General features: G+C 45.2%; 1 protein-coding gene across 1 annotated transcript; it reads left to right on the forward strand.

The window, feature by feature from the left end:
- The first annotated feature begins 13,293 nt into the window (after positions 1-13,293).
- LOC138292226 (aquaporin-5-like) lies at positions 13,294-50,806 on the forward strand. The gene is made up of 4 exons (XM_069230669.1): positions 13,294-13,699; positions 15,359-15,523; positions 41,591-41,671; positions 49,313-50,806. The coding sequence occupies exons 1-4, from the start codon at positions 13,337-13,339 to the stop codon at positions 49,493-49,495; spliced, it is 792 nt and encodes a 263-aa protein (XP_069086770.1). The 5' UTR covers positions 13,294-13,336; the 3' UTR covers positions 49,496-50,806.
- The last annotated feature ends 21,283 nt before the right edge of the window (positions 50,807-72,089 follow it).

Here is a 72,089-nt window from a genome sequence, read left to right on the forward strand (position 1 = left end):
TGTGAGTAACAGCGGATCAACTAGAGCTATTCAGGGATGCAGCTTGTGGGGAAGGTTTTGGGGCAATCCTAGACTTAGCATGTGCTGCAGCTCACTGGTCCTCGTCCTGGGTGCAGAACGGCCATACAACCAACATGACCCTACTAGAGCTGTTCCCCATCATATTGGCACTTTCCCTGTGGGGAGACTGGCTGAAAAACAAACAGATTACGCCCTGGTCAGATATTCACGAGGTGGTGGAGGAAGTGAATCTGGGTACGGCCTGTTGCCCAGCAAAAGTATGCCTACTATGTCATCTGGTGGGGTGACAACCTAAAGGCAATATAGCGGTGAGGGCAAGGCTCATACCGGGGTGTGAAAACACTGCAGCTGACAATCTGTCCCGTTTTCAGTGACAGCACTTCAGGGAACTGGCACCACATGCAGATCCCGTCGGGACCCTGATACCAAAGTCATTATGGGAGCTGGCTATCCTGACTTGACCATGCTGGTTGTTGGACTTTTTTGCTTATGCAGGGTCATCCCCAATCTTTTTGCCTCCTGTCTCCTATTTCTTTTTTTTTTTACCTGTTGCTGTTGGCTTTTGAACTCTGAGCACTTTACCACTGCTTACCAGTGCTAAAGTGCATATGCTCTCTGTGTAAATTCTATTGTTGATTAGTTTATCCATGATTGGCATATTTGGTTTACTAGTAAGTCCCTAGTAAAGTGCACTAGAGGTGCCAGGGCCTGTAAATCAAATGCTACTAGTGGGCCTGCAGCACTGGTTGTGCCACCCACATAAGTAGCTCTGTAATCATGTCTCAGACCTGCCATTGCAGTGTCTGTGTGCGCAGTTTTAACTGTAAATTCGACTTGGCAATTGTACCCACTTGCCAGGCCTAAACCTTCCCTTTTCTTACATGTAAGGCACCCCTAAGTTAGGCCCTAGGTAGCCCCAAGGGCAGGGTGCAGTGTATGGATAAGGTAGGATATATAGTAATGTGGTTTATATGTCCTGACAGTGAAATACTGCCAACTTCGTTTTTCACTGTTGCAAGGCCTGTCTCTCTCATAGGATAATATGGGGGCTACCTTTAAATATGATTAAAGCGCAGATTCCCCTAGAGAGTAGATGGGCATGTGGAGTTTGGGGTCCCTGAACTCACAATTTAAAAATACATCTTTTAGTAAAGTTGATTTTGAGATTGTGCGTTTGAAAATGCCACTTTTAGAAAGTGAGCATTTTCTTGCTTAAACCATTTTGTGACTCTGCCTTGTTTGTGGATTCCCTGTCTGGGTCAGTTTGACAGTTGGGTTGTTTTTCACCTCGCACAAGACAGTGACACAAAGGGGGCTGGGGTGTGACCTGCATTTCCTGATTAGCCATCTCTGCTAGGAGGGAGGGGTGGAGTGGTCACTCTCATCTGAAAGGACTGTACCTGCCTCTGACAATGCCGGCTACAACCCCCTGGTGTGTGTCTGAGGCCTTGCCTGGGCAAGGCAGGATTTCACAAGTAGGTGTGAGTCCCCTTTGAAGAAAGGTGACTTCAAAGACTAAAATGGGTATAAGAAGGGCACCCAAATCTACAGACTTTAGAAACACTTCTGGAACCAAGAGGAACCTCTGCCTGGAGAAGAGCTGATAGCTGAGGAAGAAGTGCTGCCCTGCCTGTGACTGTGCTTTGTGGAGCTTTCCTGCAGTGCTGCTTCTGCCAGAGTAAGAGGGCAAAGATTGGACTTTGTGTGCCTTCCATCTTGTGAAGAAATCTCCAAGGGCTTGAGTTAGAGCTTGCCTCCTGTTGTTTGAAGTCTCAGGGACAGCAAAGACTTCTCTCTGCCAGCACCTGGAGTCTCTGGAGAGACTCCTGCCCCGACAAGTGGTGCCCTATCCAGTCCCTGGGCCCTTGAAAGGAAAGCTGGTAGAATCCAAGGAAATCGACTTCGGATGACTTCGGACCGACGCCGCTGCTGAATCCGGGAACGCCGCCTGCACCTGACGCCGTGACCTTCGCTGGAACGCGACGCTCTTCGCAGGCCCGATGCCGCAGCAGCCCCGCTGAAGTCTGCGATTCCGTGGAAGTCGCCGCACCACGTTGTGACCGACGCCGCTCGAAGTGCACGGATTCAACATTTCGCACAGACGCCGCGATTCCCGACTTCGCGCATCGGCTTGTTTTCACTCTTCACCAAAGGTACTGTACTTGGGGGTCTACACGACTCCGTGTCCGGCGCCGCTGGTGTCGGCTTGTTGGGAACGACTCCGTCACGACGCCGTGTTAACATCTCATCGAAGCATTTTTGTTTCTAAGCGCTATTTTTGAGTTTAATCTTTAAAAATTCTTAACTTTACTTGTGTATGTCGGATTTTTGTCGTTTTGGTCTTGTTTTGTTTAGATAAATATTTCCTATTTTTCTAAACCGGTGTTGTGTCATTTTGTAGTGTTTTCATGAATTTACTGTGTGTGTTGGTACAAATACTTTACACCTAGCGCTCTGAAGTTAAGCCTACTGCTCTGCCAAGCTACCAAGGGGGTAAGCAGGGGTTAGCTGAGGGTGATTCTCTTTTACCCTGACTAGAGGGAGGGTCCTTGCTTGAACAGGGGGTAACCTGACTGTCAACCAAAGACCCCATTTCTAACACTGGTGACCAGGGCACTAGCCAGCAAAACTACGACTCACTATTGTAAGTGTTGGGGAATCTTTATTAAGGTCACTAGCGTGGTGGTGTGGGGGGGATAGTCATTGCATTGAACATATGGAATTTTATTGTTTGGGCTTTTAAAGTTGGCAGAACACACACATGGGTACAGACACACCTTACCGTGGTGGCCAACTACACAAAATTGACAACAGGGACGGGCCCCAACAAATCATTCTACCGCAGGGTGGCCATGAAGGGCTGGGTTAGACTAAGGCCCACAGATAGGGACCAGTGGAGGCCCCTGGATTCCAAGGCATTGAGAAGAGTGATGCAGAGCTAGTAACAATTTGTGCCTCCAGCCACAAGCTTGTCCTTTTCAAAGCAGCCTTCACATTGGCGTTTGTTGGCACCTACCGAATAAGTGAGTTGGTGGCACCCTTCAAATCTGAACCAGGAAGCAGGTGCCTACTGGGGAACGACCCGCAGCTAGGTAGGACACACATGATAATGCATTTATTGCAGTCAAAAACAGACCAAATGGGGAGAGGAACATATTTGAGACTGGAGTGCATAGAGGATGCAACATGCTGCTCAGCCTGTACAGGCGGGCTTATGCGCTGTCAGGGTTGTCTAAGGGGGTCACCCCTATTTTGCCATAAAAATGGCTAATTTCTCAGCCAATTTCAGTTCATAGCGGTCTTAAAGTTGGCCTTGGCCAAAGCGAGGCTTCCTCCAGACAAATTCGGACAGCACACCTTTAGGATCTGCACAGACGCAAACGCTGCATTGATTGGGCTGGGGGCAGATCACATCAAAAGGATAGGGAGATGGTCTTTGGCCGCCTACAAATGCTACATCAGGCACCCAGGCCCTTAACGTTGTGTTGTCGCTTTAAACAGGCATGGCTGGTGACAAGTGAATGGTATGGCTTATTGGACACTCATACATCACGTGGGCTCAGCAGTGGGCGGCTGTACGCAAGGACTTTGGTGGTATGTGGTTCAAGAACACAGAGGTGTCTTGGCTAGGTAGGCCTGGCATGAGATGCACCCAGCTGATCCCTGATATAAAACGTGCCTTGCAATGCTGAGGAAGGCCGGAGGCAGTAATAGTGCACCTGGGAAGCAATGATCTGATAGACCATGGGCAAAAGGACCTCTTAGCAGCTTAGTCTCTGGATTCACAGCTGTTTCACGGCTACTGTGCATTGTGTGGTCAAAGATAATAGCAAAACCACATTGGAGGAGGGGGGCATGATCAGGAAGAACTGAAGTGATCTAGGTGCAAATGGAACATAATCATGTCAAACATCTGCAAGGCAAATTCTTGGGGTCTGATGAGGCATGGTTTCATCAATCACAAGACACCAGGCTACTACAAGCCAGATGGGTGCATTTATCGGCTGTGGGCATGAACATGCTTTGTTAAACTTGGTAGAAGCCCTCAATCTACATGGTTTTAACTAACCCAAACAAAGGGGGAGCTACTTGCGGTTGGGAAACCACAGGCAGTGTGGAGGAGATAAATTCAATTTGGTCTGAATCATTAAAAAAAAGGCCTGCCCCAACACAGCCCTTGGGATGCCTCACGCCAGTGCTTCATGGCAGGGACATGAGCGATCAGGCGGGGGGGCCACTAGGTGTTAACTGCTCGTGGCCACATCACTTGTAGCCTGGGAGGTCAGAGGTACCACCCAACGGTAATGGGGGGAAGTAGCCGCCAATGCTGCTGAGCACACCTTGAAGGCCAATATGCAATGAGACAATGCTTGAACACTACCAAGATGAAATCAGACCAACAGACAGACAAAGTAGCACAAGAGGTTCATGATGCTAAAAGGGATGCTTGGGGCATTTGCTGACCAGTAAATGTGGTAATAATGTACCATGGAATGCCTCTTGAATGTTTTGTAATAAACTGCGACCAATTGTATCCCAGCAATGGCTCATTGGTGTTTGTGTGTATACAATTATAAGAATCTGCTAGGGATGCAGGGTAGTCACTGGTTGAGCCTAGCACAGGTGGTAGTGGTTAATGCTTGAAGCAGTTGAAATGACCCCTGTCCTTATATAGAGACAGTACAAAAACAGAAATTCTGGGAGGATGGCTGGGGATTCATGCTCAGAGAGAGAGAGTTAACATAGAAGAAAGACTGCTGTAGAGTTGAACAGTTCAAACATTATGGGCGATATTTGCGAGAGGTGGATAAAACAATGGATTCCTTTCTCAAGGATGAGGGAATGAGAATGCCATGAAAATTAGCAGAGTTCTGGATTAATCCCATGCAGCAGCAAATGGAATTAGAATTCGATGAAAAGAGAAGTCGTGGGGAGAGAGGTATCAATGCAGGGCAGGGTGGTATGGGTGACACTGTGACTTTAGAAAAGAGCTGTGCGGTGGGGCTCATGCTTGTTTTAATTTGGTGAATTTCCAGCTCGAAGTGGGGACATATTCCAATAGGATGTCAATCTATAAAGGTTCAGTGCTGGTGATTTATCATGATCATTATTCGTATTCTTCCAATGACACTTCTCTCTTTTAAAAGTGTTGTCGGGCTCAGAACAGAAAACAAGGTAATACAAATAAAAGATACATTTGAGGGGAGCAGGGGCTAACTTTTCATTTTAGTACTGTGGCAACCTGTTGTAGCACTGCTCACTCCCACGAACCTTCGACACCAAAACACCATGGTCTGTGACAGCACCTTCTTCAGAGAGTCAAAAACGTAGCAGCAACGCATTACACATTAACATGAACAAATAAACTGGGGGCAGCTTTAATCCAGCAGTGGTACTTTCATTGTTCTCAGTGCGGGCAAATTCTGTTAGCATTGAGGACAGGCACCCTGGCGTGTGGTTCTGCCAACGTTTGCATCACAACACCCATCAGATTTATGTTCATAAATCATCCTTCATAATGAGCTGACGGCAGATTTCTGTTTGCTCATAAGCAGTGTAAACATATGTCGGGTAGGTTCCCATTCAGCTGTTCATGGATGAAGAATTTTCTTTCTTATCATATTGCACAGTCACCGGAAAAAACAAAAGTCCTGGCCCCTGAAGCCTGGCATTTAGAATCCAGATTATCCCATCCATAACACAAGTGACATGAGAGTAATAATGTCAAGGAAGGGGGGTCACCAATGTACTCGGCACGGGATCTCTGTGAAAAATCTCCCCTTCTGGCTTCGGGACAAACATACATTGACACTCATTTCTAGTGCAAAAGGTCATTTATTTAGGACAGGATTTAACATAAACTACAACAACTTTGAACTGTATGAAATCCCTCTCGCCCAACTTTCAACTTAAAAGCTTCCTTATGCCCTTCCTTCTCTTCTAATAGCTCTCTTCAAATCCCCTCCCCTAGACACTCCCCTATTCCTTCCATGCCCTCCTTGTTTGTAAACAATCCTCCCCCCCATTCTGATCCTTCACCTCATTTTTCCTCTTGGAAGGGGGGAACAAGCCCGCATCTGGCTCTCCCCCCTCCCCCATTTCCTGCCACCCAGAAAAACCCATGTGGCGTTTTTCTGCCCCACCCGGCAAACCCTCGTTTGCCTCCCTGATTCCTTCTCATTTCTTAATCCACAGATCCTCCCCCCATAAGTTCTCTAGCATCAGCCTCAAACCCATCAAATAGTATGCATTTCCCAATTGCGATAAATGTACTCCATCATCTCTAAACAATGCCCCTTCTTGCTCCTTAATATCCTCGTGCCTCAGCACCTTAATCCCTTGGGCCCAGCAAAATACCCTCATTGCCCTATTCAACTTTTTCCGAGCCCGTTCAATGGCTCCGTGATTGATTGCCCCTCTCCATACCCGCCTGGGTATAAACTCTGTCCATACCAGACATGTCCCGCACAGTTTCCGCTTCAATAGCTCCAAATCTTTCTGCATAAATTGTATCAATGTGAGCCCTGATTGCTTCACCAAATCATTTTCTCCCAAGTGTATTAGCAACAAATCTGGGCATCCCCACTGCGGCAAATTCCCTGTGATAAATGGGAGTAAACTCCCCCACCACATTCCGCTCTTTCCCCACCAACGCACTTCGTGGTGTCTGCTGGGCAGTCCCATTGATCTGCCGTAGATCTGTTTTTCAGCGAATTTTGCCGCCCAATGTATGAATGAATGGCCGACCAGCCAAGTCACTGTCTTATCGTTCCTCGGTCCGGCCACGCACCCTGTAAAGAAAAAACACTATAACAACTGTGATACACTTCTAACCCCCCCCCCCAAACTGGGTTTCGTTAGGGCCTAACATAGCGCTCGCAGCATCTGGATTTCCATCTACCTATTGCTTTAACCTTAGCCCAAACCCAACCTAAATGAGCTACTGCTGTTGCTGCCCCTATCCTAAAGGAATGCGTTCCAAAATCCCCTGCTTGCCGACCAGTCCGGCCCAAAGCCATCCTCAAAACCTGCAGCAACTGATAGCTAGTGATTTTCTTGCCTGAAGCATGCACAAACACCCCTCTTTCCCCCTCCTGCCCCCACTTCTGTTTGAAAACCATCCACTCTTTCACTGGGCATGCTAGATCGTCACCTCCTTTCTTCAACCATACCCACTTCCTTTTTCCTAGCTGGTCCGTCTTGGACTTCCTGAGCCATATGCCCAATCTCCCTTGATGCATGCAGATCTCCCTCTCCTTCACACCGTACTCCTTGCCTATGCCCAACAATTAAGATACCCTAAATGCCCCGAAAAACGTCCCGATCATGCACAACCTGAAGAGTCCTACTTCGTGTTCATCTGTGCAACATACTGGCAACACATGCCAAAGTTCTTTCAGTATCCCAAAGGTAATGGGCTCTCTATCCTTACTTCCCTCCCCGGTCCTAACCCTACCCCATCCTTCCAACATTTTTCCCAATAAATCGTTCTGTGCCGGATCCGTACCAAAGAAAAGCTTCCCATAAATGAAACACCTGCTGGCCGGGGATAGCCCTTCCACACGTAGACTTAGATACTGCTAAAGACATCTCCACCAGCCCCGAGATCATCATGCCCCCCACTCCCAAATATCTGCCGGGACCGTAGTCTTGGTCTGCTCCGCTCCTGGCGCCAGGTCGCGAAAACGCTGCCACTGTGAACGAGATAGTGAGTCTGCAATCTCGTTGTATACCCCTGGTATGTGTGCAGCTTTAAAGATAACATTGAGAGATAAACATTGCAGCATAAATTGACGCAACAAACGCAAAACTCTTAGATCTCTGGCTCTCTGTCTGTTCACCAATTCCACTACTGTCATATTGTCCACCTGAAAACCACCGTCCTGTTGGCCAGTTCCCGTCCCCAGACTGCCAGTGCCACCGACAAAGGAAAGAACTCTAGGAACGCAATACTCCTCCCTTGTTGCAACCATTGCCGGGGCCATCTCTCCGCGCACCACCTCCCATCCCAGTAAATGCCAAAAACAGACGCGCCTGCTGCATCTGAAAATATTTGAACCTGCCATACCGTGTCCGCATCTCCAAAACACGTTGGTACCAATTAAACTTCTTCAGAAAAACCTCCCATACCTTGATGTCCTCCCTCAGGGCCACAGAAACTCTTATCCTATGGTGAGGTAACACCGCCCCTGACATGGACAGTCCGAGTCTTCTACAAAAAGTACGTCCTCCCCTCACTACTCTACACGCAAAATTGAAATAGCCTAGTAGTTTTTGTGCCGTCCGTAACTCCATTTTGTGCAGAGTTCGCACGGCTGCTAGGCATTCTAGAATTTCCTTCACTTTTGATGCTGGCAATCTTGCCACCATTAGCTCTGCATCTAGCTCTATGCCCAAGAAGGTCATGATTGACAGCGGGCCCTCTGTCTTTTCCGGTGCCAATGACACTCCTGTCTGCTGCATTAGTCTCTGAAAGGCCGAGGACCTTGATAACCTACCCTAAAACCTTCTCGAAAACCCCATTCCAAGTGTCTGGCCCTATTCTTGTCCGGGTACCTGTGCAGCCATGGCAACAAAACTTCTAATCTAACTGGCGTAAGCCCCTTTTGGCGCAGGAGCACCTTGTGAGCCTCTTCCTCTTGTCGCCCTCCATTGTTCTGCTGGGCTGTTGAGGGAGAAACATTGTATGACTGGATGGCGACCCCCGCACTTGGAGCAGTCATGTTTGAACTTGCACTGAGCCCTTGAACAGAAACCCTTGTTGAAATTCCAACAAGCCCCTGTGTTACCCGCCTGCGTTTTTGTAGTATTTTCCGCCCCTCCCAAGGCGGGGCGCGCCTGAAAGGGCTTATATGTTACCGGCAACCTGCTCGCCGTATGGGTGGGTGCCGTTGCCTGTGCTGATGCCATCCATTGCGTCCATAGCTCCGGATCTACGTCCCCCCATGGTTTCTCAGGGTTGATACTCACCCGTGCCCTAAACTCCTCATCATAACTTAGCCATGCAAAACCCCCAAAAAGCATCTGAGCCTTTCTAATGATATCCATGTATTTGAAAAGCGCTATGGCCCGGTCTGGGTATTTTTCGCAGTATATACTGGCGAAAATCAAAAATGCGGACGTCCAATTGTCCATGGTAATGGGAACCCTAGGCCTGCGTGCTAACTCCCACTCCTCTTCCTTGGAGCCTTCTTTGACCTGTATGTCCCTATGTAATAGTTTGAAAACATCCACATATTCGTGTTTCCATATTCTTGCCTTGATTTTTTCTGCAACATGTGACCCTAAAGGCATGGCCAAACCCATGTACGGAAGACGCTTCTTGTGAGCTCCCCCTTCTTTGTCCTCTGCGTTCTTGCCCTCCCCTGCTGGTGGGCTAACCGTCGCTGTGACACTGGTGGATGCCGTCTCCTTGTCCTTGTTCGTGTCACCCTTCTGCGCTGCGACCTCCCCCGGATTATCTAACACTGAACCATCTCCCACTCCTATGGATTTGCTCGCGCGTGTCACCTTGCTAGCCACTCCCCCATCACCCCAGACTGACCACCATCTCCCCGTACCTCCAATTGGTTCCTCCACATAACGCGGTGTTCGCCTCGACATTCCGCCGCGTGGCCTTGTTGACCTTAAACCTGACGGCCCTTCGGCCGTGACGTCGTCCTGAAAAACAAAAGCAGAGGCAGGGGTTGCGCCGCACTTGCGCCCCCGCTCCCCCCTTCTTCACCCCGTTCCCTTCCTCATCGCGTATTTCGCCATCTTCCCAATCTCCCTCCTCTTCATCATAGTCCAACTCCAAATCATCGTCGCCTACCCAAACTCCTTTGTTTTCCATATACCCTTGACATTTGGTTGCCGGTGGTTCTGTTGTATTGTGCCCCACATGGCGTCCGCCATCTTGATGATGTCCCCGTTCCCGCGGTGTAGAGAAGGCCGCCGCAGACCCCTCTATTGCTTCGTTCCAACGCGCTTGGGCCGCATTGCGCCCCATTGGAGCCCCTTTTTTCTTGCCAACCTCTGACGTTGACATTGTCCTGCCTCTTCCCACGTGGCCGCTTGAAACACTGGGGCTTCCCAAGCCAACCTGCCCTTCAGCCGCACCAGCCTCTTGAAAACTACCCTCTCCTGTCTGCGGTATCCAGACCCAGCTTCCTGCTCTGGCCCCTGCTGCCTGTACCCCCTTCATTTCTAAAACTTCTCTGCCCTTCCTGTTATCCTCCCGCCTCCTCCCCAGCTCTTCCCTGTCCTTGCATAATTGCGCCCACCTGGCCTCTGTTTCCGCCACGGCCCTGCGCTGCTCTCTGATTCTGGCTTCCAGGTCCCATGATTCTGACTGTTCCCGTGTTGCCTGCTCTGCGGTTCTGAGGCTCCCCCCCGCGAATGCCTCCTCACTTGTCTGTTTAGGTAACTTCGACTGGCGCGGTGTGGTTTTAGCCTTGACTGCCCCACCTCTGGGTCTCCCCATGTATTTGCCTCTTTTCTTGGCAGGTGGCCCGTGGCCCATGGGTAAGTTATTTCCGTTCCTGGGGCATGACAAATCCAATGGGGTCTGTATCCCACTGGGCCCCGGCACTGGCTGCTCGGTCCCGTCTTCTTGTTGCCCACGGGCTGGCCCTGCCATGTTATCCCCATTACCGCCTGAAAACCCCCCACTTGAGGGGCCTGCGCCGCCCATTCCTGCATCGCCAGCGCCCGGGTCCTGTGTGCCTTGCGTCCCCCCTCCAAACATTAACGGGCTAAACACGACAGGGGTCTCTGGCCGCACCTCTGGGGCCTGTTCTTGTCTCACTGGGACCTCGTCTTTATCTCCCTCGGAATCTTGCGAGTCGCATGCTGCGATCGCTGCCGCCACACCGCTTGAAGCGGCCCGTGTTGGACGTGTCATGCCCACCCAGGCCTGGTCTAATACACCGGGTCTAAGCAAATCCACCCGTCCCGCTTCGCCCAGTACTCTGAGCGCTGCCCTGACGGCCTCCGCCTCATGACTGGCAGCCATGTCCCCACTACCCTGCCCTCGACCCTTCCCTATTTGGGGAATCCTAAAGATTTTTTTTTTTTTGGGGGGGGTCCCTAATGCTGTTGCCCCATACCCTGTGTTGTGGCCCGTGCGCTCGCTGCCCGTGTATCTCTACTGTGGGCCGCCGCGTTTCAGGCTCCCAGAAAAAGTTACAGGGCCCGCCCAGGTGCTGTGCTCTATGGTGGCCCTAGTGGCCTGGCCCTGTTGATGAACTGTTGCGCCGCGTTTCTGAAACGTGCGTGTGTTGCCCCCGGCGTCTAAATGCCGGCAATTCTAATTAATCTGGCCTGGTGGGGGGGGTGTCTTAAAACCCCCGGCGCTGCACGAGTCCGTCTCGCGGCCTTGTATGCCTCCGCTCGGGCGCCGCGTTGTGCCCGCGATCCACTTGAAAACAGGCCTTCGTGCCTGTAACTATAAATTTACCTGCCTTCTTGCCGAGGCTGGTAACGCCCCCGCGTCCGCAGAGGGCGCACCCCGGGGCGCGGCTGAAGCCCGCGCCGACAGCTAACTCCCGGGACGCCGCCTCCGCGCCTTCCCTTGTGCGGCCAGGGGAGCCCCTGGCGTGCACGCGCTCCCGTCCCGAACAGGGGCCCACCCTAAGGGGAAAAATAAAAAGAAAAACACCCTTGGGCCCTCCCAGGTTCCCCCCAACTCGCCTGACTAACCTGGCCTAGGCCCTGCCTAGATTCTACGCCACGGAGTCCTCCCTGGCCAAACCTTCCTCCCTCTAATGGTCGGCCTGGAAAGAGGCCGACCCCACCCCTCTACCCCCTTTTAACCCATCCCTAACGCCCACCCCCACTTACCTGTCCGCCAATCCTGGCCGTCCACATGGATGTTGTTAAAGATCTTCAGTGCATGGATGGAGAAGTCCTGGCTCTGACTTTTTTCTTTACTGGCCTTTTTCATGTCCACTCGGGGATATCATGGCTGCATGTGTGCTGAGAGCCTCTAGAGTTGGTGAGTTTGTCAGTGATTTATACGGGTGCCAGTTTTGAGGGCTTGTCTTGAATATGGTGTGGAAAGGTAAGAGGGCTAGTGGAGTTTCATCCGGGTAGGGGCGATAAGGCTGCTTTTCTACAGGGGCTTGCTGAGGCATGCGGCAGACTGAAGGAAGCCTTAAAAAGGGGCAAGAGTGGTGCTGGGAATACAAGAAGCAGGGCAGTAGCACCATCTTGATGAGAAAGTAAAAGGCCATGCGCTGCCACTCTAAGGTCTCTTTCTGAGGGGAACTTTTTTCACAATCTTAAGTAGTTGTAGCTGGTACCAGACTACCTGGATCTGCTTGGGGACGTGCTTCTTGAGGATGAGGATGGAGTCAAGAATGAATGTGTGGGATTTGACTTTAGATGGTAATAGGGAGTTGAATCCGCTTCAGAAATATCATTGGTTAAATTAGATGAGCGGTGGTTGAGTGAAGGGTATATAGTGACTGGGACTCAGTGAGGAGTCTGTTTATGGAGTGATGAGGGGCTTTGTCCCATATACTTTGTGGATGGTGCACACGACTGAGAATGTCAACAATAATATATTCTGGAAAATGGTCATAAAGGGTTTGGTGTGTGTTTCAAATATAGATAACTTTGAACCAATGCACAATAAAAAAAAAAAACTCAGAGTATACAGTTTTTTAAATCCAAGTTCTGTTATGAAGACAACGAAAGCCTCTGCTCTATTTTCAAATTCTTCATTTTTGGTAGAACTTGTTGGTATTAATCATTGTTAATCCAATGCAGCAACATGTGTCCAGAAATAGCCAGAATATGTACGCCATTCCGAATATAAAACTGCTATCCTGACATCATCATCGATATTCATCAATGATTCAAGTTTTGTCCCTGAAATAGGGGGCCAAACGGAATGAACGGGTGTCATCAAAGAAGGTACGCAAAGAGGCTGCCAGACAACAGAGATAGAATCACTGGGAAAACTGTCACGACACCGACATCACTTAAAAACAAGAGATAGGACACCAAGATAGAGCTTATGAAACCGATAACGGCAGAGTATCGGCTATCTGATTTTTTTTTTTAAAGGAATGCCTTATGCGTCATTCACTAAAATATGTGACTCTGTTCCAAAATGCTTATCAAAGAGGTGTATGTCCTGAGCTGAACGCCTTCCTGGCTGGTTTTGTAAAAGGGAGGAGAAGAGTATTGAGTTGTCTCAGTTCCACCCCTGGCTGAACTCTCCCCTTGCCCGCCTGGTATATAAATCCTTACATTCTCTCCTTGCAGATCTAAAGGAAGAAGATTGCGATTACGGAAAGTTCTCACTGGCTCATTTTTGCCCACCTGATCTATGAGGCGGGAGCTTTTCACGTGGGCATTTGCCCGGGCAGTGTTAGCCGAGTTTCTCGCCACCCTGATATTTCTTTTCTTTGGACTGGGTTCTGCTCTAAAATGGCCTTCGGCTCTTCCGACTGTGTTGCAAATTTCCATGGCTTTTGGTTTAGCGATTGCCACTATGGTCCAGGCAGTGGGTCATGTTAGCGGTGCCCACATCAACCCAGCTGTAACGGTGGCATTTTTGGTTGGGTCTCACATCTCCTTCCTGCGGGCACTCTTCTACATCCTTGCACAGATTCTCGGAGGGTTGGTTGGAGCTGGCATCCTCTACGCAGTGGTCCCTGCAACCATCAGGGGAAATCTAGCGATTAATGCAGTAAGTGATAGTCTTATTAGTGACTAATGAAAGTTTCCTTCGCTCTGCGATGCGCAGTGGTTCCCTTGATGTGAGCAGACTGTACAAAGCAATTAACCCGAAGGTCCTGCCTCACCCCGAGGGTTCCGATGAGCTCTGAGATTCCTTGGATTTAAGCCAAGCTTCGTCGTGCCTGTCGATCTGCACTAAATTTCAATTCATAAAAGAGAACTCATTAACTGCCTTGGGTGTGGATGGATTTCCTAAAATGAGATTTAAAACCATCTGCTTGTTTTTTGTAGTTTGCACCCCAGCTCCGCCAGGCAACCAAAACCAAACTTTACTTTCAATGTGGAAAGGTTTTGCTTGCATCTCCTTTTTATTTGCAACTGTTCACCCAAGTTTAGCTTACACATAGACAAGCAAAGAGCCGGGTACATCTTCGGGTTGGCATTCAAAAGCTCTGGTGGATGACATATACTGATGTTCAGAAGATGTGAAAATATGAAGACTAGAGGTGGCCTGATTTAGATTTTAGCGGATGGGTCACGCCCTCACAGCGGAGACAGATATCCCGTGTGCCAAAATCTAAGTCCCATTGTTTCCTATGGGATTTAGGTTTCAGCAGACAGGATAGCTGTCCCCATTGTGAAGGAGTAAGCCCTTCACCGAAATCTAAATCAGGCTTTTTGTTCTCAAAGTTTTCTGAGTTGATAAAATCTATTCACACTTCCAATTTGTAGGCATTGTTCACAACTGAAAAAGAAAGAACAATTATAGATTCTTGCTTCCAAAGTGCAAGAACGCTTTTTTTAGGATTCACCAATAGGTTTGCTCTACACAAGGCTGACAGGGCTGGACTGGCAAGCAGAGCAGACACACAGAAAGCTTGGCAAGAGTCCCTATCTGTACAGTAAAGAGCTATGCAATGTGTGTGTTTACACTATAGGAAGGCTCAAGGGAGAAAAATCTAGTCACTAACCACTGTAGAGTAACATGACCAGAACTCTAGTTCAGCCTTCTTCACTTAGTGAAAGTACGTGATTGTACAGATGTCACTACATGTCCTGCTTCCTCAGTGCCCACATATGCCAAAATTAAGAGTGTTAACAAATGGGTTAAACACTTGGTTTAGTAGTCAAAAAGTTGACTTGGAAGCTATAAGATCAAGCGAGTTGACAAGTGGACAAGAACTTGGAAAGGCAAATGAACAAGAATGAGTTAAGAGGGGGGATCAAGAGAAGTGAGAGAACAAACAGGACTGGGTGTCATGAGAAGTGTTATATGACTAAGGGAAAGGTGGATAAGTATATGAAGGGTATCAGTGGATGAGATTGATGGGACGGTGATGAGTGATATGGATGCAGGAGGTGAAGAGGAGAAGGATGAAGCTGGAAGGAACTGATGTAGAAGGGGACAATGTAGATGGATGTGTGGGAAAAGAATGAGGAAGGAAAGTGATGGATGAAGTTGAATGAAATGAAGATGGCGAATGAGAATGGGAAAAACTTTGGAAAAAAGTTAAGGATGTGCGAGTCATAGGGCATGATATAAGGACACAAAAGGAAAGTTGTACAAAGGGGTTTAGAGGGATGTTTGCTATGCCTAGATCATCCACCTTGGTCAGTTCTCCTGAGTAACTCAAATTTAACACTGATGTGTGTTTTTTTTTGTTTGCAGCTCAGCAACAACACATCTCCAGGACAAGGTGTGGCGATCGAGATTATACTAACCTTCCAGCTGGTTCTTTGCATTTTTGCTTCAACAGATAGTCGCAGATCAGACAATATTGGATCTCCTTCTTTGTCCATTGGCCTCTCTGTCACTCTGGGACACCTGGTTGGGGTATGTACGTTTTCTGTAACTTTTAAATCTAACACACAGATGGAGTCACTACATATTCACTTGATGACTTGCCAATTAGGAAATTTATAAAGGAGTGTAGACATCACCCAGCCACTTGACACTACGTATAATCTGCATCATGTGGAGAATCGATAAAGGCAGTGCTTAATTTGAGCCAGTGGTTGCTGGTTGGGGGCACCAGCAGTTATTTTTAGGGGCCAACACTTATTTATCAGCATCAGGCATTTACTGCGCGTTAAAGACACATTTGGGAAAGACTGAAGAATAGAAAGACGGGAAAGCGTCACAAAAGGAGAAAGCTGCAAGAATGAGCTAAATGGGCAGGGAGTGGCTGTAAATGGATTAAAGAGGCCCGAGATGGCTTCAGGATTCGGCTGCCTCAGTAGTCCGTGCTCCCACATTTAATTCCAGCAGACGCGTGTTTCATAGAGAAGCTTTGGGCACCTGCAAGTTTTTATTTACAAATTAAGCGCTGGCTAAAGGGACTAGGAAGGAGAAGGAGCATTCTCAGCAATCATTACTAATACAGTATCAGGAGCTGCAGGCAATGGTTAAAACCACAGGAATTGTGCGCCTTCAATCCAATCCCATTCCAGCAGGAAATGCCCAAAATATTGTAGAATGGAAATAATCTTGCATTGGATGAAACCTTGCTGTCTTTCTTCACCAAGAGGAGCAGCAACGTTGCAAATTGCCATTCTAGATTTGGAGGCACTCAGTTACAGTTCCTGCAGGCTTTAATCTCCCAGGCGCGTCGTGAACCCCCCGCTTTGGCAGCTACAGCGGGGTGGTGTTCTTTGTGGGCTTGCTCTGTCTCCAATCCTTCAGACACAAGCTCATCATTAACGCTGGAACATAGCGTCAACAACCAAGCAAGAGCAAGGAAAAACGACACCTGAGTAAATAGAACATTGGAAGAAATTGTGAGTAGAAGGAAGTATGGATGAATGAGAAGGTGAACGACTGTGTATGTTAATGAATGATTGGGTGAAAGGATGAGTGAATGATACGTGGATGGACAGATGAAAGGATGGCAAAGTAAAGGGATCGGTGGATGGATCAGTGAATGAATAGGTAGGTGGATGACAGTTTAAAGGAAGACAAAGTAAAGGGATGGATGGGTGAGTGAATGGATAGGTGGATGGACAGGTAAAAGAATGGCAGAGTAAAGGGATGAATGGCTAGGTGGAGGGACAGGTAAAAGGATGGCAGACTAAAGGGATGGGTGGATGAGTGTGAGTGGGTGACAAAATGTTTGAATAGTTGGTATTGTGGATGGATGATGAGTGGTTGGATAGAAGAGTTGATGGATGGATGGATTGATGGCAGAGTGGATGGATGGATATCAATGTGAAAGAATGATTGTATAGCAGAGTGGATGGATTGATGAAAAAATTACAGATGGAGGATGGATGGATGGACAAGTGGATGGCAGAGTGGATGGATAAGTGGCAGACTAAAGGGATGGATGGATGAGTGGGTGAAAAGATGAGTGAATAGATGGCAGTGTGGATGGATGATGAATGGATGGATAGAAGGGTTTAGCGAGTGGACGGATGGATGGCAGAGTGAATGGATGGATGGCAACATGAATGAATGGATAATTTTATAGCGGAGTGGATGAATTGATATAAAAATGATGAATGGAGTACGGATGGATGGACAAGGGGATGGCATAGTGGATGGATAGATGGAAGACTAAAGGGATGAATGGCAAAACGGATGGATAATGGCAGAGTAGATTGATGCATGCAGAGTAGAAGAATAAATGGTTGGATAGCAGAGTGGATAGATTGCTGGGTGAATGACAGCGTGGATAGATGTGTGGATGGACTACTGAATGGATGGATGACTGAGTGGATGACAGTGGACAGATGGATGGCAAAGTGAATAGATAGATGGATGATCGATAGAGGTATGACATACTGGATTGATGGGTGGCAGAGTGGATGAATGGATGGCTGGTAGAGTTGATGGATTGATGGATGAATGGCAGTGGATGGATGGATGGCAGACTGCAGGGATGGGTAGGATGCTAGTGTTTAGATGGATGGATCACACAGTGGAAGGATGTATGAATAAGGGAGTGGATGAATGGATGGCAGAGTGGATTGATCAATGGGTGGCAGAGTGGATGGATGGCAGAGTGTGTGGGTGGATGGCAGAATTGATGGTAAATTGGGTGGATGAATGGATGGAACGAGGAAAGACTGAATGAGAGACAGATGGAAGAATGAGTGGATGACAGAATTTTCAGGTGAAATAGTGGATATCAGTAGGTGAATGGAAGGCTGTGAGAATGAATAGATAGATACATGGATGGGAGAGACAAGGGGCTGTTCAAGGGAAGGTTTGTCTCACTTGCTTTGCTTGCTAGGAGGTATCAGCGCTTTAGTTCGAAGTGGGGGGTATTATAATTTTCTGCCTGCTCCCGTGTCTCCCAACAGGTGGGAATATGTGAAATGAAAATGGCTTTTCAGAGACTTCATTCCTCAGCTAAGGTGTAACTGCCCTTTCGCTTAACCTCTGAAAGCATTTAGAGGATAATGTAGATGCCAAGTTTCTGTTTACAAATAGTTTTTAGTCCATTTCACTTGTGTCTAAGCCCTCTTTATTTTGGCAGCAAAGATGAAGAGTTGATTGCTAGCTCTTAAATCTCCCGTCCCTCTCTGCTTGCACCTCGGCTCACTTTGCTGACAAGTTGACTCGGGTTTGTTTACTTCCGCTCAGTCTTGTTTACTTTCGCTCAGTCGACTTTTCCTTTCATCGCTTTACCCTACCTTGGCTGTACTCCCCGCTTTTCAGAAGCTTTATTGTCACCCGTCGTATTTTTTGGACATATATTTGCACACCCTAAAATCTATGTTTACTTCCTCTTGTCAGGATTGCTGCCCATCTTTTTCACCTACTATTTTCCCATAACCCTTTAAAAAAAAAAAATCGGCTCCAAATCATTTAATTGCTACTCCTTTCACATTCCACTACCTCTTACCTTGGTCTGGAAGACAGTGGTAACGAATGTGCTGTAAGTTAAGGACGCGTACTCTTGAATTGGCATAAAGACCCTAAAAAGGCGCAAGCTTTAATCATCCATGCCAGGCGCATTGGTGTCCATGTATCTGGTGTCAGCGATTTCACATATTTTCTTGCCAGCCTTTGACAGAGGTGAGGATTTTCCACCCTGTTCATTTTACTGGCCCTCTCAAAAGCGCTAAGGCCCATAATTCTGCAAAAGTGGCGAAACGCAGGGGTGCGCCATATTTACCTCCATTTTGTGTTCCTCTGTGCATTCTCTCCTGTGTCCTGATAAGCCCAGTGTTCAAGGATTGCAAAGAGACCTAGGTAAGGAGCCCAAAGATATTTTCTAGTCAAATAGTATTAATTGTTCAAACAGTGTTTGTTTTACTGTGGACTCTCTGTGTTTTTCAGGCAGCTTGGCCTCTTTTAAAGTGGTGTTTGTTTCAAAATCGTTTTTTTGCTGTGACTGTGTGAATTCCCTTGCTAGTTTAGTGGCTCCCCCCCCCTGCCCCCCTTTATTTCACCCCGATTCTTAGTAAAAAAGACTACATAGACCTTTCAGAGTGTGGTTTTAGGAAACTGTTTTTTAATCTGTTTGTGTGATTTAAACTGTGCTTACAAGCTGTCTGCCCCCCTGTCTTTTTTGCCTTAAAAAGCCCGATTTTTAGAGTGTGCGCCCAGAACTATTGCAGTGTTTGTCTCTTAAACAATCTCCCCCTTACCTGAAAAGTAGACTCTGCTAGCTTGAAAGTGTGGATTCAGCCTGTCTGTATCCAAGGAGATACTGAATAGAGCACCAGTAGCCCCCCCCAGGCCCCAGGGACTGGACTTAGCTGATTGGCTCCCTGAGTCTCTGCTGCACCTGAGGTCCGCCCCCCCCCCCCCCCCCACCTGCTCTGGCTCCTTAAGTTTGTGGAGGGAAGGCCAAAGACAGGCACCTCCATTTTGTGTTCCTCTGTGCATTCTCTCCTGTGTCCTGATACAGCCCAGTGTTCAAGGATTGCAAAGAGACCTAGGTAAGGAGCCCAAAGATATTTTCTAGTCAAATAGTATTAATTGTTCAAACAGTGTTTGTTTTACTGTGGACTCTCTGTGTTTTTCAGGCAGCTTGGCCTCTTTTAAAGTGTTGTTTGTTTCAAAATCGTTTTTTTGCTGTGACTGTGTGAATTCCCTTGCTAGTTTAGTGGCTCCCCCCCCCCTGCCCCCCTTTTTTTCACCCCTATTCTTAGTAAAAAAGACTACATAGACCTTTCAGAGTGTGGTTTTAGGAGACTGTTTTTTAATCTGTTTGTGTGATTTAAATTGTGCTTACAAGCTGTCTGCCCCCCTGTCTTTTTTGCCTTAAAAAGCCCGATTTTTAGAGTGTGCGCCCAGAACTATTGCAGTGTTTGTCTCTTAAACAATCTCCCCCTTACCTGAAAAGTAGACTCTGCTAGCTTGAAAGTGTGGATTCAGCCTGTCTGTATCCAAGGAGATACTGAATAGAGCACCAGTAGCCCCCCCCAGGCCCCAGGGACTGGACTTAGCTGATTGGCTCCCTGAGTCTCTGCTGCACCTGAGGCCCGCCCCCCCCCCCCCCACCTGCTCTGGCTCCTTAAGTTTGTGGAGGGAAGGCCAAAGACAGGCACCTCCATTTTGTGTTCCTCTGTGCATTCTCTCCTGTGTCCTGATACAGCCCAGTGTTCAAGGATTGCAAAGAGACCTAGGTAAGGAGCCCAAAGATATTTTCTAGTCAAATAGTATTAATTGTTCAAACAGTGTTTGTTTTACTGTGGACTCTCTGTGTTTTTCAGGCAGCTTGGCCTCTTTTAAAGTGGTGTTTGTTTCAAAATCGTTTTTTTGCTGTGACTGAATTCCCTTGCTAGTTTAGTGGCTCCCCCCCCCCCCACCCCCCTTTTTTTCACCCCTATTCTTAGTAAAAAAGACTACATAGACCTTTCAGAGTGTGGTTTTAGGAGACTGTTTTTTAATCTGTTTGTGTGATTTAAACTGTGCTTACAAGCTGTCTGCCCCCCTGTCTTTTTTGCCTTAAAAAGCCCGATTTTTAGAGTGTGCGCCCAGAACTATTGCAGTGTTTGTCTCATAAACAATCTCCCCCTTACCTGAAAAGTAGACTCTGCTAGCTTGAAAGTGTGGATTCAGCCTGTCTGTATCCAAGGAGATACTGAATAGAGCACCAGTAGCCCCCCCCAGGCCCCAGGGACTGGACTTAGCTGATTGGCTCCCTGAGTCTCTGCTGCACCTGAGGCCCGCCCCCCCCCCACCTGCTCTGGCTCCTTAAGTTTGTGGAGGGAAGGCCAAAGACAGGCACCTCCATTTTGTGTTCCTCTGTGCATTCTCTCCTGTGTCCTGATACAGCCCAGTGTTCAAGGATTGCAAAGAGACCTAGGTAAGGAGCCCAAAGACATTTTCTAGTCAAATAGTATTAATTGTTCAAACAGTGTTTGTTTTACTGTGGACTCTGTGTTTTTCAGGCAGCTTGGCCTCTTTTAAAGTGGTGTTTGTTTCAAAATCGTTTTTTGCTGTGACTGTGTGAATTCCCTTGCTAGTTTAGTGGCTCCCCCCCCCCCCTACCCCCCTTTTTTTCACCCCTATTCTTAGTAAAAAAGACTACATAGACCTTTCAGAGTGTGGTTTTAGGAGACTGTTTTTTAATCTGTTTGTGTGATTTAAACTGTGCTTACAAGCTGTCTGCCCCCCTGTCTTTTTTGCCTTAAAAAGCCCGATTTTTAGAGTGTGCGCCCAGAACTATTGCAGTGTTTGTCTCTTAAACAATCTCCCCCTTACCTGAAAAGTAGACTCTGCTAGCTTGAAAGTGTGGATTCAGCCTGTCTGTATCCAAGGAGATACTGAATAGAGCACCAGTAGCCCCCCCCAGGCCCCAGGGACTGGACTTAGCTGATTGGCTCCCTGAGTCCCTGCTGCACCTGAAGCCCGCCCCCCCCCCCACCTGCTCTGGCTCCTTAAGTTTGTGGAGGGAAGGCCAAAGACGGGCACCTCCATTTTGTGTTCCTCTGTGCATTCTCTCCTGTGTCCTGATACAGCCCAGTGTTCAAGGATTGCAAAGAGACCTAGGTAAGGAGCCCAAAGATATTTTCTAGTCAAATAGTATTAATTGTTCAAACAGTGTTTGTTTTACTGTGGACTCTCTGTGTTTTTCAGGCAGCTTGGCCTCTTTTAAAGTGGTGTTTGTTTCAAAATCGTTTTTTTGCTGTGACTGTGTGAATTCCCTTGCTAGTTTAGTGGCTCCCCCCCCCCCCCGCCCCCCTTTTTTTCACCCCTATTCTTAGTAAAAAAGACTACATAGACCTTTCAGAGTGTGGTTTTAGGAGATTGTTTTTTAATCTGTTTGTGTGATTTAAACTGTGCTTACAAGCTGTCTGCCCCCCTGTCTTTTTTGCCTTAAAAAGCCCGATTTTTAGAGTGTGCGCCCAGAACTATTGCAGTGTTTGTCTCTTAAACAATCTCCCCCTTACCTGAAAAGTAGACTCTGCTAGCTTGAAAGTGTGGATTCAGCCTGTCTGTATCCAAGGAGATACTGAATAGAGCACCAGTAGCCCCCCCCAGGCCCCAGAGACTGGACTTAGCTGATTGGCTCCCTGAGTCTCTGCTGCACCTGAGGCCCGCCCCCCCCCCACCTGCTCTGGCTCCTTAAGTTTGTGGAGGGAAGGCCAAAGACAGGCACCTCCATTTTGTGTTCCTCTGTGCATTCTCTCCTGTGTCCTGATACAGCCCAGTGTTCAAGGATTGCAAAGAGACCTAGGTAAGGAGCCCAAAGATATTTTCTAGTCAAATAGTATTAATTGTTCAAACAGTGTTTGTTTTACTGTGGACTCTCTGTGTTTTTCAGGCAGCTTGGCCTCTTTTAAAGTGGTGTTTGTTTCAAAATCGTTTTTTGCTGTGACTGTGTGAATTCCCTTGCTAGTTTAGTGGCTCCCCCCCCCCCCGCCTCCCTTTTTTTCACCCCTATTCTTAGTAAAAAAGACTACATAGACCTTTCAGAGTGTGGTTTTAGGAGACTGTTTTTTAATCTGTTTGTGTGATTTAAACTGTGCTTACAAGCTGTCTGCCCCCCTGTCTTTTTTGCCTTAAAAAGCCCGATTTTTAGAGTGTGCGCCCAGAACTATTGCAGTGTTTGTCTCTTAAACAATCTCCCCCTTACCTGAAAAGTAGACTCTGCTAGCTTGAAAGTGTGGATTCAGCCTGTCTGTATCCAAGGAGATACTGAATAGAGCACCAGTAGCCCCCCCCAGGCCCCAGGGACTGGACTTTAGTTAACTTGCTCCTTATATAGGTTCCTCGTGGTTGTTGCACATGCTGTTATGATAGGTTCTTTTGGGAGATGGTGTTTCATTGGTTGCTAGCTCCAGGGATGCATTTATGATTGGTGGATAGGGCTGGGATTCTGATTGGCTGTTTGTTTCTAGGGCTGTGATTGGTGGATAGGGCTGGGATTCTGATTGGCTGTTGGTTTCTAGGGCTGTGATTGGTGATTGTGATTGTTCTCCTCTGTGACCTCCCACACAACCCTACTAAATTCTCCTGCATTCATCTCACCCTGCTACTATGCTCTCCCTAACCCTTCCACATCCTCTTTCCCCTCCGCCCCCCTTTTATTCATCTCAAGCCTTTGGATTGAGCAAATGAAGGATAAACTCCCAATTAACACTTCTGGATTTCTTTCCTCCTCCACCCCTCCATTACTCCAGTCAATCTAACTAACAAACTCTCATATCCGCAACTCAAATTAACTCATAATAATACTAAAACTGTACTCCTTATTAAATTATACTAATCCATCACTAATTCTTGTTGGGTACCGGAGTAGCGTGCTACTCATCGAAAAGCGCTTCGACGCCTCGTCAGGGGTAGTAAGCGCTATATAAATACGATTACAATACAATACAATTACAATTTAGCAGACCTCAGCATTTCCCCCTGCGTTTCTCCCTGCGCTGGCACTGAATTAAGCTGCCAGCACCAACACAGGCATCCTTGCACCATAGTGCAAGTGTGTCTGTGTTGAGGAGATAGATTGTTTTTGTGCAGGAAGGTGTGCCTTCCTGCACATAAACAATCTATAATGGTGATTTGGCACTTCTATGTGTGCTGCAAAATGCAGCACACATAGAAGCACCAAAGCGTCATTTGGAATGATTGTTTATGTGCAGGAAGGGACACCTTCCTGCATGTAAACAATCGTCCATGGCATTTTGCCTCTTCTATGTGTGAAGCATAGTGCAGCTCACATAGAAAGAGCAAACAACGAGGAGGAGTAAAAGCATTCCTCCTCGCTTTGCTGTGCTAACGCCACCCCTGGGGTGGCGTTCGTTTTTGATGCTGCCTCAGGTTTACGACAACTTGTAAATATGAGGCAGCGTCAAAAGCAATGGGTGTTGCAGTGGAATGCTCACAGCAACACCCATTGTACGCTACTCTGAAGCAGAAAACTGAGTCGGACGGGCCCATATTTACAAGGAGCTGTAATGCCACAAAAAAGTGGTGTTACACCTCTTTGTAAATATGGAGCAGTGCTTAGCGCCACTGGAGCGTCATGCAAAGTAACGCTCCGGAGGCGTTAAGGGCACTTAAATATGCTCCTACGGGGCATATTTACAAGCCCCTTGTGCCTCCTTGTGCCGCCCAAGCGTCATTTAAATTTAATGCTAAGGAGGCATTCAGGATGCCCCACCGTGCGCCATAGTTACAATGTGGTGCAATGCATGCATTGCACCACTTTGTAACCCCTTGCACCACATCATACCTGCACAAGATATAATGTATGCAAGGTGGAATCCTTCCCACGCAGGGAGGCCTAAAAAAATGGCACAGTGAAAATTACAAGATTTCACTGCACCATTTTTTCTGTCATTTTTAATGCTTTCTCAGGGCAGGCGTTAAACTGACGCTCCCATAACCTATGGCCCTCCCTCTGCTTTGCTGGACTAGCGTCATAATTGGTGGCACTAATCCAGCAAAGCACAAGAGCTTCATAATTTATTAAACTAACGTGCGCCATGGTGCGCTCTATTGTAAATACATTGCTGCCGTGGTGACATTAGGGGGGCGCAGGGCGACGCAAGAAAAGTGGTGCATCAGAGCTGATGCGCCACTTTCTTGTAAATATACACCTTAGTACCATGAATTTTAATACATCTGCAAGGCATCATTGGCATCCTTGTTTAGGTTCTTCTCTGGAGGTTAGGGGCCTTTCACACTTCAAAAACCAAAATGTGTAAATCTGTATTCTTAGCTATTTGCTATCTAGCTGAATAAAGAAAGGATTTTCTTGAAATTGCTAGTTTTCTTTGGGGATATTTTGGAATGCTAATAAAGGCAAGTATGTCCATTGTTTATGTGCCTGAAAATCGTCAGTGTAGTATGCTGAAATCCTTCGTACATTTATAGGCAGTGGCGGGTGCCAATCAAGGGGGGCGGCGGGGCAGGGGAGCCAGGGAGGGGGAATTAAATGTTTTTTTTAAAAAGCTTACCTTCGGGGGAGACATGTTTTTTTCCTCTCCTCTCCGTCCTCATCCTCTTCCTCGCTCACACAGGCTCCCAGCCAATCACAACGCTGCTGACAGCAGCATCGTCATTGGTCTGAGTTGCCTGCTTCACTGCTCAGACTGGTAGTGGGAGCCTGGGCATGTTCTCCTCTCGGCTGTGCAATACAGCCAGGTAGGAAACATGCAAAGTGCGCATAACTGTTGGCCAGCCCAAGCGTCATGCGCACTTTGTGTAGCAAAAGCCCTTCTCTGCCCCCCTCCCTCAAACCCAGCCTCACCCTGTCCCTTTCTCCCAGGAAAAATAAAATGATAAATGACAATATCATGTTATTATCATTTTATTTTTCCTTTCCTCACAATCCAGTGGTGTGACGCTCCTCCGCCTTGGCGGAGGAGCCGCACCTGTTCATAGGTCATCCATCTCGGTATTGGAGAGGGTTCGAGCAGAGCGGCTCCAAGCACAGAAAAACACTTACTTATACCACTGAGTAATCACTTTTCCCCATATGAGGAGCGTCAAAACAGCCACACTAAAGTGCCAAGTTCTGGCAGTGGGTGGCTACTTTGTCACATTCTCATCTGTTATATCAGACCATGGAATGGGGATGTCATATTGTTAAACACCAGGGTAATGCTGTCCATTGGTGATTTCACGATGCACCTTTCAGGGAGGTCCCGGGAGGAGACATTGGGGAAACTCTCTCATCAGTAGTGTACTTACAGTTTTTATGTGTCTGTCAAGCATTGTAATACTCTCAAACTTTGTTATTGTATTGTATTGTATTGTAATAGTATTTATAGAGCGCTTACTATCCCCGACGAGGCGTCAAAGCGCTTTTCGGCGAGTAGCATGCTACTCCGGAACCCGAAAGGAATTAGTGGTGGATTAGTATAGGGAAATATGAGTACAGTTTTAGTATTATTATGAGCTAATTTGAGTTGCGGATATGTGATTTTGTTAGATTGACAGGAGTAATGGAGGGGTGGAGGAGGGAAGAATCCAGAAGTGTTAATTGGGAGTTTATGGTAATAGGATTTAGGCTTGGGATGAGTAAAGGAGGGATGGAGGAGGGAAGAATCTGTGGAAAGGGTTAGGGAGATCATAGTAGCAGGATGAGATAAATGAGGGAGAATATAGTAGGGGTGTGAGGGAGATCATGGTAGTAAAGTGAGGTTTGGGTTAGTTAGATGTGGAAGAGGAGGGAAGAGCTTAGGCAGGGTTCTTTAGGAGATGAAAGCAGTAGAATGGATTTGGGATGAGTCAGAGTGGGAATGGAGGATAGATTGATAGAGAGATGACATATGGTGGGTAGACAAAGTGTGATATAAAATGAGAGTAGGGATTCATAAGTATCTAGTATAACAACGTATCTAGGAGTTATGCAATGACCCATGAACATCTTATGCATAGAATAACATACACACACATATATATATATATATATATATATATATATATATATACACACATGAATACACACACATATGCACACATATATGTACATACATATACATATTTAGACCATGAGTAAATATACATTAGTTAAACAGGTTTAAAGAGTATGTGTGTAGTTTATTGTTATGACATATTAGCGATACATATTTTCTAAAGAACTATATATAACTAGAATATACAAATAATCTGATAAAAAATATTTATCAACATAGGCATATGCAGTCCATAGCTGTTTGAATATGGTGGTTGTTGGACTTTTTGCCTTACGCAGCGTCATCCCCAGTCTTTTTGCCCCCTTCCTCCTGGTTTTTCTGACCTCTCGCTGTTGGCTCTAGGACTCTGAGCACTTTATCACTGCTGACCAGTGCTAAAGTGCAGGTGCTCTCCCATCTAAAGTTGGTATGATTGGCTTATACCTAATTGGCATAATTAATTTACCTATAAGTCCTTTGTACAGTGGTATCTCTATACCCAGGGCCTGTAAATTAAATACTACTAGTGGGCCTGCAGCGCTGCTTGCACCACCCACTGAAGTAGACTTTCAAAACCTGTCTCAGACCTGCTAGCTCAGGGCCTGTGTGCGCAGTTTTCTGCCACAGGGACCTGGCATCTAAACTTACTTGCCAGGCCCAGAACTCCCCTTTTACTACATGTAAGTCACCCCTAAGGTACGCCCTAGCTAGCCCTATGGGCAGGGTGCCATGTATGTAGAAAGGCAGGACATGTGCCATATTGCATGGCCTGTCCTGGTAGTGACAAACAGCCTAACTTGGTGTCTCACTGCTGTGAGTGCTGCCTTCTCATAGGATTGCATTAGAAATGCCCTGCCTTATGTGTAAAGGGTATTGTCTGATTTATGAGGGGTAGCATAGGCGTGCTTGGTATGGTTGTGATGGTGATAAGAAATACTGCTTACTGGTGTGGGCGTATTTTTTATTACTATCACAGAAATGCCACTTCTAGAAAGTGCGCATTTATCTGTGCTTATGACTCTGGTGTTCTGCAGCTTGACTCCAATCCACGTCTGGGCAGAGTGACAGTTGGGGCTTTGTGCATACTTTTCAGACAGCCTGTACACAGGGAGGGTGGAGGTGTCACAGAGGTGCATCTGCATACTGAATAGTCTTCCTGGGCTGAGAAAAGGGTGAGGCGGGGCAGACCTGCATTTGTAAAGACTGTGCCCTGGCCTCACACAATAGGGTCGTTAACCCCCCACTGATGTTTGGAGCCTGTGCTGAAAGGAGAGAGGGGGCACTCCCAGAATCAGTTAGAACTTGCTGGAACCCCCTCTCCCTACCATTGTAAAACACTGTAAGAACTGACTATAAGTACAGGGGAATTTTCCCCACAATTTGGAGACTCTTGGAATCATCTTGGAACTGGACACCAAAGGCTGAAAGGACTCACCAGGAACCGCCATGGACTGCTGCTGCTGTGCTGACCTGTGACCTGCCTGGTCACTGTGAAGGACTTCCCACTTGCTGCCTTTCCCTTGTGCTGGCCTGTAGCTGGGCCCTCCACCTGAGGACCTTGTCTTAATATTCTGCTCCCCAGGGGCAGGGTGCTGTGGCCCCTGACCCCTGCATCCATTTCTTCACAATGGGTGCTTCTCCGTGGTTGCGGCTGCCATAGCGCTGATTGCAGCGCGCTTATGGAGCCTTGGGAGCTCGTAGGCTCCTTGCTGCATTGTGCCCCTTTAAATAAGATCACTGCAGCGGCCCGGGAAGCTGGAAGAACACTTGCGCACTGCATCGGGCCCCAGGAGGGGTCTGATCTTCTTGTGGCTTCACGGCAGGACCAGGGGAAGGCATGGGGAGTGCCCCTTTCCCCCTGGCCTCTGCATTAGGAGCAGGACGCTCCTTTTCTGCTGTTTGGTAAAACGGGCATTATTGTGGGCCCCCCCTTGGTGGAAGGGCCAGTGGAGGCCCGGGGGGGCCCCCAGAGATCGCAGGTCCCGGGAGGGGTCTGTCATTAAACCGGAGGGGGTACGTGGTGCCCCCCTCCTGCCCTAAGTTGTTTTTGCTGGCTTTGGCCCCCCTCGTGAGGGCAGTTTGAGTAATCACGGTCCCCGGAGGGGCCTGCCTATAAAAGAGAGGAGGTGCATGTCGCCCTCCTCTGACCCCAGAGTATAAGGGAGGCCCCCGTTTTGCGCATAGGAGCGCCGGGGGCCCCATTGTTCGCCTTCTAGGCACTGGAGGTGCCTTCATCAAGCCAGGTACTGTTAAAGGAACAATATATAGAACATAAGTTCTTACTAGAGACTTCGTCTGATTTATATGTTGCCTACCTGTTTTTGATGGTGTTTCATAGGCATATGCAAATGTTCCTTTTATGGGCATGTCTTGCTAATATGTTTCCCTAACTTGCCATATTTTTTCTAATGTTCCTACTATGGGCGTTTTATGATATTCTTATGACAAGTGTTCCAATGTGATAACGTGTTTCCTGACTACTGCTAATGTTGCAGAATACTGAGTATTATGTGTGACTACTGCTAATTTGCAGAGTAACTAATGTGTAACGTTCTGACAACTGCTAAGGTAGCAGGATAGTACTGATATGTGATGTTTAGTCTGATAATTGCGTTGTGTACAAACAGTATATTTTCATATAATCTGGTGTTGTGTTTCCTTTGTGGTGGGGATATTGCGCCACATGTGTGTGTGTGTGTTGTGCAAACGCTTTACACATTGCCTCCGGGTTAAGCCTGACTGCTCGTGCCAAGCTACCAAGGGGGTGAGCAGGGGTTATCTTGGATGTGTAACTCCCTTGCCCTGACTAGAGTGGGTGTGTTCTGCCTGGCTGAGGTGCATACCCTAGCCAACCAGAAATCCCATTTCTAACAGTGGTTATGAAGGAAAGAGCCAAATCTTGAGTAGTTTTCTGAAGACAAGATAGTTATCTGTGGCTCTTGTAGTTGGGGGTAATTAATTCCATAGTTTGGCTGCTTGAACAAAGAATGATGTACCACCTGTAGTCTTTTTCTTGTATGGTGGTGTTCTAAGGCGGGGTGCCACTCTTGAGCTGAGGTTTATTTGTTGAATGTATTTGGTTATTTTGTTTCTGATAAATAGCGGTCCTGTTCCATGTATAGCTTTGTGGGTGATACAAAGCAGCTTGAAGGTGCATCTTCTGGCAACAGGTAACCAGTGTAGTGCTCTCAAGGCAGGGGAGATGTGGGCTTGTGGCTTTACATGTAGTAGTAGCCTGGCAGGGGAGTTCTGAATGCGTTGTAGTTTTTTCATATTAGAAAGAGATGATCCATGGTAGAGGCCATTGGCATAATCTAGTTTGGATAGTACAAGCGATATAGTAGCTTGCACCTTGTGTGGAAATCCGAGGTGGGGAAGATGTGTCGTAGAGTCTTCAAGGTGATGAAGCTTGTTCGTTCTAATTTGTCCACTTTGGCATTCATAGTTAACTTGGAGTCCATGGTGATTCCAAAGTTTTTATTCTAGTTGTGCACTTAATCCATTGTATACAACTGTGATGCTATAAGCGTCATGTTTGTGGTTTCTAAAATCTCAAACGTAAATTACTAAATAAAACTAAGAGTTGTACTGGACAGAACTGGAAAGATAAGGAAGAGTAGCCAAGTCAGATGTTGTTACTTCAAAACATGTGCTGGCAACTTAGTTGGTAGATGCATTTAGAGTGCTCGAAAATGTTCTGGCTCTATCCTTTGAGCCATGGGTACTCACAAACATTTTCCAGAGGCCACAAAGTTTGGACTGTGATGTGACTGAGGGCCAGCAGGATGGCGGTGGTGGGTTAGTGGCAAAGTGGGAGTAGGGGAAGCTTTTAGGCCCCGATTTACAAGAATCTGGTGCATCAGTTCTGATGCACAAGATTTTTTTCACGTCCCCTCCACGCCACTTAATTACACTGTGGGTGCACCGTATGTACATGCACGTACCATAGCGCACGTTAGGCCAAAAGCATCCACGTGTTTGATGCTATTGTAGCGCTTTGCTGTACTAGCGTCAAAAAAGTTTGACGCTAGTGCAGCAAGATGCAAGAAGGCCCATTGATTTCAATGGGTGCATTCTTTTAACATCTGCTTTGTGCAAGCATTAAAAATGACACCAAAACTGGTGCAATGAAATCTTGTAAATTTCATTTCACCATATTTGCAGGTCTCCTAAAATCAGAGCGCCCCACTTGCATACATTATGCCTGGCGCAGGCATAAAGTGGTGCAAGGGGCTACAAAGTGGCGCAATGCATGCATTGGACCACTTTATAAATAGGAGGTGGCGATTTTTGCCTCGAGTCACATAAGCATAAAAAAATGAAGCTAATGTGGTGAAAGGAGGCTCTAGGGCCATGTAAATCTGGCCCCTAGTGTCTGAATTGCACAATTTGAGACCAGAAACTTGGGATTAATCCTAGCTGCACCACTTAACCAAATTGTGTGATCAAAGGCAATATTTTATTTCACTTTCCCTCCTTTTTCTTCATTATCACATTTGAAAGTCTCAAAATACTTGACTTCTGGATGGATGCTGTACAAAAACCTACTGTGTTTGATTTAATAAACTATGACATTGTTCATGTATACTTGTGACCCAGGTCACCCAAAGAGTGCACATAACCAGTAGCGTAACAGTAGTCCCCACAGCTCCCATGGTGCAGGGGGACTTCAAGCCCCAGTGGGCCTCCTCAGCACAGTACACTGACTGAGTCTGGGAGGTGTAGAAAAATAGGAGGGAAGCAATTGCTGCCTTCTAGTTGACAATGTCTTACCTTTCACTAGGAACACAAAGGCCCATATTTATACTTTTTTTGTGCCTCATTTGTGTAGTTTTTTTACCCAAAAGCAGCGCAAACTTACAAAGTACAATTATATTTTGTAAGTTTGCCCTGCTTTTGCATAAAAAAATGACACAAATGCGGCACAAAAAAAGTATAAATCTTGGCCAAAGTTTCTGAAAAGAGCAGGATCATAGACTATCAATATAACTAAACCGTTTAATCTAAACTGTGTAATCAAAATTATAAGGATGGATGGGCATTTTTGTTAGAAATAAACTCATACAATGTCTTTGTAGTTTTAAATTGATTTTTGCATATTTTTCTGAGTTGTAAATGCCTTGATGTTGAAAATGTATTGTATTATGATGCTTTTTTGAACTAGGACCACATGATCCCTTTTCCCTTCACTACCTTTCCTTCCCACTTGCGGCCACATGGGTGACATTCCTCTTTTTGTGTTGCTCTTCTGGAAAGGGTTGTCCCCTGAACCCCTTCTGTTTTTCTACTGCTTCCTTCCCATGACTCTTCTCTCTCATCCTCCTTATTCAACTCTCTTCCTCACGCACCCTTGTGCCTCGATTTGGTGGGGTAGCCCCTCAACCCTTTCGTTTCACCTATTTTGAAAATGCATTGCCCTTCTCTCCGATGATCCTCCATTTTTGTCTTTGTCCTTTGGGCCACCTTTTGCACGATCACTCCTCGTCCTCCTAAACCAATGCCTATTCGTCTTCTCTTCTGTCACCTTACCACTAATTCTGCTTTTATTTTAAAGATACGTTGATTAATAGGAATTTGCAGAGTGTTCACATTTTCTTTTTCCTTTAAAATGCTAAATGGGCTTTCCACTAATTAGCTTCTCAGATATTTGTATAATTTTGGATTTATATGAATTTACACATTACGTTTTTGCTGTTGGAGCTTGTGACCTGGTCTGGACTCCGATGGATAATGGGTCATGTCCCATATCAAAAGTAATTCTGACAATTCCTCTTTACTGTCTCTGAGCAGCGGCTACATTTGTTTTCTTCCTTTTCAGAATAGCTTGGAAAAGGTGGGCGGACTTGTTATTTTTCTTGTTGCTAATGGGTCTGTTTACCTTGTTGTTAGACTTTTTTCTGAATGATCTTATTGTTTACATTTGTCCTTGGTTATGGTCTTAACCCCCTTAGCTGCTGGACGTCCCCCCACCCCCACCAACCCTCTAATGCTGAGACCTTTTTTGGCTATTTGGGGTAGTTCGCATTTAGGCCTTCATAACTTTTGTCCACATAAGCTATCAATGTCAGATTTGCATCCTTTTTTTCTAACATCCTAGGGATTCTGAAGGTACTCAGAGTTTGTGGGTTCCCCTGGAGGAGACCAAGAAATTAGCCAAAATACAGTGAAAATTTTGTTTTGTTTTTTAAATGGGAAAAAGGGCTGCAGAAGAAGGCTTGTTTTTTCCCCCTGAAAATGGCATCAACAAAGAGTTTAGGGTGCTAAAATCACCATCCTCCCAGCTTTCAGGAACAGGCAGACTTGAATCAGAAAACCAGATTTTTCAACACAAGTCTGGCATTTTACTGGGACATACCCCATTTTTACTATTTTTTGTGCTTTCAGCCTCCTTCCAGTTAGTGACAGTAATGCATGTGCAAACAATGCTGGATTCTGGACAGCTAAACATTTCTGAAAAGTACACAAAATTCTAAATTCAGCAAGGGGTCATTTGTGTAGATCATACAAGGTTTTCCTACAGAAAATAACAGCTGAAATATAAAAATATTGAAACTGATCTAAAAAAATGGGCATTTTTCTCCATGTTTTACTCTGTAACTTTTTCCTGCAAAGTCAGATTTTTGAAAGCAACATACCGTTACGTCTGCTGGACTCTTCTAGTTGCGGGGTTATATAGGGCTTGTAGGTTCATCAAGATCTCTAGGTACCCAGAGACAATAAATGAGCTGCACCTTGCAATGGGTTTTAATTCTATACCGGGTAAGCAGCAATTCATTTGCTGAAATATAAAGAGTGAAAAATAGGTATCAAGAAAACCTTTGTATTTCCAAAATGGGCTCAAAATAAGGTGTTGAGAAGCAATGGTTATTTGCACATCTCTGAATTCCGGGGTGCCCATACTAGCATGTGAATTACAGGGCATTTCTCAAATAGATGTCTTTTATACACATTGGCTCACATTTGGAAGCAAAAAATTTAGAGAAAGACAAGGGGCAATAACACTTGTTCTGCTATTCTGTGTTCCCCCAAGTCTCCCGATAAAAATGGTACCTCACATGCACTGGACTAATGCCCGCAACAGGACATGGACACATCACATTTTTACATTGAAAACTCAGTTTTTTTTTGGAAAGTGCCTAGCTGTGGATTGTGGTCTCTAGCTCAGCCAGCACCTAAGGAAACCTACCAAACCTGTGCATTTTTTAAAACTAAACACCTAGGGGAATCCAAGATGAGGTGACTTATGGGGCTCTCATCAGGTTCTGTTACCCAGAATCCTTTGCAAACCTCAATATTTGGCCAAAAAACACTTTTTCCTCACATTTCGGTGACAGAAAGTTCTGGAGCCACAAATTTCCTTCCACCCAGCGTCCCCCCCAAGTCTCCTGGTACAAATGGTATCTCACTTGTGTGGGTAGGCCTAGTGCCCGTGACAGGAAATGCCCCAAAACACAACGTGGACAAATCACATTTTCCCAAAGAAAACAGAGCTTTTTTTTGCAAAGTGCCTAGCTGTGGATTTTGGCCTCTAGCTCAGCCGGCACCTAAGGAAACCTACCAAACCTGTGCATTTTTTTAAACTAGACACCTAAGGTAATCCAAGATGGGGTGACTTGTGGGCCTCTCACCAGGTTCTGTTACCCAGGATCCTTTGCAAACCTCAATATTTGGCAAAAAAAACCTGCTTTTTACTTACATTTCGGTGATACAAAGTTCTGGAATCTGAGAGGATCCACAAATTTCCTTCCACCCAGCATTCCCCCAAGTCTCCTGATAAAAATGGTACCTCACTTGTGTGGGTAGGGCTAGTGCCCACGACAGGAATAGATCACACAATGGGCAATGCTGGTCCTTACATGAGAGCAACTGTTGACCCTGGGGTGATCCATTCCTGATGCAGGCACTAGGTTCAGGCACTCAAGTGGGGTAGTGTTTTTATCAGGACAGGTGGGGAAACACTGGGTGGTAGGATTTTTTTTGGATCCCAGCATATTCCTGTAGTTTGTGTGACAGCAATGCAAAAAACAAATAGAGTTTTTATTCAACATTTCAGCTTTGCAGGGTATTCTGGGTAAGAAAACTTTGGGGAATCCACACAAGTCACACCTCTGTGGACTCCACTGGATGTCTAGCTTCCAGAAATGTCTGGGTTTAGTATGTTTCCCTATATGGCCACCGAGCCCAGGACCGCCTGCCTTACAAAACCAGTTTGTTTTGTGATAGATAATTTTGATGCCTCCACAATACGATTTGGGCGGTGGGATTCGGGGTAGAAGTAAAGTGGGGACCTCCCAAGAGTGCACTCTTTCTCTGTGCTTGCTGCCTCATGCACCTGCTCTCTGGGTTGGGCTAACCCGCTATTATCCCGTTGCACAGACTGTGCTTGCAAAGGGACAGCAGGACTGCCCTCATCACCTCCCTCATAATTACTGGAAGAGGAGTTATCGAAAGGGACTCCTCCAACTGAAAAATCACTCCCAGAGTCTACGCCATTGTCCTATCCCTCAGATGCTATCTCAGTATCTTCTGTCTCGGTCTCTGTTCCTAGGTCAGAGCTGTCCTCTATAACCCGAGTGAAGGCTTGAGCAGCAGTCATCCAACGGGTTGCCTTCTCTGCTACTGGCTACGTAGACAGTCACAAAATTGCTGGTGGGAGCGTGTGTGTGATACGTGCAACAGAGGTCTCCTTACCTTCGCTTTTTCCCTCAATCAGCACGTTCTTTCAAGACACTCAAAAAACACCTTGTCACATACCAATCGTCACAGTCTTTAGCACCTATAGCGCCCAGTCCAACAATCATTACTGGTGCTCCCACTCCAATGACTTCCTTGGATTCCCACACTACCACCCAGCAAAAGTGCCCTTCATCACTCCATACATCCATTCATCGCACATACATTTCATTTGTATTATAGCGCAGGTAATGGCTGACTTTACTAATGTAATCAGCTATTTACATAAAGTACAGATTTGCTCTTTGCAGTAGGCATATTAACCTTCTGCGCTACTTTATGGCATCAAAACTGCCGCTAGACAAAAGTCTGATCCTTTTTTAGCAGAAACATAATCACAAGACTTACTTGACTTTTTTATTGCTGCCTAAAAGCTGCAGTTGAAAGGAGTCAGTTGAAGTATGTGCATTGCTTTGAAGACGCAAGCTGCAACTGCAAGACAACAGGTGGAGAATATATACATATATATACATATATATACAAGTGTATATATATATATATATAGATCACTTTTATATGTGGGTCCGGTTTTCCTTGGGGCCGACCACACATGCATTGACAAAAGTGATCTATATATAGATATATCCATCTTTCTAGCTATATATATATATATATATATATATATATATATATATATATATATATACATATTTTTCGTAGTTGTATGGTTTCCTTGGAGGCCATGGTGGCCCGCATTGAATCCATACAACTACTAAAAAAAAATGATTGCCCCCACAGGGGGTCACACTGCTCACGGTCAACCCCTTGTCAATTTCTTTTCTTTCTTTCTTTTTTTTAATGTAGCCACTGGGGGGCATAATCAGGTCAGGGGACACCTACCTTTTTTTGTTTGCAGAGGGGCCGACCCCCCCCCCCCAAGTCAAATCCCTGGTGTCTAGTGGGGTTTCCTGGTCCTCAATGGCAGCTGCACTGCCATCGAGGGCCAGGAAACCGGTTCAGGAAGGCCTCGTTTGAAAGAGGAGAGTCACCCCTTTCAAATGAGGCCTTCCTGAACGTCGGGAAGGCCGTATGGGCTGTTTTCCACATTGGAGCAGGAATCAGCCACACAGCTGCTTCCTGCTCCGATGGAGGAAACAAAACAGTTGACATCACAAAGGGGCAGGTGGGTGGTGGCAGGGGGAGACACAGAAGATCTTCTGTGTCTCCCAGGGTATTTTTAGAAAAACAAAACAAAATTGCACCGAGGATTTTTTAACCCCCTCCCTGATGTCGCCCACTGGTCGTGACCCGCACCAGGGAGGTAATGTGGGCGTCGGACAGTGGCCGACCCACGCACTGTAGAGTTAAGAACAATGACGTGTAAATAGCTGTCTGAGTCATCGTATGTTAGGATATATTTTTGAATGCTATAGAAGACTGCTGTTATTTTACTGATAGTACCTTTTCTGATGTTAAAGGATTGGCTGTGTTTTTTTCAGGATGAACTATCAATGGCTTTGCACAGATGCACATGACTATCTTTAATATAAACAAAATGACGGCCCTCCATTGGCCTGAGATGCACTTAGCTGTTTGGAAAGAAAATTTGAATCTAGATGTTGGTGTCGGACATGGCTGAGCTTGAAAGATTGTAATTGTAAATTGTATTTATATAGCGCTTACTACCACTGATAAGGCATTGAAGTGCGTTGCGGTGAGTAGCACGCTACTCTGGAAACCAGGATTAGAGATTAATAGTCAGTAGATTAGTAATAAGTGTTTTTCCTTGTGTATTAGTTGTGTTAGGTTTGTGGTCTTGATTTCTTGTGTGTTTAGTACAGTTTAGAGCAGAAGTAGAATGATCAGAATGGATTTGACAGGGAGAGTAGTAACTTTTTTTGGTAAGCAGTGCACCTGTGTGCTAATTAGTTCGGGTGACACAGGTAAAAATAAGAAGGTGAAGTTTGAGAAGGATGTTTGGGAGTTAATAGTATTCAGAAAGGATTGGAATGAGTCAGAGAGGAGGGATGGAACGAAGGGTGAGAGGAGTATTACTTTTTGTTTTTTCTATATAACAATAAATTGAAATTAACTTTTACATGAATAAGTGTATATGGCACTTGGTAACATTTAATAGGCTGGAGAATACCCCTCTATAAAATCTCTAAAATATCTATATGTGAATAGAAGTTACAATATTTACATGGTCTGATGTGCACATGTTTTCATGGTGTTCCTTAACTTTTTAATAGCAGGCCTAAACTCATCTATATATGCACCTTTATGTACATAGAAGCAGCAATTATGACATGGGCTGATGTACACGTGTATCTTGTGGTGTAATATACATTTTCACATTATGCAAATGTATCTGCTTATAACAGAAAGCATAGTTCAATGTAAAATGCACATCTATAACAACAACTGCATCGCTATAATGAGAAGTATAGTTTGTCATGTCCTAGTATACTACTGTAGTACACTGTTGTGTTGTGAGTATAGTCATCACACGGGGAAAAGCCAGGCCTGACTAATCTTCTGAAGCTAAGATGGTTGCCACTGGATTGTGTGTTGTGTGGATAGCTAATATCACAGTTCGGCTGCTTGAACAGAGAACTATGTTTTTTCTCTTCTTTGTAGAAATGTGGAGACAGGGAGTCATTCTCGAGCGAACTGTATATCTGTGTACAGTTCTGGTGCCTACAGACACCATCTATAGATGTTTGAAAATAGCCTCAGGCTCTCCTTGATCTCCGTGCACTCTGTCTCTTGATCCTCTAACACTTGTGCCAATATTGCTGCCAAGCTGCTGCTCTGGCACATGCTACTGTGGGTCTGCTAGGTCTTAGAGAAAATGAAGTTCTGAGCCTGTCCTCTATAGCCTGACTCATCCATTAAGAAGGTTGTCTTTCTTTGTTATTTTTGTTTATTAATATTTCTATTGGCGGCTACTTTTGGATTCATAATGTATTCATGTTCTTTGCTAATGTTTGTAAATTGCTCTTAAAGTATGTTGTGTCTTATCTTAAATGAGTTTTCTGATGTTTCACTGACGTTTTAATATAAATTAACATGTATCAGGGTTATTGTTGTCGCTGATTTTATAATATGCCTCATGCTATAGAAAGGAGCATCAGAGGGGATAAATGATGTACTTGGTCATAGCAAGGTGTTGCCTTGTGTGCTCTCTTTTAGTTAATGGAGATCTTGCAAACCCTTGAGCTCCCACTCCTATTATTTGACTTCAGTCTAGTAGCCCTATGGCTCTCCTGCTCCTTCTCCTCCAGGGCTGAAAAAGGTGCACTGTAAGCCTGCCAGAAGTTGCCTTCTATTGTGGCATGCCTTGATGAGGCCATACTGTCCGAATAAAATATCATAGTCAATGAACACAACAACGCACCAAGAACAGAGGACCAGCTATATCTTTGACACCTCAATAACTTTGATTTGCTGGTGTAGAAATGTTCTGTTTACTTAGGTTGAGGTTGAGTACTTTCACAACACAATAGGATGATGGACGGAGTGTTGAAACTTTTCAATCACTCATCCCCAGTCACAGATCTGGGTTTAATCCATTGTTTCTTTGCTCACCATGCCACCCCAGTTTGGACCCAGCCATATGCAAATCAGTCTTGACCCTGTTCCACTTGGGAACAGTCCAGCCCAAACTGACAGACCAGGTCCTCCCTGGACCAGAAACAAGCATCCTGGGATCGGTTTCAGAGTATCACCCTTCAAGAGAAAACATTATAGTTTTGATGTTACCCAATTCATACTCAGACAATAGGACTGCACATTTAGGATGGCAGAACTTCACAATGTGGGAGACTGAGTCCATCCACACCATTAGTAACTGTCGGCCCAATTCCTGGTTAGCTCATAGTGCCTCACCGAACCCCCAAACATACCAGGGTGGACGGTGATTATGGCAACCTGAACATGACACTTTGACTCCCCAGGGAAGTCGTGGAAACAGATCTTGCCCTTTCATGATATTACTCAATATGCCAACGTGATATATAAAAAGATGCAAGATAAGTTTTCAATACATTATTTACACAATTGCAATCTGGCATATAGAGGGTGAACTGTGATAATTAGGCAGAAGAAACAAAGCAAGGTAATCAGCATGACAAACATGATATAGAAAGTTAACACTCCAACCATGGTGTACGTGGTTCTAGACATTCTAGAGGTTCCTCCCTAACCCTAAATCTATGCTGAGACCATAGCGGATGTACCCTTCTGCCTGGCTTAATCTAAGGGATTAACCCCAACCCCATACCTGAAAACAGTGTCAGGAGTCTGGTAGATTAGCACCAGCAAGCTGCATGTTGCACAACATGCATCCCAGGATGGTTGTGCCAGAATGCCCTTTGCCCCTTCTGGGTCATTGCACTGTTTATGTAAGAAAACATTCCGTGTTAGAAGTACAGTCCTGATGCAATGCTGTGGCTAGGTGTTCAAAGCTGTTTCCTGAATGGGCAGCACAACTACGATATCATGCACAGTGATCTTAGCCTTGGACAGAAAGTACTGATTACATGTCGTGCAAAGGCAAACTAAAGAGACAGCTCGTTCCTTGTATACCTAGAATAAAAGCCAACTGATAAAAATATGTAAAAATCATTGCTAAAAGCAGCCTTATTAAAACAAACGAAATATAAAATATAAAATGAAGCAAAATGGAGCTAAAAGCAGGGGGAACAAATGCACGTCTAAGAGGTCCTCACAACATTAAATTCTGGATGTAAACACCAAGGCCCAGATTTACTAACATTTTGTGTCAGGGTTGCATCATCTTTTGAAGCAGCCCAGATGCAAAATTTATGTCGGGATTTACTCACCCATGTAAAGGTCAATTTACACAGCTTTGAGTGTCTTAGGGAAAACGGGGTTAATTTGCATTGGGAAGGCGTTTCATGAGTGAAACATGGACGTTCCCATGTATCCACCTATGGATTTTGACACAACTCACTAAAGTCTGTAAACCTGGGATTGTACCAAAATGGTAAGCCTACCCGATTTTGGTATATTTATATTTATTTCTCTTTGTTACATCATAAACTACACATACAAAGCGACTTAAGCCTCTGAGCATTGTTTTTGCGCAGAACGGCACACCTTCTTGCACAAAAACAATCCTGCACCATGGCTCAAGGGTGCCTGTGTTGGTGTTAGGTTGCCAAATGTGTGCCAGGATGAGAGCAGAAGTGCACCATATCTTCATAAATATGGCACATTTCTGTCTCTCTCCCTTTCATGTAATGCAGCACAGAAAATTCCCTTGCTGCATTGCTTTGCTTGAAAGGTTAGTACATCTGGGCCCAAATGTTAAATAGTAATTATTTTCTCACCATTCTTTAATTGCAGTTACAAGTTAAATTGAGTGTCACTACTATGTCCAAGTCATATCGGTAGATACCATTAAACAATTCAGAACTGCGCCACCGGTTTTTACTGATTTAACATTTTAGTCCCAGCCAGATGTAACTTAATGGATAGGTTATCCTGCTGAATACATGGTTTCCAATTAACCCTACAAGCCACTGGAATGCTGTGAGCTCTGCTGAAGACAATGAAGTGGCTCAGAGAAAATAATAGCTGGTATAACCCTTCTGTGCCAACATACCAATGCTTGTCTTTCTGGTTTTTCTTTTTAATTCAGAACATTCTACCCTCAGTGGGTGTAATATTCTAATGGTCTTAATCCTATGCCTTTGGCCATACCAGTTGGTAAAGGCCCTCGTCCTTGTTATAGGCACCTTCCTACGGCTCGGGCCCATAAATTAATTCAGGCTTTATATTATCCTTTTAGTCTCTGGCCTTGGTCTATAACAATTGTTAAAGGCCTTGTTTCTTATTATAGGCCATTGCTACACTTGTTCAGGATCTTTAACAATCGGTGTTACCCTCGGCAGTGGGCTATAACTTTATTATACGTAATTCTTAATTCTCAGCAAAGTCCCTGTACCAGTGAATGTCCCACCACATTTCTTTGGCATGGAATAAAACCCAATCAATAAGTGAAGGTGCTGCTATAATTGCCCATTATTTGAATATTACAGGGTCAAGCCTCCAATACTATGGTGCAGTTTAAAATATTTGGTCATTGATGAAACCTAGCAATAATAGCAGGGTGTACTTCATTTTGTCAGGGTTGCGCCACTTATTTATTTATTTATATGTGAGTTTATTTTGCAAAGTGACGTGTCCTGCTTTTCTGCTGCTCCGCAGTACTTAGGGGTGAAAGGGATGAAAGGACCCGTGGTGGGACCGCCAAACTCGTAGTGAGAGACTACGTTTCTTTGAAGTCCCAGTGAATAAAGGAAAAACTACAGCAGAATATTTATTTCAACATTCAAAGATGTTAGCTAATAGATGCTAATGACTGATGTTGTATTTAATTGTTTCTTCTCAGATATACTACACTGGCTGCTCTATGAATCCTGTCCGGTCCTTATCACCAGCAGTCATCGTGAAACGATTCAGTAACCACTGGGTAAGATCTTACAGTAGAAACTCACAGGCATCAAGGACGTCAGATCTGTCTGAGTACAATCACACACCAAATTGAAGTTCATTGGTCACCAAGAACGTGACATAGGGTGTAGTGATTCAGGTATTCAATCTGAGGTACAAAAACACAGAGAAAGATAACAATATAGCAATGAGGATGAGACCCATGGAACGCTGAGTCAGATGAACAGAGTGCAAGTAGATACAGATAAAGGGAACAAATCTTTTTGGCACCAGAAGCCAAGGAAGAGACAAATGTAGTTTATGCTAGGTGGAACACTAGGAGTAATGAGCCAAGGGATCGAGGTAAATGCAACTGGAAATAAAAGGAATCTTAGCCTGAAATCCACAGAACCGAAAAAGAAATAAAACTAACACACACTTAAGTGTACAAAAAGCACTTGAATGAAGGAACTAAGGGCTACATGTACGGAATATTGGTTTTGCGACTCGCAATTTGCGGGTCAGAGCGGCTCGCAATTTGCGACTCGCAAAACCTTATGTTCAGCAGTGCCAATGACACTGTCTGCGATTCGCAAGGGGGTCGCAAATGAGGTAGGTTGCAATTTGCGACCCCATTGGAAATGGCCACCCTCACAGGGATGGTGGCCTGCTGGAGAAAGCAGACCACCATGTCTGTGACTGCTTTTAAATAAAGCAATTTGTTTTGTTTTTAATGCAGCCCTATGTCCTTAAAACAAGATGCATTTAAAAAACAAAAAATTAAAAGTTTTCTTTTCATTTTTTCAGAGCAGGCTGTGGTCCGTAGGACCACTGCCTGCTCTGAAAAAATGTTTCTACTGACATTCATAAAGGGTAGGGGTCCCATGGGGACCCCTTCCCGTTTGCGAATGGATTAGCACCAGTTTGACACTGGTGCTAACTGCGATTGTTTTGTGACTGCATTTGCGGTCACAAAAGAATCATACATGGGACTGCGGCTCGCAATTAGGAAGGGAACACCCCTTCCTAATTGCCACTCGCAAACCCTTTTCGCGATTCGGTAAATAGTTTACCTTACCGAATCGCAAAAATGGGTCTGAACATCCCAAAGTATATTTTGCATTTCACAAATTTCCCGATTCGCTGTTTGTGATGTGCAAAATGCTACGTACATGTGGCCCTAGAAGTGGTATTATTCATCCTTCAGCATTGGCAAAAAAATCTGAGGGCTAAGGGTTCCATTCCCAATATGCATTTTGTACCTGATTTAATAGTACTACTAAAGGACTACAAAATGCAATCCACAAACCTGCAAGTGCAAATCTTCACCTCTCCTATCTTTTCTGTGGTGAGATCCTCACACATGTAAGTTAATACTGAGCAGTAAATCTGGGAAGGATCAATGCAGACAACTGAAAATATGGGCACATTGACTACTAAAAGGGAGGCGTTTACTGAAGACTAAGGAGGGGTTTAGTGAAGGTCAGGGAGGAACATATGCTCACCCCCAAAAAAATAAACTCATTGCTGTTCATAAACTTCACTGTAACAACAGCCATCAAGGGACCCACAACAGTAGTAAGGCACTCCCAATCAGAGCTAATATATGTCCAATCCTACACAAGGCCAACCCCTGGATCAGCCATTACCTCCCATAGCAAATAATGAAGGTCGGTAGTTAAAATAAAACCCCTTAGTAAATAATGTTACATTAATTAAATTATTTAAAATAGTTACAATATACATAAATACAATTTAAATTTACAGAACCTAAAAATAAATACATTTATTATTTAATTAGAAAATATTTTAACAAGCCTTTGCAGATTCACAAATTAATACTAAAACGTTTTATTAAAATATTATTACCTTACTTTAAATTATTTCTATACCTCACTTTTAGTAAATATTAATGCATAATATGTTATTATTTAGCTGAGGGTGGATTTTTTTTAAACTTGAACTTCACAAAAATATTTGTATTTAATTTTATATTTTGAAATAAATGAAGATTTAATTCAACATTAAGTTAATAGTGCTGTAACATTTTTTAAAAATCTACATCTAAGATAAACATGTAAAACTAATTTACCTCAATAGTTCAAATAAAAGCATTTCTCTTAATTATTTTCATGCTAAAAAAAAGTTTTTATTTTACCCCTCCTTTACTATAAAGAGACTCCACAGTGGGGATGGAGATCTCCCTATGGTAAAGTGTAGGGCGCATCTTTTTTTTAAATTTATTACACTCTCTGTTAAATTAGTAAAAATATTTTATTTTAAACATTAGTGTAAATTAACTTTACATATGTGTTTCAATTGTAGAACAAAATAAAACATGCTACAGCGCTTTGAATTTAATTTTGAATTAAATATTTAATTAATTTAAATCTAATAAATAAAAATATTTTTCTGAAATTTAAATTAAAACATAAATTCCCACAGAAACAAAAATCTATAATACAATAATAATTGTTCAGCAATGTATAGTATTATTTAAATGTAATCAAACTATATTTTAATATAAATTGATGTTACATTACTCTATACAATCAAAAATGTTGCTAAATATTTTACAATTAAATAATAAATATGTTTATTTTTTTTACATTAAACATAAATTATATTTATATTCTTAACTATATTAAAAATATAATTGAATTTAACATTATCTCCTATGCAGTTTTATTTCAAATCCCTACTTCCATTATTTTCTATAGGACAGTTTTGCAGTATCAGTTGTTGACTATGTGTGGATGTTGGACTTACTAGTGTTTGTTTTTTGGTATTAGTAAATTACACTCATAAATTAGGCGTCACCTCCTTTGCCAGATGACAGAGATGTGTACATCTACACCTTTGAGTAAGTTTACATCCTGATTTTATGAATAACCAACAGTAATAAAGTTATTCAGAAGTGTAAGATTAAATCACAAGTGTAAGTTACCTTTGTGAATTGCCCTGTCAGTGTGTAGCAACAAGAACACACCTTGCCTTTAGAATTGCTGTTGCAGACAAATTTAATTATTCAAAACAGTGAAGAAGCTCAAATTTTAAAGCACTGTTGTTTTATGTGGTTCTGTTAAAAGCCATGATTCATTAACTTTTACCCCCACAGAGATTGTCAAAATAGTGGTGATTCTAATTAAGATAATGCATTCTTATGCCTGATCCATGAACACGTTTAATCTCAGAACAACTCTTCCAGTTCCTTCAGCTAGACTCTTTCCTTTCACTTGTTTAGAACTTAAAAGTATCAGGATACGATGCCATAATAAAGTACCAAATAAGTAGTTAAAATATAAGCACATTTTTTGGATCATTTTTGGAAACGTTATATATCTGCCAGCTTTAAAAAAGGCCATTGTCTTCCACACCCCCTAAGGTACTATTAATGAGGCCAGAAAAGACAGTGATTCCTTTGTGAATGTAAAATGAGAGAGGCAAGTGGCACACAAACACTCTGCCTTAGCCATAGGTGTACTCCTGCACTACACACTACACAGCACATGCACTCAATTAGATATTGCCATTCTGACACCACACAATCTGTACATGCAGAAAACAGACATTGACATACATCCATGACACAACATACACACACCATTGACACTGCACCCACACACCACACAACCACAACAAACAACACAACTACACACTCAGCTACACAAACATACTCACACACACCTTCTTTCCCCACCTCAACCATCCAATTGCATTGCATACACACATACATGTACTGATTCACACACACACACCTCTCAGCAAAACATGGCAGGGACAGGTCCCCTGGCAATGTGCACACATGGACGTAGTTGGCAGGTGTGAATGTACCATCACTGTGGTACCAGCATTCATTTGCCAATGAATACTGGCACCATAATGACAGTTGTGTTTGGGTGACATATGTGTTGTGTACCAGTGTGTCCCTCATCTGTGTCTGACCCACTTATGTCCCTGACATATGCATGTTAGAGTGATAAAAAAAAATAATGTGACATGTATATGTCTTCAGGGGCCCCCATCTCCTGTTGAGTGCCCACCCAACATATACTAGCAATGCGGCATCCCTACCTTAGAGTCCGTCAACGGAGGGGAGAAATCATGTTTTCTCCATGGATCAGTGACAGTAGCGATGACAACAGGGGAAAAGTGGAAAAAAAATGAGTTTCATCCCCTTTCCCTCCCCAATCCTCTAACTAAGGAATGGAGGTCAGACTGCCACTTTTTCCTTGCTTGCTGGTAAAGCACATCTAAATCTGCATGGTGGGAAGGCTGGTAGTGGTTCCACCAGCATCCCCTTTTCCCTTTCTGGCTGTCAATTCAGGCGGTGTTTCTTGGTGGAGATGGTGGTTTGAATGCGGTCTTTCGTCTATGGGACCACCAACATCTAAATACGGCGACTGGACCATCGCAGCTGCGGGCTTCCAGATGAAAAATCAACGGCTGGACCGTTAACTCCAACATCTAAATCAGGCCCTTAGTTCTCCGTGAGATAGAAAATGAGACTCCTGGAGAAAGCATTCTGGCTGAAATATAAAGAGCTGTGATGCCCAACACCCGCAAGAGATGAGACATAGTAAAATTGCCAATTTACCTGAAAGTTGTTTCCGTGACAGAAATTCATTATCTTGCAGAACTCTCATTAATGCATTAACATCTGCCAGAGAAACATACAGGAGGTCTTCATAACCTGATGCCTCTCATCTCTAGATGCTAGGAGATGTTCTCCTGCTAGAATATCCTGAAAAGGAAAATGGCCCTCAAAATGTTTAAATGTCAAGCAATGCTGGTCCTATAAGCCAGACCTAATTCAGTCAACTCTGACAAGAAATTAAACTATGGCTGCTACATCTGACCCCATGGGATTCAGACTCCTTCAGACATGCCAGCATGACCATCTGTGCCATGTGGACTTGTGCTGCTTAATTTTAGAGTCCACCCATGCTCAGTTAATGAGTTCATTGGTTGCGATAAGCCTGGGACCTCCCAGAGCAACCTGTAATCAATCCCCTCATTAGTGGAAGAGTTCCTGCCAGAACAATGCGGTGTAAGTTGCCATTAGCATCCTTTAAATAGGTTCAGTGTCCGGGGAGGATGGATTTGAGAATCCATAGATATTTCCAGAAGAACTGGATAACAGACTTGATACCTCCAAAGTGGTGTCACCAGCACCATTTCTGCTTGTTGTCCATGTCAGGTGCTGATTATCGAAAAGGAGGGGAAAGGCATATCCCTTTATTTGACTCTAATCCTGTAGAAATGCAACTGTGGCTTTGGCCAGGGAAGTCTGGAACCAGTTGAAGAAGCATGGAAGTTGATGGTCCAGGCATGAGGCAAAAACATCAATCTTGCACATCCCCCATCTGGTCAACAGGCCTCGGAAGAGCGATGGATCAGGTGTCAGGACTGCCAGTGCTCTGTCCAATTTATCCTTCCGGAAGACACTCAGCCATCACCGAAATCTTGTGGAGTAGGCAAAAATGCCAAAAGTCTTTGGCCAGATTGGCTAAAGCCTTGAAACGTGTTCCTCCCAAACAGTTGTTGTATCTCACTGCAGACAAGTTGATCATTTTCAGGAGAATGGAACAGGACACCTTGTTCGATACCAGGCTCTTGACCGCAAATGAGCCTGCCAGAGGCTCCAGACAGTTGATTTGTAAGGTTTCTTCTGCTCTAGATCAAGGTCTGCCTGTGGTAGTATCCCCACATCTGGCTTCCCAACCTAAATGGCTTGCATCTAATTCTATTATAAGGTCCGGCTTGGACCCGCATAAGGCCAGCCATTCCAGGCTTGTATGTGTTGCAACCACCACTCTATTTCCTCTCTGGCTTCCAGGTTGAGGGAAATTTCATATGTGTATGAATGGCCCTTCCTGAGATGCATGCCCTTTATTCTCTGTAGGGCCCTGTAATGTAAGGGTCTAGGAAAGATGGCCTGTATAGAGGAAGCTAGGATGCCTCCCACTCTGGCCAAATGGTGCAACAAAATCTTTTCCTTCATCAACATCTTTCAAAGTTCTCTGCTAATCGGACTCATCTTGTTCTGTGGTAATCTCAGAGACTGATGAACAGAATCAATTATATCAATTACAAACCCTAGAAAGAGTATCCTTGATAGGGGTAGACTTCTGACTTCTGATCGTTGATGAGAAAACCAAGGTTTCGTAACAAGGAGACTATCATCTTGAGGACAAGCCGGGTCTTGATGCATGAGAAGGATATAGCTGAGATAGACAATAAGGCAGAACCCTCTCCATGGCTGGTCGCATGATCTTGCTGAAGCACCAAGGTGCAGAGGAAAGGCTGAATGGAAGTACATGATTCCTCCAAGCAAACTGGAGAAACTGTTGGTGAGGAGGAAAAATAGGAACTATTGGGTAGGCACTCTGTAGGTGTAAACATACTAGCCAGTTGTTCAGCTGTAGGATATCCCTGAGAAGGTGTATCCCTTCCATTTTGAAAGGGCAATAGACTGCTCGTTTGGGGAACTGCCTCAGATTTATGACTGGTCAAAATCCTTTGTCCTTCTCCTCCACCAGGAATTAGGTGCTAGGCAAGCTCTAGGGGTGAAGGGACATCAAAGTTATCATGCCCTTACTTCACTAGAGCACCCACCTCGCCATCTATTACTTGGGCAGCCTTGTGGGCAAAAGACAAAGGCAAGGGACAGATCCGCTGGCGGGGGATTCCGTAAAATTCTCTAAGGAACCCTTGCACCACTTGAAGAACCCAAGCATCGCCTGTTAAAGCTCTCCAGTTGTGAAGGAAGAAGAGGAGCCTGCCCCCCACTTTTACATGGGAAGAAAGGGTACCATCTACGATTAGATCCTCTGGGAGCATTGGAGGTACCTCTAAAGACACCTCTGCAACCACTACCACATCTGGAACCACAAGCGGGAAATAATTCCCCTAATTTCTTCTGGTACAGCCAATGTTTGGATCTCTTTGTCAGTAGCTTGTGGAGAACTGTGTTGTAGGACCATCCAGTTAAGGGCCCCCTGCCTCCCCCCACCCCATCAAAAGTCTTCTGGTCAAAATCTTTGCACATTGATTGTTGAGTCTTATCAAGAGAGGAACGTTTGTAATGAATATGAAAAGTTCCTTGATAGAGGGGTCCTCGAAGAGCCTGACATCATCTACCTGGCCTGTCTCTGAGGTGGCCAATTCTCCTATCATTTTAAAAGTAGAATTCTGGTGTGTAGAAGCAATAAGCTCTCATGTACAAAGACAAAGGGACATATTAAGAGTTTGGAGGATGGGATATTCCATCATGAATATGGGGGATGTCCCGCCCGCTGCATTACAAGAGTATTATAGCCCATGTTACATGTAATACTGTGGGTGTAGAGGTTGTGGGGATCAAAGGATGATTGAAAAGTTTGTTGAACAGAGTGAGAGGTAATGGCATTGATGAAAAGTTGAAGAACGTCATGAATTGGGAGAACAGTGATTTCTTTTGAATGGCCGGAGTGTTTGTTGGACACTGAGAGCTTAATGACATTGATGTATGGTCAAAGGCATTTCTTGACCATTGAGACACTAGGACAATTTATAAATTTCTGTGACATGGGTATTGGTCAGAGAGGTATAAACAATGAAGCATATGTGAGTGTGTACAAAATAAGACAATGCCATCTTACTCATGACACTATTTTTGTTTTGTTTTCTGTTTCTGTAGGTTTTCTGGGTGGGTCCACTTGTAGGGGGAATCCTGGCAGCTGTGGTTTACAACTACCTTTTATACCCAACCAAGAAAAGTGCAGCTCAAAAGATTGCAATCTTGATAGGAACCTATGATGAAGAGGAAGAATGGGAATCACGACAAGACCAACGGAGAAGGAAGTCAATTGAATGCTCTTAAATATGAAAGTGTTTTTCATAGTGTTCAAGAAAGTGGAGGCCAGTAGCATACCCAACCATATGAGTAGTTTGAACTGGTCATGCCGCCTACATTGTGCTCACATTTTAAAGCATCAACCGTGTGAATGTGTGAGACATACATGTAGGAAAAAAAACTTTCTTTACTTCTTTCAGTCGGGATCTATATGCCCTGCAGCTGTGCGCGAGCACAGCCTTTCTATACCCAGCTCTCACAGTCTGTGTGGGAGCGCGCTTGCTGCTCTCGGAACCATAAGAGAACAAAAGCGATATTTCACTGACACTCGACCCTTGTTTAACAAACCCTGGCAAAGCCAATCAGTTTGGTATTGGCTGCCAATTCTTTTGGTTTTGTCATATTTTAGTTTGTTTTGCCATGGCCTTCACAATACATTGCTTGCTATAAGAGCTGCGTGGCCCTTGCCAGTATTATACAAACAAAATAAAAAATGAGACATTTTTTGGGCTCAAAAAGCAAACATTTTCATAGTAGCCATGACACTGAAAGGAATTATTCTGTGTAAAGCTGTTCTTCTTGTGAAAGAGCAGAATGCTGTCACTCACACTGAAGTTAGCCAAGGTTGAAGTAGGCTGACCCATTGCCTCATGCTTTATTCTGTAGTGGGTGGAGGTAAAAGGTGTATAACTCAACAAATCAAAAGGTCCTGGGCAACCCCAGACATAACAAGCTGCGATGGGCGTGAAAACTATTGTTTCTTGTTTGTTGTGTGGCAGGCTATGATGGAGACAAAGGAAGATGCTGCTACTTCCAGTAGTTTAAGGATGGAAGCTGTGTTTTTCAGTGGTTGGAAAGGCATAAGGCCAGCCCTGCACTGTAAGAAATAAGAAAATGACTGTGAATGTCCTTCACACAGTAATGAAGCGTTCATCTTGATTATTGTGCTTAATGAATAGGTTAATAGCTTCATTGTTAGGGAAAGAAATGTTCTGTACTGTAGCTTAGTGCTCGAAAGAAACACAACATTAATTTGTATTCTTTCGTTTTTTCTGTTTCCATCCCTTATTACCTCATGAAATAAATGGTAAGACGTTTCTCATATTCTCAGTTTCAACACTGGGTCTCAGTTTCACCAGACAGTTATTCTACTGTTAAATGTAGAAATTTACTGCCCCTGAAGGAAAATCCCATTGTTGATGGTTATTCCTTCAAGGCGAAAGCTAAGTTGTTAGGATTTGAAGGAAATTGAAGTGCTAAAACTGTTGATTGAAATGTGGGAGTAGAGACAGTCAGTACTTGATGTGTGCTGCTTTGGTTCAGAGGCATTCATTAAACTGGTACTTGTCAACATTCTTAGAAAGATTTTTGTTTTTGTTGCAAGATAATGCAAGATGACGGAATTACCATTTCAGAACAAATGTGACTGTACTGTGTAAAATCTGTTGGCAAAGTGGAAACCATATAGAAGGCTTCCTGGATCTTTTCTGGGTTGTTGAGAACATCTGAATCTGCCTTAACAGCTGTCATGTGTATATATTTCTTTCATAGCCATGAATCATCATCATGAAAATATAAAATCACCTAAAATTTCAGAGGTGACAAAAGAAGTAAAAATGGTAGATATAGATTACTGCGTCAATTCTCACAGTCTCTGCAGCACCTCATACTTATGTTCAGCAATCTTCACAGCACCATCTTTTAAGTATGTGTTTGAACTTCATACACCTCACCCAAAACATCCCATGTAGCCCACATTAAATTCAACATCTTATTCAACCATGCATTTCGAAATGATTCCCAGATTCGCAGTGCAGATGAGATTATAACACACCTTTGTCAAGAAAGTAGTACTCTTTTGCGACTAGAATTAGGTTGCAAAACAGTAACACATACCATAACAGTTCAGTATTTGGAAGGGGCTTCCAAAACACACTCTTTCCAAACACCGAACCACAAATGCAAATTGCAAATCAGGCCATTTGCAGGTGGAAAAATGATTTGTACATCTGCCCCCAAAACTGCTGATTTTGGTAACTTGGCAATGCATGTGCCTTCTTATGGAATTTCTGTGTGTCTTCAGCGCATGCAGCCTTGGCACATTGTACAAAGCACCTTCATTGCCACACACAGAGGGAAACTATAGAGGGAATATTGCTCAGGATCCATTCAAACCAACTGAAAATTAAGTCAAATGTGCATAAATTGACCCCTACCTCGTAATTGTTTGCTTTATGTATGATAGAATTCCTACACAACTCGCTGATTTTGGTTTACAGGTATGTGATTACGCTCAGGTGTTATGTCTTTCTCATTCACCTCTTAAAATAATTCATTTGACCTCCTATAAGACAAAGGGCAAGCAATGAGGGTATTTTGTTTAGCTATATGCAGTGTCACATTTCTTCATCCCCTCTCCAAATTCTGACAATTGCAGGGGGACTGAATGTGCATCGCCATATTGTATTTTGTAATTGTATTTGTACAGCGCTTAATACCCCTGACGAGGCAGTGGGTTCCCAGAAGAGCATACCATGTAGACATTTTCAGGCTATTCACAAACGGCCAACTTAGATACAATTAATCCAGTTCACAAAGGCATGTACGGGTATGTGAAGCAGTACTTATTCACAAAATTGTAAATGGCTTTGTGAATGTATCCCATACTTTGGAACATGGAAGAGCATGAAAAGGGTTTTCATGTGTGTCAAAAGAGTGATAACTAAAAAATTAAGCCAGAAGTAACTAAAATCTTTATTTGGGGTGAACTGAGTCAATTCACGAAGGCATTTATGAGTAGTTGTGGTGGTACTCTTTGAGTAATACCACACCTACACATAAATGTTTTTGTTAATTAGCCCAATTGTATCAAAGTTGCCTTGTGTGGAGATTTTTCCTTGAGGACACAGAAATACCCTTCTATGTCATTTTAACTATCGTTTACTTATTTAACCTCACCCTTTTTCCTAATTTTGTACTCAAATAAATTATCCCCAGTGTTAGCACTCTACCCAAGCACGTAGTTTCTTGTTTTTCATTACCACTGTTAATCCATATAAATATCCTCTTATTGACTCTCTCCAACTACGTGCTCCTGGCCCATATTTAAGAAAAAGTGGTGTATCAGCTATGAAGCACCACTTTTCTTGCGTCCCCCTACCAGCATCTAAAGACACCATAGTTGTGCTGTATTTATAATACGGCACACAATGGCGGTCATTAGCACAATAACATCAACATTTTTTATGCTATTGTGGTGCTTTCATACACTTGCGTCAAAAATGTTGCAGCTAGGGCAGCAAAGTGGAAGGAGGCCCATAGGTTACTATGGGAGCATTATTTTAAAACCTGCTCTGAGCAGGCATTCAAAATGACACGAAAAATGGCACAGTGAAATCTTTTAAATTTCACTGTGCCATTTTTGTGGGCCTCCTAGAGCCAGAATACCCCCATTGCATACATTCTGCCTTGCGCGGGCATAATGTGGCAAGGGGTTGCAAAGTGGCACAATGCATGCATTGCACCACTTTGTAAATATGATGCAGCAGAAAAGCCGCTTTAGCACTGCCTCTGCGTAAAAAAGGATGCTGTGGAAGTGCTAAGGTGGTGCTAGGGGCTTTTAAATATGCCCCACTGTAGCAGTGGAATTCCTGTCCTGAAAAAAACCCTAGCACCCAGTCCTCAATGATCGAAACGCAATGACTACAAGCAAGAGAACCAGATAACTCATTTAACATAACTTGTTACTAGAACTGAAGATTTAAATCTTTTCTATAACTAAAGACAATACTATATATGGCCCCTTCACAGATAGGCCAAAAGAGGCTTCGGACCATTAAAACAGGACCGTCATCCCCCCAAACCGCTTTGTCTGTACTTTTTATAACATTGTTTCCTAATATAAATAATATACACCACTGATGTCGTATTTTCTATCCTCAGTGTTCCTTTTTGCACATTTCTGTAACATGAATGACCACCATGATTTGGTGAAGGAGTGTGGATTCACTGGCACACATTTTGCATGGGCTTCAACATAAGATACAAATATTTTAAACCTCTTCTTTCTGCGTATCCAAGTGCGAAGTATGGGCCAGATGTAGGTAAGTAAAAAATTGCGACTTGCAATTTGTGAGTCATAGCGACTCGCAAATTGCAACTCGCAATACGAGATGCAGAAACTGCAGAGATCTCAGACACCTTCTGCGACCCGCTATGGGGTCGCAAAGACCCACCTCATGAATATTTATGAGGTGGGCCGCAGTTTGCGACCCCATAGCGAGTCTAGGCTCTCACAGGGATGGTGGCCTGCTGGAGATAGCAGATAACCATGTCCGTGACTGCTTTTTTAATAAAGCAGTTTTTTTTTTCTTTTTGCAGCCCGTTTTCCTTAAAGGAAAACGAGCTGAAAAAAGAAAAAATACCGAAACCATTTAGTTTTGGTTTTTTCAGAGTAGGCAGTGGTCCATAGGACCACTGCCTGCTCTGAAAAAAATGTTTTTGTGGCATTCACAAAGGGGAAGGGGTCCCATGGGGACCCCTTCCCTTTTGCGAATGAGTTACCATCCACTTCAAATGGATGGTAACTGCGAGTTGGTTTGCGACCGCATTCGCGGTCCCAAAGCAACTCTGCATGGCGATGCGGTCGCAAATAGGAAGGGAACACCCCTTCCTATTTGCGAGTCGCAGCCACAAATTGCGAGTCGGTACCAACTCGCAATTTGCGGTTGTGCATCGCGTTTGGCCTTTTGCGCCTCGCAAACTGCGTTTTTCGCAGTTTGCGAGGCGCAAAAGGCTTGCTACATCTGGCCCTATATTTTTAAACCTGCATCTATGATAGATGCGTGCTGGAAATTGATATGTGAGTAAATATTTTCAAAACTCAAGAGTAATTCTATACCAGGCCAAAAATAGATCATATTTCCTCTAATAATTAGTACCACTGTTTATGAATGGTTAGTGAGGGGTTTTAATTAAGCTATATGTATGTATACGACTTGGGTCAGAACATGTTATTTTAAAACAGAGTGAAAGCCTTCACTTTCATAACAAGTAATAAAAAGCATTCCATATATTTTTAAAAGCATGAAATGTGACTCTGCTAATAATCCCTCTGATTATAACGAAATTTTTTTTTAAAAGCTTTAAAAAGTCTGCTGTTCTTTTTTTATTTAATAAGTTCATTGATGCAGGACGATTGAAATGTGCTTCGGAATAGTAAAGTGCTATAGTATTAATACCTTGTGTGCTCATGTACAAGTGGAATATGTAAAGTTGGGACGTAAAGTGCTACAATACAAACACGTCAAGTACCCTTATTAAGAAATAAGGGTGTGTATGTGCAAAATTGAACGAGACTGTGTCCAATATTAAACTATACTAAAAAAAAGCCCAAATGACGCTCCAATCTCCCTGCCTAAAATCAGAGTCTACTTTGCCCTGGAGATGTATTTCACAGGTCATGCCCGAATATGCAGACTGTTTGTCACGTCTAGTTCTTTTATAGTAGTAAGGGGCATATTTAAGTGCTCCTAGCGCCACCGGAGCGTCACTTTTCATGAGGTTCTGGTGGCGCTAAGCACTGCTCCAAATTTACAAGGAGGTGTAACGCCACATTTTTGGGCCCCTCCGATGCAGTTTTCTGCATCAGAGGGGCGTGCAATGGGTGTTGCTGTGGGCCTTCCACCGCAACACCCATTAGTTTTAACGCTGCCTCAGATTTACGAGTTGTCGTAAACCTGAGGCAGCGTCAAAAAGTAACGCCACCCCAGGGGTGGCGTTAGCATGGCAAAATGAGGAGGAATGCTTTTATTCCTCCTCGTTATTGGCTTTTTCTATGTGTGCTGCAGAATGCAGCACACATTGAAGAAGCAAAATACTATGGACGATTGTTTATGTGCAGGAAGGTGTCCCTTCCTACACATAAACAATCATTCCAAATGACGTTTTGGAGCTTCTATGTGTGCTGCATTTTGCAGCACACATAGAAGTGCCAAATCCTCATTATAGATTGTTTATGTGCAGGAAGGGACACCTTCCTTCACAAAAACAATCTATCTCCTCAACACAGACACCATTTCAAAATGGTGCAAGGATGCCTGCGTTGGCGCTGGCAACTTAATTCAGTGCCAGTGCAGGGGGAAACTCAGGGGTGTGCCCTATTCCTCCAAATATGGCGCACCTCTGCGTTTTAAAAGTGGTGCAGCACCCTGCATAAAAACGGGCCTAAGTATCTGGAGGCCGGGCACTTATCCACTATGTCCATAAAGGTAGAACGTCTTTGCGCGTTGGAATGTCCTAACTTGATTGAAATTATTGTGGAGCCAGAGGCCCCGATCATTGATGGAAAGTGCAAGTGCATAAAATGTGCACCAGTGATTATTACCGGTTGTTACAAATAAGGCACAGCTTTGTCAAACGTTTCTATAATCACTTTTGCCCAATGATCGAATGTCTGTGCGTTGTCAAAGCGGATTTGCAGCAGCCTGTTCTTATTATCGCGTCTGTAATTCTCTGTCAAAGATGCTCACCCCCCTCGACCCCCCATTCGTCCACGCCTCCCGCCTCCCGCCTCCTAGCTGCTCCTCCCTCCCTCCTCCCCTTCTTAATGGCAGTTGCTGCGTGACGCGGAGAGTGTCCCCGTGTCCTCCACCCCCCCTGCCCTCGCTGCTCCCTGCCGGCCATCCCTGGTGCCTAGTGGTAAGTGCTGTCTTGTTTTAGCTGTGTGTTTTCACCCTGTCCTGAGTTACCTTGTCTCAGCTGTTGTGTGTTACCTCGTCTGTTTTTACTGTCCACTCGGTGTTTTCTCGTGTTCTCTGCCTAGTCCACTCCATGTTTTCCGTGTCTGCTGTCTACCTTTCAGCTCTCTGTTTGAACTCCGTGTGCTTTTCCGTGTCCAGCTCTCTGTTTTCTGCCCCGTGTCTTTCTGTCTACCTTTTCTTAGCTCTCTGTTTGAACTCCGTGTGCTTTTCCGTGTCCAGCTCTCTGTTTTCTGCCCTGTGTCTTTCTGTCTACCTTTTCTTAGCTCTCTGTTTCCACTCCGTGTGCTTTTCCGTGTCCAGCTCTCTGTTTTTTGCCCTGTGTCTTTCTGTCTACCTTTTCACAGCTCTCTGTTTCCACTCCGTGTGTTATTCCGTTTAAGCTCTCTGGTTTTGCTCCATATTCTCAGTGCTTTTGGTTCTCTTCTCGCCACCCCGTGTTGACCCCCTGCCCCTCCCCCCAGCACCTTGGCTCCTCCGAGCCGTCTCCTTCTCCTGCCGCTGCGGCCCCCGCCACCCTCGAGCCCCCATTCGTCCATGCCTCCCGCCTCCCAGCTGCTCCTCCCTCCCTCCTCCCCTTCTTAATGGCGGTCGCTGCGCGACGCGGAGAGTGACCTTTGACCTCTGTGGCCACTGGATCCCTCCCCGCACTAACAGCGACACCCAGCTGTCCCCGTGTCCTCCCCCCCACCCTCGCTGCTCCCTGCTGGCCATCCCTGGTGCCTAGTGGTAAGTGACGTCTTGTTTTAGCTGTGTGTGTTCACCCTGTCCTGAGTTACCTTGTCTCAGCTGTTGTGTGTTACCTCGTCTGTTTTTACTGTCCACTCTGTGTTTTCTCGTGTTCTCTGCCTAGTCCACTCCGTGTTTTCCGTGTCTGCTGTCTACCTTTCAGCTCTCTGTTTGAACTCTGTGTGCTTTTCCGTGTCCAGCTCTCTGTTCTCTGCCCGTGTCTTTCTGTCTACCTTCCAGCTCTCTGTTTGAACTCCGTGTGCTTTTCCGTGTCCAGCTCTCTGTTTTCTGCCCCGTGTCTTTCTGTCTACCTTTTCTTAGCTCTCTGTTTGAACTCTGTGTGCTTTTCCGTGTCCAGCTCTCTGTTTTCTGCCCCGTGTCTTTCTGTCTACATTTTCTTATCTCTATGTTTCCACTCCGTGTGTTATTCCGTTTAGGTTCTCTGGTTTTGCTCTGTATTCTCCGTGCTTTTGGTTCTCTTCTCGACGCCCGTGTTGACCCCCTGCCCCCCCCACAGCGCCTCGGCTCCCCCGAGCCGTCTCCTTCTCTTGCCGCTGCGTCACCTACTACGGAACCACCAAACCTCCAACAACCAGAACCAACCACCTCCACTGCATACTCCTAAACATCCGCTCCGCACGCAAGCACGCCATCGAACTCTGGGACCTGCTTGACACCTCAGCCCCGGACGTGGCCTTCCTTACCGAAACCCGGTGGAACGACTCCTCGCACCAGACATCGCCATAGCCATCCCAGAGGGCTACAAAATCACCCGCAGGGATCGCACAAACGGAATCGGAGGAGGAATAGCCATCGCCCACAAAGCCACCCTCAAGGTCCTCACCCACACGGACGACACCCTCAAGACTGCCGAACATCTGCACTTCCAAATACACACCGACCCCAAGACCACCCTCAGAGGAACACTCGTCTACAGACCCCCCGGACCACGTGCACCCTTCAGCGATTCCATCTCGGACCTCGCCAGCACCCACGCACTCGCCTCTACAGACTACATCCTCCTCGGGGACCTGAACTTCCACCACGAGAACAACAACGACGTCAACTCCACCACCCTGATCGCCAACCTCGCCAACCTCGGCCTCAGACAACTCGTCACCGCTCCCACCCACGCAGCCGGTCACACCCTTGACCCCATCTTCTCCACAGGCACCCACATCACCTTCGACCACCCCACCAAACTCCACTGGACTGACCACCACTGCATCCACTTCACCTTCCAGAAAAAGGTCAAGCACCACCGTACCCTACAGCCACTCCGCCGCCACTAGAGCAAAGTCACCCAAGACCAGCTGACCAACGCCCTTGCCCAGAAGCCGCCTAATGACCCCGCCGACCCAGACACCGCCGCCCACAACCTCAGACAGTGGATCAACGACTGCGCCAACTCCCTCGCACCACTCAAGAAGTCCACCCACAACCAAGTCACCACGAAAGCCACCAGGTTCACCGAAGAGCTCCAGACCTCCAAGCGTATCTGCCGGAAACTCAAGAATAAATGGCTCACCGAACACACACCTGACAGCCTCATGGCCCACAAAGATGCCACCCGCAGACACCACCAACTAATCAGACTAGCCAAAAGATCCTCCTTCAAAGACTGCCTAGATAACAACGCACACGACAGCAAAGAGCTCTTCAGCATCGTGAAGGAACTCTCCAACCCCAGCGCCACCATCAACAACATTCCACCCTCACAAGAACTCTGCGACTTTCTTGCCACCTATTTCCACCAAAAGATTACCGACATCCACGACAGCTTCGACACCACAGCCGCACCCACCACGCCAGACACCACCCCGGCTAACACCACCCGCGCCAATCGCCTAACCGCCTGGACCAACGTCAGTGACACCGAGACACGCAAAATCATGAACTCCATGCACTCCGGATCACCATCAGACCCAGGCCCTCACCACGTGTACAACAAAGCAGACGCAGCCATCGCTCCCCAACTACGGAAGGTCATCAACATCTCCTTCGAAACAGCAACATTACCTGAAAGCTGGAAACACGCTGAAATCAACCCCCTCCTTAAGAAACCCAAAGCAGACCCCCAGGACCTAAAGAACTTCAGACCCATCTCCCTACTCCCGTTCCCTGCAAAGGTCATAGAAAAAATCATCAACGCACAACTGGCTCGCCATCTCGAAGACAACATCCTGGACCCCTCCGAATATGGCTTCTGACAAAATCACAGCACCGAGACCGCGCTCCTCGCCGCCACAGACGACATCAGACGCCATATGGACAATGGCGAAACATCAGCCCTCATCCTCCTGGACCTTTCAGCCGCCTTCGACACGGTATGCCATCACACTCTGAGAACCCGCTTCCTCAAAGCCGGAATACAAGAGAAAGCCCTCAAATGGACTATATCCTTCCTCTCCGACAGAACCCAGAGAGTCCGCCTCCCCCTTCCGCTCCAGAGCCACCAAAATCATCTGTGGCATACCCCAGGGCTCATCCCTCAGCCCAACATTATTCAACATCTACATGGCACCCCTCGCCCAAGTAGCCCGCCGATACAACCTCAACATCATCTCCTACGCCGACGACACCCAGCTCATCCTCTCCCTCACCAAGGACCCACACACCACCAAGTCCAACCTCCACGAGGGAATGCGGGCCATTGCCGAATGGATGAGAAACAGCCGCCTGAAACTGAACTCAGACAAGACGGAGGTCCTCATCCTCGGACCCAACCCCTCCGCCTGGGCCGACTCCTGGTGGCCAACATCTCTAGGAACCCCACCTACACCGACCGACCAACCACGCACGCAATCTGGGCTTCATTCTCTCCTCCTCCTGCTACAACACTCTCCGCATGCTCCACAGGATCTACAAGTGGATCCCAACAGACACAAGAAAAACAGTATCACAGGCCCTCGTCAGCAGTAGGCTAGACTACGGCAACGCACTTTAAACAGGCATCCCGACAAAACACCTACAACGCCTCCAACGCATCCAAAATGCATCGCCCGATTGATCCTCAACGTACCTCGCCGCAACCACATCACTCCCCACCTGAGAAAACTCCACTGGCTCCCCGTTGACAAGAGGATCACTTTCAAGCTCCTCACCCACGCACAGAAAGCACTCCACAACACCGGACCTGCGGACCTCAACAACAGACTCAACTTCTAAACCCCCACCCAACAGCTCCGCTCCGCAGACCTCGCACTTGCCACCGTCCCCCGCATCCACTGAAAGACATCCGGAGGCAGATCCTTCTTCTACCTCACCGCCAAGACAAGGAACACCCTCCCTACCAACCTACGACTGACCCACTCACCTTCAGGAGACTTCTCAAGACCTAGCTCTTCGACCAGTAGCAGAGCTTCCCCCCCCCCCCCCAGCGCCTTGAAACCCTAACAGGTACGTAGTGCGCTTTATAAATATATTGATTGCTTGTGGTGTCAAATACTTGTAAGTGTTAAAGTAATGGGCATCCAAGCCTGGCTTCTGCATCAAAGTGCCTCCTTATCGGTAATGAACTAGATGTGTCTTGTTTAGTAAGACAAAATGTAAACTGCTTTTTTGTTAAAGGTTGGCCTTAGTGATTCAAGTTTTAGCATTGAGAGTGCGTCTTTTATAGCACTTGTCCAGGCATCATTGGATTGATTCATATGCATTTCTTCCCAAATGAGTGCCTTGAGGATCTTGGTGTCTGCTCTAGGCAGTTCAAAAAAGTATTTCCAAAGCCCTGATTTATGGGCAAGGTCTTCTTCGACTAGGCCAAATTCAAGCCTTGTCTGTGACAGCAAAGCGTCTCGTGGTTGACGGGAAAAGATGTGAAAGACTTTGCATTGTGCAACATTTAGAAACGATGTCAGTTTATTCGGAAAAGCTTCAGCACAATAGGCCAAGGTTACAATTACTATGTGAAGTAATGGCTCAGTGAGGGGTTTGATTCCCGGAAGGCGAAAATGAGTGAGGCAAATTTTGGCTTCAGAACATTCAAAATCTATAGGTGACATGCATGGTCCTGGAGCCAAACACTGAATATTTGTACAAATTTGTTCTCTTAACAGTGGCTCCGCCCAAGTGCCCTGAGCCTTTTTTGATGAGGCAGTTCCTGAAAATGAGAGTGTCTTTTCCAGTTTGACCAACATTTCATTTTCCTTGCAATATGTGTCCAGAACGTCTAGTAGCGTTTGAGGACGATACTGCTTTGGCTCAGTCGCACTACATTGTCTGTATATTGCAAGGCAGTCATCACTTTTTGAGCCATTTTGGGGGATGAGAGTCTGCTTGGCTTAGTTGAGTTTTAAGATACACCAAGAATAAGTTGAAAAGGAAGAGCTGCTAGAACACATCCTTGCTTCAGTCCTCTGTTTGAATTTTGGAAGACAGCAGATGATTTTCTCCCAGCTTGACTTGGACCCACATGTTTGTGTACAGGAGCTGAATTGCTGAAAGGAGAATTGATGGAATATTAGTCCCTTGGAGTTTCTTCCAAAGTAAGACCCCACTGAAATGGCCAAAAACCTTTGAGAAGTCAATAATGCAAGCATGGAGCAAATGGTTTTTGCTGAGTGATCTTCCTACAAGCATTTGAAATGCTACCAGATTGTCTAAAGTGCTTAAGTCCGACCTAAAGCCGGTCTGGTTAAAAGGAATTCGATTTTCAGATGCTGCCCACTTCTAAGTTTTCCAGGAGGAACCTTGCAAAATATTTAGCCTCTGTGTCCAGCAAGGCAACTAGTCAGTAGCTCTCTGGGTTTGCATAAGGATCCTTTTTATAAATTGCCCGCAGCACAGAGCCTCACCAGGAAGCAGGTACTGAATTTGTTGCCACCCAATGATTAAACAATTTTAAAAAAGTTGCTGCCCAATACTTGTGTCTTGTTTAAAAATAGATGCTGGCAGGCATTTGAGCCAGGGGTGCCTTCACCGCTGACTTTAAAGATGTAGTTCTCTATGGCTCTTTCCTGGTACTCCAAGGGTGACTGGGTGAATAATAAGGAGTGGACTGAGAGTCAATTGCGTTTTTGAACTACAAGGATTGGATGTGCGATATCCAGGAACGAAGCGCCACAATGTTCCCTTCTAATTCTTGGGGGTGAATTTTGGTATCGCTTGATCACACTCTGTTAGAAATGGGGTCTCTAGTTGGCAGTCGGTTTGCACCCTGTCCAAGTAGGGACCCTCATTCTAGTCAGGATAAGGGAGATACTCAGCTCAGATAACCCTGCTCACCCCCTTGGTAGCTTGGCACAAGCAGTCAGGCTTATCTCAGATGCAATGTATAAAGCATTTGTACATAACACACAGTAATACAGTGAAATCAGTACAAAAGGTCACCACACAAGTTTAAAATAAATAGCCAATATTTATCTGTATAAAACAAGATTGCAGTGTGAGCAAGGCAATGCAGAGTGTGGCTACCACAGGTCATGGTGAAAGCAGCAGCTCGGTGAAAGTGTCAGGTGGCGGCAGTGGTGAGACCTGTGCTGCGGTGCGATGTGGGGCACGGTTCCATGAGGTGTTGTCAAGTAACAGTGAAGTCAGCTGCGTCGTTGATGCCGTCACAGTGGTTTTTCTTCTGTTGCAGGTTTTTGGGGGCGGGGGGGTCAGTGTACTTTTGTTTTTGGGGGTGGATGGGTCGGTTACTTTTGTTTTTGCAGTGGGGGGTCCGGTAGTTTTGTTTGTTTGGGGCGGGGTGGAGGGATTGGGGTAGTTTTGTTTTTGGGGTGGGGGCATCAGGGTAGTTTGATTTTAGGGGGTGGGGGTCAGGTTAGTTTGTTTTTTGGGGGTGGGGGTGGGTGAGGTCGTGTACTTTGTTTTTTGTTGGTGGGGGTGGGGGATCGGGGTGGTTTGGTTCTTGGGGGTGGGGGATCTGGGTAGTTATGTATTTGGGTGTGGGTGTCAGGGTAGTTTTGTTTTTGGGGGTAGGGTGGGGGGGTCGGGTAGTTTTGATTTTGGGGGTGGGGATCAGGTTAGTCAGGTTTTTAAGGGTGGGGTGCGGGGGTCAGGTAGTTTGATTTTTGGGGGTGGGGGATCAGGGTAGTTAGGTATTTGGGGGTGGGGCTCAGGGTAGTTTTGTTTTTGGGGGTGGGGGATCAGGTTAATTAGGTTTTTACGGGTGGGGTGGGGGGTCGTTGTAGTTTGATTTTTGGGATTGGGGGATCAGGGTAGTTTGGTTTTAGGGGTGGGGGTTGGGGTAGTTTAATTTATGGGGTGGGGGATCGAGGCAGATAGGTTTTTGGGGGTGGGGGGGTCAGTGTACTTTTGTTTTTGGGGGCGGGATGGAGGTGTTGGGGTAGTTTTGTTTTTTGAGGTGGGGTGGGGTGGGGGGATCAGGGTAGTTAGGTTTTTGTGGAGTGAGGGGGTTGGGAAACCTTTGTTTTAGGGGTGGGGTGATGGGTCAGGGTAGTTTGGTTTTTGTGGGTGCAGGATCAGGGTAGTTTGGTTTTTGGGGGTGGGGTGGGGGATCAGGGTAGTTTTGTTTTGAGGGGTGGGGTGGGGATTGGTTGTTTTTAGGGTGGGTGGGGGAGGTCAGTGAAAGGGTTTAGTGCTCTCTATCTGGGGTAGTTTTGTTTTAGGGGTGGGGGTCATGATAGTTTTAGTATTAGGGGTGGGAAACTTCTGGGACTTAGGGCAGGTGGGGGGGGGGTCGCATGCTAGAACCACGCATGCCAGTCCCAACACATGCCTTTACTAGTCTTGCTTTTACAAAAAAGAATTGTTGTAAAGGCATGCGTGGCAAAGGCATTCGTGGTAACAACATGATTGTTGTTCAGACTGCGTTGTTCAGGCATGCGTAGTTCCAGCATTCGTTGTTCCATCATACATTCCATTGAGAGCGCAGAGGCCAATGCCCTCCAAAAAACTAAGGAAGAAATTATCCATTTTTGGTAGGTCTATAAAGGGCAAGACTTGTTGCAGAATTCTCCATTCAGTTTCTACTTTCTTCAAGAATCCATTCCTTTTATCATAATTAGCCAAGTTAAAGTTAAAATCTCCTGTTATTAGTATGGGATGGGGGCACGGGTTGGTAGTAACTGTTCCACCAAGCTATGATTTGCATTATTGTGTGATGCTTTACTAGAAGTCTTGGATTTATATAGCTATTCAGTAGTAGAAGCAGGCCTGTGGCTGCTTTAAACCTCCAGTTTCTGATTTTAATGCCCACCGTGAACGAAGTATTTAGGTTTAAATCTGATTTAGTTAGGGCTTTATTGATTGCTACATAAATTGCAAGCCCTCCCTCCAAGTGGCCTCTTTTTTTCCCCTGTTCTGCTGGCGCAAGAAATCCTGTTTAAAATTGACCCATTAGAATATGAATGTTTAGACCTAAGCCAGGATGAGAACAAAATATGCTGTGTTCATTATAAATTCCAAGTGGGGTGTCGACTACACGTTCCAAAATATTAATAAAAAATGCATTTCCCCATTCCAATGGACTGGCTGTATGTTTTAACAAGACATAGTCAAATATGGTCTCCACCTTTCTTCAGGGGCATCTTGGTACCTACAAACATAGAATGAGCAGCCAGGACCACGATGCAAGACAATGTACATCTATAAGAGGTTACATAGTGTCAGCATTGTATCAGGGTCCTTCTACCTAAGGTCACAATGGGGAAAAACTAGGGTCCCAATTACTGTGAGAAAGTTCGACCCATAGACTCTCCATGAGTGATTTGAAAAAGAGGTCCTCGTGAGTTGTAATCAAATTATGAAATGGATGAAGAACAGAGAATGGAAGGTAAAAGTCTAATAATAAATACAGAACAGTAGAGGCAAAGCAAGACTGAATGACCAGGGAGGTGCAAAGGGGGTCTGACATTATAGAAACAAAGAGGGAAAAACCTAACTTAAGAGAAGCCTCATTAGACGAACAATAGAGCTGTAGTTAGAGCTAGAGTCCTTCTGTGCTCAGTAATGAGAAAAAAAACTAAGGGCCAGATGTATCATTATTTAAAATAGCGATTACCTAATTGGTGTGAATCACAATTAGGTAATCGTTGTTTGAATGTGTGACACTCCATGAGTTTCATTTAGAGTTTCCTAATGGGTTGCAAATCTACCTACCTCGTTAATATTAATGAGGGAGGTCTCAATTTGCGACCCATTTGGAAACCCTAAAATCACTGGGATGGAGGCCAGTTGGGCTCAGCAGACCACAATGTCTGTGATTGCCTTTAAAGAAAGTGATCTTTTTTTAAAACAAATGCAGCCTATTTTCCTTAAACGAAAATGGGATGAATTTGAAAAAGGTAAATGAAAAGTTTTTTCACTATTTAAGAGTAGGCAGTGGTCAGTGGGACCACTGACTGCTCTTAGAAAACGTTTTCGATACCATTCCCAAAAGTGAAGGTGTCTCTTGGGGACCCCTTCCTGTTTAAGAATGGGTTACCCCCTACTAGAAGTAGGTGGTAAAATGCACATGTTTTGTGTCCACATTTCAGTCACAAAACATTCATTCATACGTCTGCGATTCGGTTTGTGGAAGGGACGACCTGAACACACCCCTTGCTAATACCAGATGGGTAAGTATGCTCAGTTCCAAATTGTGATATGTACAAACACATTTTCCCATAGACACAGAATGGGTAAAACCATTTGCTACATCTGGCCCTTGGTAACATGTTGCCTAATCGCAATACATACTAAAATCCATTTTCGTGGTCGCCAACGGCCCGATTCGGCCTTTTGCGATGGTAAAAATGCATGATACATATGGGCCCAAGAGTCAATGTATAAGGAGTTTTTAATTGGTAAGCGCTAGCGTCATTTCATGAGTGTTAGTTTGCTTCGGTATCACAGTTTGAGTCTAAGAGCTAACCTCAGTACTTTTTTTAGAATTGCTGGCAGTTTCCGTAATGCATTACTTAGACTATGGAGCACAGAGGAACAACTGAGAAGGATTATTCAACTGGAAGGATGTAGGTCGTGTTTCTACTCAACTTAAGGTGGTTACTGCGCCATTAGCAATCACACAAGGCAAGGCAAATGAAGGAGTCGTGCACTGTATAAACCACCAGGCCTAAACATGTGCTCAACAGAAATTCCCGCAAAAAAAAAAATGCAGGAACTCAAACGCTGAATGCAGCGAATGCGCAGAATACTTGAGGCAAACAGATTAACAAACAAAAGAGAAAGAATGAGGGATGCAGCTACCAGATATGGTTGTCTACTGTAAAGAGTAGGCGGGGAGCCATTCGGGCTCTCCCTGTTTGTATAACGTGCTCTCCGTGTCCGGGAGGGGCGCAGAGCACGGGTATAAATAAAGGACGAACTGCGGTGACGCAGTTCCACGTGTTTTAGCAAGCAAGTATGGTCTCCGTGTATTCATTATCAAGGCGTACTAACCGAAACTACATTGGCGACGAGCGGGAAACAGATATGCCACGCAATTGATGCGATATATCACATGTCAATAACGAGGTGAAATCATTCTCCACCCTCGGCGAAAACGTACCGGTGCGGACGAAGGTGCGGCGTCGAATGCTGCAAAGGTGGAGGCGCTGGGTAGCCTCGGTGACGAGGGCGATCGTTGGTCCTGGCTCGGTGGAGCCCGACCGCCTCGTGTCCTGCCCGAAGAATGTGCGGCTCGATGTGCGACCTGGCTTCCTGCCCGGGGAAGCTGGAGACGGTGAGCCACGCCCCTGCCCCAAAGGAAACATCACGCGGAGTGAAGCGCTCCGTCAAGCGCTCCGCCTATGAGCGTCCTGTTGCTATGGGAGAGCAACAGTGAATGCCGAGTGCCTTCCCGAGGCCGGAGACTCTCCCCTGCAGGGGCTCGGAGAGGGCGTGTCTCTGCGTTATAAAACGGAGACTGGTGTAAGCGGTAAGCTTGTATCTGAGCTGGCAGGCAGAGACCTGTTCTTCAAAGAAAAGAAAACACAACAACAAAAAAAAGCATAAACGAGCAGGGGGTTGTCTGACACTGACCACAGGGGACATTTAAAAAAAAAAAAAAAAAGAAGAAAAATAAAAGGAGAGTGGAGTTCAAAGAAAAGAAAATAAGGATAAAACGTTAGCCTCTGCAAACCAGTGGAGCATGAAAGTGCAAATATGAGTGCCCCGCCCCAAGATAATGCCAATCCACCACCACCACCACCAGGAAAGCCCCAGCTCCCGGCACAGTTAAACAACAGTGTTCACTCCTCAGTCACATCATTACCACCGTTAGCCAACTGATTGACCCGGCCACTGCCGCGCCCAGATGGCGTTTGTGGATAAATCGCCTAGAAAACTATTTTTGCGCTACAAGGGAAACGGATGGGGCAGTATGAAGGTCTGTAATGCTGTTGATGGGTGGGGATGAACTACAAGAGCTTTTTGATTCCCTTCCTGATACAGGGGATAAGTCTGATTTTGACGCGGCGGTAACCGCTTTAAATAGACACTTTGATCCTCAACTTAATTCTGATTACGAACGTTTCAAACTGAGACAGGCGCAACAAACAGAAGTCGAGTCGATGGACATGTTTTACACCAGGTTGAGAAAGCTAGTGAGTTCGTGCACAGGACTCAACCAGCAAGAAGAGATCCGAGCGCAGATCATTCAAGGCTGCAGGTCCAATGCCTTAAGAAAGCTTATTCTTCGACAGCAGGGTATGTCCCTTGACGATATTCTGATTCTTGCACGGTCGCATGAACTGTCTGCGATGTACATGTCAATGGCATGTTGGTATCAGTACTTATTGACACACGGGTGTCTGACAATGTCATGGATGAAACACTCTTCCAGCAATTGACTCCTACCCCACCACTTACCCCTACGGCTACCAAGATATATAACTATGGAGGACGAAACCCCCTTCCTCTCAAAGGAACGGTGGAAGTGTCTGTGAACAGTGGGGACAGATCAACAGAAGCAAAGTTCTATGTGGTGGCTGGAGATCGCGGCACTCTGCTAGGATGTCACCCAGCAGAAGAGTTAGAACTGGTGTTCTTTGCACATCAAGTTTATGACACTCAGGTGGAACGCCTTCTCGATGAGTTCCCGCAACTCTTTGAGGGGCTGGGACGCTTGAAAGGGAAACGCATTAAACTGCATATAGACCAAAGTGTGGTTCCTGTGGCGCTAAGGCATCGTCGGGTGCCGTTCCATTTGCGCCCTGCCGTTGAAAGAGAGTTGCAACTGCTTGAAGACCAAGGAGTCATTGAGAAGGTAGATGGGCCTACGCCCTGGGTATCACCGTTGGTGATTGCACCGAAACCTAAACAACCGGGAGCTATTCGCCTATGTGTCGACATGCGGTTGCCAAATAAAACCATTCGAAGGGAAAGACACATAACGTTCTGCTTCAACCTTATAGATTTACGGTCGTTTATCGACCTGGGGCGAACAATCCAGCAGACTATTTGTCTCGCCATCCTTCTCCGAAGGTACTTGATGCTCATCAAGAGCAGGATGAAGAGAGCACAGATGTTTTTGTCAGCATGGTCGTGCAGTCGGCATGTCCTAATGCTCTTCTCGTAACTGACATTGTAAGTGCTACCCAGGATGATGTGATGCTGAGTCATGTTAAAGAGGCATTGAACCATAAGAAATGGAAATATTTTTTAGAGAAGACAAATGTGTCCTGCCCAGATCAGAAGCTGGCTATGCAAAGTATATGGAAGGTGCGTGACGAACTGTCTACAGATAATGCTGGGCTGATTCTGAGGGGAAGGAGAATTGTACTTCCTCAGTGTCTCTGGTCTCGAGTGATTGAGTTGGCTCATCAAGGGCATCAAGGTGCTGCTAAAACCAAAGCGAGGTTACGTGCCAAAGTATGGTTCCCTGGAATGGACAGTCAAGTTGATGAAATGGTAGGGAAGTGTCACTCCTGTATCATTACATCGGTGGAACCTCCAAGTTGCCCAGTGGTGACTGAGCCTGCTACTTTGAAACCATGGGCCAAGGTGAGCATGGACTTTGGGAGTTTTCCAGATGGAAGGCTGACCGCTGTTTTGATCGATTCCTACACAAAATTCCCTGTGGTCGAGGTTATAGCATCCACGGCGTTTGAAAATGTACGGCCAGTTCTGCAGAAGACATTTGCATTGTTTGGCCTGCCCGACGAAGTTAGAACAGACAATGGTCCCCCGTTTCAGGGGCAAGAGTTTCGATCGTACCTTGATGGGTTGGCGATTCATCATCGTAAGATAATGCCCTACTGGCGTCAGGCAAATGGAGACGTCGAAAGGTTTATGCGAACTTTGAATAGGGCCCTCAGGATGGGAGTTGAGCAAAGAGAAGACAGTGAACAGTGTTTGTAACAGTTCTTGAGCGCTTATCGTCAAACACACCATAGCACCACTGGGTGTGCCCCCTCTGCTCTGATGTTCAAGGTGTCTCCACGTGACTGCATTCCATCAGGTCCTAGGTGGAAACCTCCTGTGCTGGATGTTAAGGCCACTCAAAGACGACGGGAAATTACTAATCAGAAGGCCAGTGTCAAACGAAGAGCCAAGTATCGAGGGTTTCGAGAAGGTGATCGGGTGGTGGTGAGATGTCGGCGAGGTGGAGGGAAGTTTAGGACACCGTTCGAGCCTGAGGTGTGGGAGATTATTGGTGTCAAAGGATCGATGATAACTGCGGCTAGAGGAAGACAGAGAGTGACACAAAACGTGTCACATTTTCGTAGAGCTGGCATGAGAGCGTCGGCTGAAGAAGAAGGAGAAATGGATGACATAACATGTGGTCCATCAATGATGTCTGAAGAGACTGAGAGTGTCACCGGGCCTATACTAACTGAGCAAACTAGGCCTGGTTTTGCTCCTGAGCATGGAGGTTTGCGCACTAGAAGTGCGAGGTATGACTTACGCCCCAATCCCGTACCAAGTAGTCAGCTGAAAGATTTTGTCTGTCAATTAGGCTGTTCGTGAACTGTGTTTCGCTATCATCTTTCAGCGACGGAACACTGTTTAAGACTGATGTTGACAGCATGAGAAGGTGTCCAGATGTCTAAAGTGGACAGTGTTTGTGGGGATGGGAATGTAGGTTGTTCCGGAATTACAGCATTTTGGTTTATTTGTTATATATATTGTCTTCTTTCACTCATTCCCCTTGTGGGGTCCGTGGGGTAACGTTCAATCATTTGTTTAAGTTTATTCGTTAATCCCTGTCCATGTGGAGTAAAACATGGGGGGGGATATAAAGAGTATGCGGGGAGCCATTCGGGCTCTCCCTGTTTGTATAACGTGCTTTGTGTGTCCAGGAGGGGCGCAGAGCACGGGTATAAATAAAGGACAAACTGCGGTGACGCAGTTCCACGTGTGTTAGCAAGCAAGCATGGTCTCCGTGTATTCATTATCAAGGCGTACTAACCGAAACTACATCTACAAATGAAAGAATATCTGTTAAGTGAGCAGTGCTGTGCTTAACAAACAGCCCGCCCCAAAACATTAATGTAATTAAGCTGTCGATGGAGGCCGTAGGCAGTGCCGAAGGGAAACAATATTTATATTGGGGAATGTAAGTGAAAGGGCTCCCTATCCAAAAGTTGGAACACTCTGAAACATGCACATTTCAGAGACTATGGATTGAGAGCTATTCTGTGCTAATTTAGGTGGACAGAATTCTACAGGAATATCACATGAACTAGGAACTGCTACCTATCTAGTGTGGTAGTACCGCATGGTATGGGCAACAGCACAATGTGGTAACTCCTTATGATGTTGTCATAGAAATTGCAAGAGGGGTTTAATCACATCGTTTTCAAAAACAAAATTATCCTATAGTTATACCATATGTGCACCAGCTCCTTCATCAGTGAAGGGCAAAAACATTTTGCAACTGAAAGGAAAAAAAGAGAAGAACTAAATAAATATTGAATTACAATTTAAGGAAAACTTCAGAGACGAACTGTTCAGAGGACAGATGAAAAATGAATGTGTGTTTGTCTATGACACTATGGACTGCTTATCATTCTCCTCTATTGCGGACAACTACGAACCTGTCTCTTGTATTCTATGTATGCTACGTTTTAAATGTTGAGTAAAGTGTAGACCACTGACTTTTTGATCTCTGTTTTTTCGTGCTATTACATATCTTTATATTTTTTTCAAACTTTTTAAAATGATTGTTTACTATTTGATACTTGAAGTTTGATAATTGTTTTGTGTATCGTACGTTATGCTTATTACATTAAATGTACTACATCTGTATGCATCCTGTTTGTCCTGCTGTGATGTACACTGAAGCCTTTATTGAGCACAACTTTAATTTTTGACCTCTTCGCTTGAAATGAATTTCTTAAAGTCGTTATTACTGTTACATTTCAATCTTTTCTTTTTTTTTCTTCTTTTTTTCATGTCAAGAACTTGTTTTTCTTTCACTGATGCACCTAGATACAGTGTTAAACTGTCTAAATTCCGACACTGCTGTTGAAAGGTATGTCGTATGGTTTCCCCATTAAATGACCTTCAAAATAGAATACTCTATTCCCATGTTATACTAGGGCTTCCTAGCAGTGACGTAACGAAACATGAGTGGTCCCCCAGGCAATGTACCTGGAGGATGCCCCCTCCCTTCTGGATCCACTCATGAACTGTGTACTGTGCTGACGGGCCCCTTGGAGTTCGGAAACCCCCGCAGTGCGGGGCTGCGGGGGCATTTGTCAAGCCACTGGTTACTAGCTACTGAAATATCACAAGAACCTATATTGTATATCCTTAGCAATATCAGAGGATCTTGGGATGATTGGATACAGGACTAGCTCAGATACTCTTGGTTTCTAGCAATAATACTATAGCAAATAATTGCTAGTTGCAATAAATCAAGAATTCGCAATTCCAGGTGCTAGGAATACTACGCAAACTGAGGATTGCTATGTGCAGCAATTTCCTGACAACGGCAGCAACAGACCAGGTACGGTACATCTGCAGTACAGAGCAATGGGAGAAAGAAAAAAATGTATGTGATCCTCTCAGGTATCGAACTATATTTACAAATGCTGGCACACACAAAGGGGCATATTTATACTCTGTTTGCGCCGAGTTTGCATAAAAAATGTTGACGCAAATTCAACGCAAACCTAACACCATATTTATACTTTGACGCCGACCCCGCAAACATCAAAATTCAGCAGTGTGCATCATTTTCTGGATGCGGGAAACCGCCTTGCGTTAATGACATACAAAAAATGACTTAAACACCAGTGCGCCTA

Source organism: Pleurodeles waltl, chromosome 4_2 (assembly GCF_031143425.1).
Source record: "Pleurodeles waltl isolate 20211129_DDA chromosome 4_2, aPleWal1.hap1.20221129, whole genome shotgun sequence".
Lineage (NCBI taxonomy): Eukaryota > Metazoa > Chordata > Amphibia > Caudata > Salamandridae > Pleurodeles > Pleurodeles waltl.

Coding starts and splice junctions, on each gene's coding strand:
- LOC138292226 (XM_069230669.1), top strand. CDS start 13,337: ATGAGGCGGGAGCTTTTCACGTGGGCATTTGCCCGGGCAGTGTTAGCC. Junction 13,700..15,358: donor GAAATCTAGCGATTAATGCA/GTAAGTGATAGT, acceptor TTTTGTTTGCAG/CTCAGCAACAACACATCTCC. Junction 41,672..49,312: donor AACGATTCAGTAACCACTGG/GTAAGATCTTAC, acceptor CTGTTTCTGTAG/GTTTTCTGGGTGGGTCCACT.